Source organism: Brassica napus, chromosome C1 (assembly GCF_020379485.1).
Source record: "Brassica napus cultivar Da-Ae chromosome C1, Da-Ae, whole genome shotgun sequence".
NCBI classification, from domain to species: domain Eukaryota; kingdom Viridiplantae; phylum Streptophyta; class Magnoliopsida; order Brassicales; family Brassicaceae; genus Brassica; species Brassica napus.
The window spans coordinates 24,986,075-25,058,163 of record NC_063444.1 but is presented as its reverse complement, the minus strand read 5'-3'; the positions used below and the strand labels follow the sequence as shown (position 1 = coordinate 25,058,163).

At 33.7% G+C, this 72,089-nt stretch overlaps 3 protein-coding genes and 2 long non-coding RNA genes across 6 annotated transcripts in view; 3 read left to right on the top strand and 2 right to left on the bottom strand.

The window, feature by feature from the left end:
• Positions 1-19,623: 19,623 nt before the first annotated feature.
• Positions 19,624-20,582, top strand: LOC106408729 (ABC transporter A family member 3-like). Its single transcript, XM_048745876.1, has one exon. It carries the CDS (start codon positions 19,940-19,942, stop codon positions 20,402-20,404), a length of 465 nt encoding a protein of 154 aa, XP_048601833.1. The 5' UTR covers positions 19,624-19,939; the 3' UTR covers positions 20,405-20,582.
• A 4,603-nt stretch (positions 20,583-25,185) lies between these two features.
• Positions 25,186-27,484, bottom strand: LOC106447079. The gene is made up of 6 exons (XR_001288926.3): positions 27,072-27,484; positions 26,775-26,883; positions 26,522-26,609; positions 26,214-26,413; positions 25,992-26,111; positions 25,186-25,894 (listed from the first exon to the last, which is right to left on the bottom strand). It is a non-coding gene; the product is annotated as an uncharacterized LOC106447079 (long non-coding RNA).
• A 7,450-nt stretch (positions 27,485-34,934) lies between these two features.
• LOC111207083 (ABC transporter A family member 7-like) lies at positions 34,935-40,525 on the top strand. Its single transcript, XM_022704691.2, has 16 exons — positions 34,935-35,214; positions 35,317-35,704; positions 35,776-35,855; positions 35,945-36,089; positions 36,293-36,412; positions 36,507-36,631; positions 36,723-36,881; positions 37,734-37,896; positions 37,972-38,097; positions 38,185-38,268; positions 38,370-38,716; positions 38,798-38,998; positions 39,112-39,221; positions 39,367-39,451; positions 39,561-39,689; positions 39,956-40,525. The coding sequence occupies exons 1-16, from the start codon at positions 35,143-35,145 to the stop codon at positions 40,448-40,450; spliced, it is 2,829 nt and encodes a 942-aa protein (XP_022560412.1). The 5' UTR covers positions 34,935-35,142; the 3' UTR covers positions 40,451-40,525.
• Positions 40,526-52,869: 12,344 nt separating this feature from the next.
• LOC106413872 (putative DNA glycosylase At3g47830) lies at positions 52,870-54,428 on the top strand. 2 transcript variants are annotated; one of them, XM_022695013.2, is made up of 4 exons: positions 52,870-53,341; positions 53,548-53,748; positions 53,902-53,958; positions 54,036-54,428. In XM_022695013.2, exons 1-4 carry the CDS (start codon positions 52,937-52,939, stop codon positions 54,264-54,266), a joined length of 894 nt encoding a protein of 297 aa, XP_022550734.1. In that variant the 5' UTR covers positions 52,870-52,936; the 3' UTR covers positions 54,267-54,428. The 2 variants fall into 2 exon arrangements, with proteins under 2 accessions (XP_022550734.1, XP_013710063.2); XM_013854609.3 differs by having other exon boundaries at positions 52,875-53,311.
• Positions 54,429-70,889: 16,461 nt separating this feature from the next.
• The window catches only part of LOC125580964, a 1,319-nt gene continuing 119 nt past the window's right edge, over positions 70,890-72,089 (bottom strand). Inside the window, exons 1-3 of the long non-coding RNA XR_007318682.1 lie at positions 71,920-72,089; positions 71,125-71,844; positions 70,890-71,030 (exon numbers count right to left, since the gene is read on the bottom strand). The exon at positions 71,920-72,089 is cut by the window's right edge and continues 119 nt beyond it. This is a non-coding gene — a long non-coding RNA (uncharacterized LOC125580964). The remainder of the gene's footprint in view (positions 71,031-71,124; positions 71,845-71,919) is intronic.

The following is a 72,089-nucleotide window of genomic DNA, read 5'->3' as shown; positions in this document are numbered from 1 at the left end:
AATTTTCTTCTACTGTGTGATTTGATATAAGGAGACGAAAGTAGTTTTAGTAGTAACTGCACCCGTGGAGTTTGATAAAATTACGAATTCGCCACTCAGATAGTTAGATTCGCTTCGGAAACTATCTGCGCAATAACTTTCAGACAAAACCGTGTTCAGATATGAGTTGCAGATTATATTTATTTACAGTTAGAAGACAGAAAGCTTGATGTTTTCAGATTAAAGAAACACACATCATAATAATATTTCATTTAAATTAATACCACTACAGGAAAATTATTTTTTTATAAAGCTTTGACTATAAGTTCCTTTTAATTATTGGCTACTATTACATAAAAAAAAAAATTGGCGTTGAACAAAAAATATGTCCAATATTCTTTATAAGTTTTAAAATAGAACTAAAAACATTATAAATTGATTAAAACTATGTTTTTAGAGTTTTCTAATTAGAAATAGCCCTTATACCCTAGATAGCCCTAAACCAAGTTTTTTTTCCAAATATAACCTCCAAGACCCAATTTGACAGAACTGTTTCATTTAATAATAGCAAATTATCAAGTTACCTTCAATATTAATTTAACATAAATTATTAAATAATAAAAGGAAAACATTTTAAAAACATTTCGTAAGTTTTGTCGTTGTCTCTGTATCGCCGTCCATCGTCTACGTCTCGCCTCCGTATCGTTGTCGTCTGCGCCTCCACATCATCCTCGATCTGTCGTCGTCTACGCGTTTGCATCGTCCTCGATCTGTCATCGTCTGCGCTTCTGCATCGTCATCGATCTGTTGTCGTCTTTGTATCTCATTATCTCGTGTCTCCAATCTGATCAAGATATCATCATTTCATGTTCATTATAAATTGATGATATTTTGTTGCGATCGGATTTTCTAGTTGTTATAAACTTAAGATTGAATTGTCGTCATCTTCACTTTCTAGACTTACAAGTTTACTTAAATGTCTCTGCGATTGGATTTTCTAGTTGATTTGAAACTTAAGATTGGATGTCGTCATCTTCACCTTATAGACTCACAAGTTTACTTAAATGTCTATGTAATTGGATTTTCAAGTTGTTTTGAAACTTAAGATTGGATTGTCGTCATCTTCACCTTCTAGACTCACAAGTTTACTTAAATGTCTCTGTGGATGGTATTTTTGAGATTTGCTTGTGATTTTTTAACAGATTTTCGAACTATGGCTGAAGTTTTTTGTGTTTGAGGACAATGGAGCTCAAAAAATCTCTCCAGTGAGAGTTTAAAGTTGATAAGAATAGGAATGCATCTTTTATTTACATAGAAGAAGATCTTCAGTATGAAGATTTGATGAAGATGGCCTCTAAAGATTTTAGTTTAAAGAGGAAGAAATAAACACACTAAAAGAGGAAGAAATAAACACACTAATATTCAACTATTCTAGAAATTCATCCAGAAATTTTAAAGTTCTTTCTAACGTTTATAATATAAAATTTATGATTAAATACATTTATGTTTTAGCTTCTACCAGATGATTCTCCTCAACCTAGCGGCTAAACCCCGGCCCCTCTCTTACGAAACTGAAACATGTGCCTCATCCCACGTTCGATTCCCTTTGGAATTTGATCATTTTTTATTTTTTTAATTGAATAAAAATCAGTGGATTATATTCATTTACTTATGTCAACAAACAATTAAAACACACATGGCCAAGTAGAAACAATTTATTCCCCATTTCCCTAGAGATCTTGTGTTCGAATCCTGGTAGATGTATATTTGTTCTTTTTTTTCCTCCAAAATTTCAAATCACAATTTGAAATTTTCTAAATATGCAGATATCAATCCTTAGTTTTTGATCTCATTTCGTTTTTTTTAGGTTAATTTCTTTGCTAGAAAGAAACACACTTATATTCTACTATTCTGGATACCCATCCAGAAATTTTAAAGTTTTTTCCAACGTTTATAATATAAAATTTATGGTTAACGAAGAGAAAAAGGAAACCGAGGAGAATTACAGGTCGATTCTCCGCTTGGTCAAAGAACAAACGCAATCTGAATCTGAATGGAATGAGGCTTCGAGCAAAGTAAAATCTATTTATTCGCAAATTGATTTGCTTGATGTCATTATCAAGGCTGAAAACTTTAACTTCGTTGATGAGTTGGAAAAACTAACAGCAGAACACATTGAAGCCGAATGAAACTTGGCTAATGTCAAGGTTAAAGTAACTGACTGGCCAAAGCTTCGGAAAAGTTGGATGGATGATTAATCTGATGTTATCAACTTCCCTCTTATGTTTTAAGACTAATATTTATGTATTATGAAACACACATCATGTTTTATGGTCACTTTTTCCTTAATGGAATCAAAACATTTTTTAATTTGTGTATCAATCAGCAAGAGAATTGCTTATATTGCTTTTAAAAGCTTACTCATTTTGAGATATAACATCTTGGCTTAGTGGTTTTGTATCTTGGTAATCCTATTTTCATATTAGATTTTTGAAAACGCATCTTAAATATCACAAATGGTATCCTAGATAAGATATATTTATCTTTGTGAATAAATAAGTTCACATTTCTTTGCAAAACGAATATCCACTGTAGCCTAGCGGCTAGCCTTGTACTCTTACACAACTCGTATCGCACATTAAACCCACCTTCGATTCCCTTTAGAAACAAAACATTTTTCTGTTTTTAATTAAATATAAATATGTTGTTTATATTGATTTAATTATAGCACTTTTGGCATAGCGGCTGCACACTACGATTCCCTTTATGAGATTTCTCGGGTTCAATCCTGGTATTTTCACAATTAATTCCTTTTTGAAGTAAAGACTTATGCTTACTCATTTTATTTTCTGGAAACCCATCCTAAAAGTACCATAAGCTATCTTAGATATGATGTGTTTTTCAAATTTACAATGATAACAAATTTTAACACTGTCTTGATAGAATTACTGACAATAATTCAAGACATCCTAAAATTTCTTTAATAACAACCTACCTGAAACAAACGTCGTCATCATTCGTTACAAACTTCTTACTTGTCCAAGACAACATCAAAGTTCAAAAACTTAGTCTTAGCATGACAGGCAGTTAATCTCCCATCGCATTGCTGTCCTGCTTAACCAAGCCATATTTTTTTTCAAATTTTCTAGTATTCGATTTTCTGGAAAGCTATCCTGAAAGTTTGAAACACCTTTCCTGAAACTACGCAATTTAAAAACCTACACAATTTCACAAGCACAAGAAAGAGACTAACAATGTCATTAGCAAATTCACAAGCCTACCAAACATATCAACATGTGTTAGTCAAACAAAACACCAAACAAAAAGTTTTTCAAATTTGTTAACATCGAATTTTCTGGAAAGCTTTCTTGAAACTACCCAAATCCTTCCTAAGAGTTTAAGAAACTATACAGTTTTACAAGCACAAGAAAGAGACTAACAATGTCATAAGCAAATTCACGAGTCTACCAAACATATAAACATGCATAAGCCAAACAAGACACCAAGCAAAAAGTTTTTCACATTTGTTAACATCGAATTTTCAGGAAAATTTTCTAGAAAGCTTTCCTGAAACTATCCAAACCTTTCCTGAAATTTTAAAAAACTACACAGTTTCACAAGCACAAGCAAGAGACTAACAATGTCATCAGCAAATTCACGAACCTGGCAAACATATCAACATGCGTAAGCCAAACAAGTAAAATAAAAAACAATCTTACCAAAATTTATGTGTCATTGGGTATTCAAAATTTCTTACCAAATTTTGTAGATGGTCATGAGATTTTTGTAGGTGGTTTAAACTCTGATACTTGTTTGTAGATCCTTCTTGAAATGAAACAAGTAAAATAAAGAACAATCTTATAAGAGAAATAAATAAACATTTATCTCAAAGAGATTAGTAACTAAGGATCTTGCCTTGTTAGATAGACATTTCACCATAGGGTTGCAGCTACTATGACTAGGCTGCAATTTTCAAATGCCAAAAGTTAACATCAAATCGTATCAAATGCTTAGACGTGAGACTAAACAGGATTACCTTGCAGATAAATTGCTATCATTGGTATTAAACTAACCTATCAGAAACATATCCCACAGAAAAGCTAGCCTAAAAGTACTAGACAGGATCAAATACAATACATAAACACACACAAAGGGAAATCCTTTGAGAGACTAGGAAGAAAGCGAGTACTTTGGAGAGAAATGAATGCTTAGGCCTGGCGGAGAGACGGAAAAAAAAACTCTTCGAGGGAGATGAGAGTTGCTTAGTTACTAATCTCTTTGAGATATATATTTATCTGTTCGAAAATTCAAAGTAAACAAAGTAATATTAAACATCCATTTGTGAAACTTCCAATTTTTCAATTAAGAGCCTTGATTTTGATTTTGAATTGGAAATGTTTAATACTTACATGGCTTAGTTCGATTTTCGGCCGATAAGAGTGTCGACGGCTGTAGATTTGCCGTGATTTATCTCCGACATTGTTGAGAGAATAAGGTGATGATGGTGGAGACGTCGAATCTCTTCGTCATCCTAGTCATTCCTGACTCTTTTTCTATTTTTTTAAAGATTTTTTAGTGAAAGGGTAGTTTAAACTTTTGATCTATTAATGAAGGTTATTAATTTGATTTTTAGCTTGAAAAACTATTTTTGAGACATAAAATTAAATAGGTCTATTTAGGAGAATTGTCCTTTCTAATTTTTCTGTGATAATACCATTGATTGATCTTTTACTATTTGTTATTCTAACATACCAATAAAATCAACTATGTTTTAGTTTTCCAATTATTTATTTTTAATTTTAAAATTATATATAATCTGATAATTATGGAATTTAAAATTTAATAAGATAAATTCACCTTTTATAATTTAATTTTTTGCAAAAAACACTATCTCTGACAAGTTATAATTATGAAACTATAGTTATAATATAACAGAAAATAGTAAACCAAGTCGTCATACTTATCATCCAAGTAACCGTGCCTACATGATCACATCGATGGTGTGCACACGTAATCTCCTAGACTATATTTGCGAAGTGATTTTGCCACATGTTCTCTCTGTAATCAATTTAACAAAATTAATATGAAATGGCTAATAAAATTGATGACATTGTTTCTTGAAAAATATGAAATGGATAATTTCATTTAATGTTGATTTATATTTTTGACAAACTTATTAGAATAGAATCTAATATTAATATACAAAATGTAATTTAAACATGCATTATGGACCGTCCAAACCATTCACTACAATTATATATTTTACTCGTTTTCAAATTTGTATTTCTATGCTAATACGTAGCTACCGTCTATTTGGCCATTGAAATACAAGCATTTGCAGTTGACTCATTCGTATGCATTTAGTTGAGAATAATAATCAAGTAGTGTTTAATTCAATTGAAAAAATATCGTAGACGACATTTAGAAACCACACATTGGAATGCTTTATAGTAGGCGAATTTTGATAAGATAAATGAACCGGATTTGAAAGAACTCCATGACACTAAACATGTATGGCTAGGCGATATAGATATTTAATTTTCATTGCAAACAATCAAATATATATGGCATCTGTGGATAGGCTCTCAGGAGATTAGTCAGTTGAATCACGATTTCCCATAATTATTTAAAAAAAAAACATCTAGATACTGTAGAATCGCATGACTTGTGACGAAATTTATAGTTTAAAACTGGAGAGATCATGAATTTTGATCCAATTTTGTTTGGGAATTCATGAAAATAAGAATAGTTAGCAAAATAACAATTTAATATTTTTTTTTAATTTATCTAGAGATATTCTGGATCTATAGAAGAACCCAGACTAATTTCCAAGAAAAAATGCAGTCCATAGATAGATTATCTCTCTTCGGATATGCAAATGGACCGTAAACTAGAACAACATGACTTAGTTTCACGTAACAAGTGGATCGAACTTGAAATGTGTTTGCGTCTGAAATCTTTCCTCTTGCCATCTGACCATGAGGTCCCAGACATACCAACTTAATTTGTACCCAAAAAAAAAATTAGAAATTCATTCAACTGAATTTTTGGTTTTATGGACAATTTTATCTCATATTACTCTTCAAAGTATTGGAAAATTACAGCCCCACACGTTCTAATTTTTAAGTTCATTCTCTTGAGTCATTCTTAATATGACATAAATCTTTTTTTTTGGTATGTATCGTAAAATTACTCTGTTGGCCACATTGGTATGTATCATAAATCTCATTAAATATTGATTGACGTGATAGACCAAAAACAGAGAGTTTTTTCAATTCTGTCATTTTTTCAATTCGATATGGAATGTTTCAAATGGTTTACACGAAAGCGATGAAAATATTTCGCGAAAGTTCTAAGAATTGTCATCTATCCTCTAGATATCTCTCTAGTCACCATAATTACAAGATAACTACGGACGTTTCCAAAACGACACATGGCTTTTAGAGTGAAATTTGAATGTATCATAGTAATAAACTGTATTATCGACGACCTATATATCACCTTGACCCGCAATTAAGGCGATAGTGACTGAAATCCATTATTGTTTCTTTTAGAACTAAAATCCATTATTGTTTGAACGTAAAATACTGAAATATTGTATTTGAATGTGAACATTAATTATATACTTTAAGGGTTATTGGTTGTTGTATTTTAATGGATTTGAAAATCTGAACTAAATCTAGTGTTATTGGTTCTATGATTTTCAAATTTGTATTAAAATCATGTGTTATTAGTTTAATGATTCATAAATTCTATATCAAATCAAGTGTTATTCAATCGTACGGATTTACTAATATATTTGATTTAATAATGGATTTGAATGGATTTGTTTGGATTTTTTAGTTAAAAATACAAAGACTCAAATCCGAGGGAAAACCTCCGGATTTGCATATTTTACTTGGATTTATAAATACTATATAAATTTTTAAATCAATCAAAATATATAAACCAATAACACCTCCTTATTAAAATTATGACAAGTTTATTACAAATGGTCAGCCATACCAATGATTCTTTTCTTGCTGTTAAATTCCCATCGTAACAGGTTTGTATTGGATCAACAGAAATAAAATCATTCTCTGTGTATCAGAATAAAAGCTGTTACTTCAATGTTGGTGCTAGTTATCATTAATTATGCAAATTTTATGAAAATGTTCTTAAATTTATAGATAGTGCTAATTATCATTATTTCGGTTCTTGAGTAAATAAAAATCGCCAGTAGTAGCTGTTTACGATGCAATTTTCAAATGCCAAAAGTTAACATCAAATCGTATCAAATGCTTAGACGTGAGAATAAATAAGATTACCTTGCTGATAAACTGCTATCAATGGTATTAAACTAGCCTATCAGAGACATATCCCACAGAAAAACTAGCCAAAAAATACTAGACAAAATCAAATACAATACATAAACACACAAAAGGAAATCCTTTAAGAGAGTAGGAAGAAAGTGAGTACCTTAGAGAGAGATGCTTAGGTTTGGCGGAGAGACAAAAAAAAAACTCTTCGAAGAAGATGAGAGTTGCTTAGTTACTAATCTCTTAGAGATATGTACTTATCTGTTCGAAAATTCAAAGTAAACAAAGTAATATTAAACATTCATTTGTGAAACATCCAATTTTTCAATTAAGAGCCCTGATTTTGATTTTGAATTGGAAATGTTTAATACTTACATGGCTTAGTTCGATTTTCGACCGATAAAAGTGTCGACGGCTGTAGATTTTCCGTGATTTATCTCCGGCGTTGTCGAGAGAATAAGGCGATGATGGTGGAGACGTCGAATCTCCTCGTCATCCTAGTCATTCGTGACTCTTTTTTTATTTTAAAAAAAAAAACTTTAGTGAGAGGGTAGTTTAAACTTTTGATCTATTAATGAAGGTTATTAATTTGATTTTTAGTTTGAAAGACTATTTTTGAGACAAAAAAATTAAATAGGTCTATTTAGGAGAATTGTCCTTTCTAACTTTTCTGTGATAATACCATTGATTGATCTTTTACTATTTGTTATTCTAACATACCAATAAAATCAACTATGTTTTAATTTTCCAATTATTTATTTTTAATTTTAAAATTATATATAATCTGATAATTATGGAATTTAAAATTTAATAAGATAAATTCACCTTTTATAATTTAATTTTTTGCAAAGAACACTGTCTCTGACAAGTTATAATTATGAAACTATAGTTATAATATAACATAAAATAGTAAACCAAGTCGTCTTACTTATCATCCAAGTAACCGTGCCTATATGATCACATTGATGGTGTGCACACGTAATCCCCTAAACTATATTTGCGAAGTGATTTTACCTCATGTCCTCTCTGTAATCAATTTAACAAAATAAATATGACATGACTACTAAAATTGATGACATGGCTTCTTTAAAAATATGACATAGATAATTTCATTTAATGTTGATTTATATTTTTTGCAAACTTATTAGAATATGGTAATAATTCATATATTACATTCAATATTGATATTTCTTTTCGGTAAACTTTTTTTAAATATGGTAATAGCTCATATATCATCTATAAAATAAATATATTCACATATAACATTTCAAATTTTGAAATATTATTATTTTGTGTAATTATACAATTTGTATTATTAAAGCTTTCAAAAATTTCTACAATGTTTAAAAATTTAAATATATAATCTTAAGATCATTTGTTTCTTATATATCTACAAATTTTATAAATATTGTTTAGGTTAAATTTTTGATAATTATACAATTTTATATTATTTTTATTAGTTTTATACAAATTGATTTAATATATATCAAATCTATTTTAAATATTAGTAAAAAAATAGTAAAATATATAATATTTTATAAAAATTATTTTTAAATATAAGTTATATTTAAAAAATTTCTTACTGCACATGGTGCAGGAAAATACCTAGTAACTATATAACAAAATATAAAAAATTTATTATTTAAACGCAAAAGTTTATTAAATTCAAATCCCACAGGTTGACCAATAAGACAGTCGTGGGGAGCACTCGCTCTAATAACGTGAATTTTTTTATTGAAGTTCCATTGTTGATATTTTTCTTTCGTTAGAATATGATTATTGGGAAGTTCTTAAGGTAAGGTTTTTAGCGGAATATAAGAACTCGTCTCTTAACTTTTAACTACAAAAACTAAGAACCGTCTCTTAAAACTCTTTTTTAAGAACCGGTTCTTAGTTTTTTTAGTTAAAAGTTAAGAGATGGTTTCTTATATTTCGTTAAAAAACTCACCCTAAGAACCCTCCGATAATCATGCTCTTATACAATAACATACAGTTTATCATAATTTATATTCATTTTGATAAAAATAATCAAGTTCAACTATCAAATCCGATTAATGACCTAAGTAATTGGCGGTGGTTTAAAGAAACACAAGAAGAAGGAGAAATAAGGGAAGCTCTAGCGTAGCTTCATTAATGGCCGATTCTGGACCAGCCAACTTCTTGACGAAGGCCAATGCCATACTTAGAAAAAACTTAACCTATCAGGTTCAGCGTTCTCGTTTACCCTAGTAAAAAATAAATCCATAATTACATATACATGCATATATGAGTTTATTATTTTTTCTTGTCCTTCATTCTGAAATACCTGTTGCTTGTTGAACATTGCAATTGCGCAAAAGTAGAATCTCCTAGACTATATCTGCGAAGTGATTTTGTCACATGTCATTTCTACAATCAATTTCACGAAACAAATATGACATAGCTATTGAAATTGATGACATGTCTTATAACTTAATATGACATGTACAATTGCATTTAATGTTAATTTATATTTTTGGTAAACTTTTTAAAATAAGGTAATAACTCATATATTACATTTAATGTCAATTTATATTTTTGTAAATTTTTTTAGAATATGAGAATAACTCATAAATCATCATTAAAATAAATATATTCAAATATAGCATTATAAATTTCGAAATATAATTTAATTATATATTTTTAAATTATACAATTTTATTACTAAAATTTTCAGAAATGTATACAATTTTTTAGAAAATTATAAAAATTTAATCGTAAAATCACTATTTTCTTATATATCGACAAATTTTATAAATATTGTTTAATTTTATTTTTGGTAATTATGCAACTTTTACAAATTTATTTAATATATTTAATTAAATTAAATAGATGAAAAAATCTATCTAAGATTATAATTTCAAATATATACATGCATATTCTTACATATAATTTTTATGTTTAATTAAATCAAATTTATATTAAAATATTGATACGAAAAAGAAAATTTACAATATTAATAAAATTTTATTTTAAAATATAATTTATATTTATCTGTTAAATTATAATTTATATTTATCTGTTAAAAAATATTTTAAATTTTTTTAGACACATAGTACTCTATAAATTCGAGGGCCTAAAAGTTTTCTAAAACATTCATGGTGAGAAAAAATATGAATGAATGATCCCACTGAATTGTTTTGCAGAAACAGAACATATGGAGCAACATTCGGCTCATCATGATCCCTTTCTACCTCTGCGTGGTTTTAGTGGGTATTCAAGCTCTTTTTGATTCACAGGTCAATAAGTCACTCGATAACTAATGTGGATGTAAATGCATTCACAAAACCGGAGATGAAAAATGCCAAATGGTCTGTGGTGTGAATATTCGACTCGTGATCAAGGAGTCTTTTGTGCCATCCCAAATCCACAACCATGGCCTAGATCCTTTGGTTCTTATTCCGCTTCCTCGGTACAGTGTTGTTGATGGCAATCTCACTGATGTATCGTGCAGGCAAAGAAACAATTGCCCTGTAACTATACTTTTAACTGGGACTAATCAATCTCTTGGCGCAAGTATACATGCTTCTCTCTTCTTTTGGTATTCTTCAATCATATTCAACACTGATAGAACTCATGATGTTAATGTTTTTTCCAGCTTTGTCTAGAAATCTTCTCAGGAGGTCTTTTGTAACGAACTACTCTGATCTCTTGTTTAGTTTAGCAGAAAATGTATTGGTAAGTTCTCTCTTGTCTGTTGATATTTTTTTGTTGTTGTGTGAATAATATCTCTCTGTCTTCTCACTTCGCCTTTTTTTTTTTTTACTTTGAGTTGATGTTTTCAGGCTACAACATATAAAGGAAGTGCCACCAATTATCTTGAAGCAGGGATTGTATCAGATCGATTCATATACAACCTTCAACCTCGGTGCACTCAAAAATCCAATTTTTCATTCTCAGTTGGACAACCACCTCTCAATTTTACTAAAGGTATAAAATTTCCAGGGTGATAACATATCTCACAGCATATGCATATATTTCAAGTTTGTTAAGAAGAACATATTGTCCTTACTCATAGTTATCATCTGAAGAAATACTTTTTAAGTGGATTAATTGAGCTCGAGAGAGGTTAATGTTGGGTTCCTTCTAGATGGAGGAAACCCATTGGGTTTGGTTGCTGATAACCAAACTTGAAAGTTGGGCCATTGGTATTAGTCCATGAGATTAGTATTGGGCCTTGAAGGTTTTTAGGGTTAGTGAGACACATATATATAGTCTTTTGACTTAATTTTTTATGTAGAGACTTACAAGAATCAAAAAAGACAAAAGAGAGAAAAGAGAGAACGAGGCAGAATTTCGTCTGGGTTTGTCAAGGCAGATTTGGAGGATCAAACGGATCCTGATCGGGCTGATATTTTGTGGGAAGCTTCTTCAGTCAGTGAGTTAAAGGTTCACCCAAGGGATTTAGATTTCAACGGTTGGATCTTCTGTTGTCTTGGTTTTAGTGAAGCTGGTCGTCACAGTTCTTCAGCAGTGCTGTCTTGAGTGTTTGGTAAATCCGACGGTGAGATCTTCTCTGATTGAGCTGCAAATAGGCAGAGGTGTTGTTGACTGGTTTATCTTGGATTTGTATGGTGGGATTAGTCTCTGGTTGCCGGAATCCTTGTGATCTGAGGTCGTTTGGTTTCTGCTGGTTTTGAAGCTTTGTGTTGCGCTCTTGTTGTTGTTGTTCTTGTGTTGGAGATAGCTCTTTGTAGCTTGAGTCTCTATTCTGTTCAGGTTGTTGAACAGGGAGGACGTGGTTGTACTCACATACATTTATATAGTGGATTGTTGAGTGGACTACGGTCCCGTGGTTTTTCCTTCTCACATCGAGGAGGTTTTCCACGTAAAAAGTGCTTGTCTCATTTAGTTATTGCTTATATTATATCCTGCTATCGTCGAAGTATTTTTCTCTCAGATTCTCACAAGGTCAGGAGAAACACGATTGCTACATTCTGCTGTGCCTCGTGTCCGCTTTTCCCAACAAAGTGGTATCAGAGCTTCTGGTTTTAGAGCTTTGGGTTTGATAACTTCGGGTTATTGTTGATTGTGAGAATGATGGAAAATACGAGCAGGATGATAAGCTTGAATGGTGCTAACTATCATCTATGGAAGGACAAGATGGAGGATTTGCTCTTTGTTAAAGAATTCCATGTTCCAGTCTTCGAGGAGAAGAAACCTGAGAAGAAGACGGATGAAGAGTGGAAGCTGCTGCATCGCAAAGTGTGTGGGTTGATAAGGCAGTGGGTAGATGATAATGTGATGCATCATATTGAGACTGAGACAGATGCTCGTTCTTTGTGGAAGAAGCTGGAGCAGTTGTATGCTAGGAAGACCGGAAACAACAAGATGTACATGATCAAGAAGTTGATTGAGCTGAGGTATCAGGAGGGAACTCCGATGACGGATCACTTGAATGCGTTTCAGGGATTACTCAACAAGCTGTCTGATATGGGCATCAGGTTTGATGATGAGATTCACGGTCTGTGGCTTCTCGGTACTTTACCGGATTCTTGGGAGGTTTTCAGGATGTCTCTTTGTAACTCCGCGTCAGAAGGTGTTATTTCTATGGATTCAGTGAAGAACAGTGTTCTTAATGAGGAAGCAAGGCAGTCGAATGCTAGTAGTTCGCGTTCAGATGTCTTTGTTACTGAGTCAAGGGGGAGGAGTTCGAGTAGAGATCCCAAGAGAGACAAGAACAGGAGCAGGAGCAAATCTAATAAATTTGCTAACATGGAGTGCTATTTCTGTCACAAGAAAGGGCACGTGAAGAAGGATTGCTGGAAGTTGAAAAACAAACAGCAAGGTAATCAAGAAGAAAAGGTGGATCGAGTGACTGTCACCGAAGATCAGTTTCTCATTCTTCTTGAGGGTGATGCCATTAATGTCGCATGCCAAGACACCAGTTGGGTGATTGATAGTGGAGCCACTACTCATGCAACATCACAGCGGGATTTTTTTTCTACCTATACTACGGGTAATTATGGTTCCGTGAAGATGGGAAATGATGCAATGGCTCAAGTTGCTGGCATTGGTGATATATGCTTGGAGACTAGTCTTGGGACTAGGTTGGTGCTTAAGGATGTTAAGCATGTTCCTGATATTAGGATGAATCTGATATCGACGGGAAGACTTGATGATGAGGGTTATTTCAGTTTGCACGGTGGTGGTAAATGGAAGCTCTCTCGCGGTTCTTTGATTGTGGCTCGAGGTGAGAAGTCATCATCCTTCTATTGGATGCAGGCTAAGGTCTCCAAAGACGCTATTAATGCGGTGGAGAATGATGGTGCCATGGAGTTATGGCATAAGAGACTCGGTCACATGAGTGAGAAGGGAATGACTTTGTTGTCTAAGAATGAGGTGATTCCAGGAATCTCTGGTTTGCACCTGCAGAAGTGTTTGCATTGCTTTGCGGGAAAACAACACAAAGTGTCTTTCAAGTCTTCTGCGTCTTCTAGGAAACCCGAGGTACTGGATTTGGTACATTCAGATGTGTGTGGTCCAATGAGGACAAGAACTCTTGGCGGCGCATCATATTTTGTGACTTTCATTGATGCTCATTCAAGGAAGTTGTGGGTATTTCCTATGAGGACAAAGGATCAGGTGTTGGGATATTTCAAGCATTTTGTGGCGTTGGTTGAGAGACAAACGGGGAAGAAGCTGAAGTGTATCCGCAGTGATAATGGTGGAGAATATTCTGGACCATTTGATGCTTATTGCAAAGAGCATGGGATAAGGCATCAGTTTACGCCACCTAAGACTCCACAGTTGAATGGGTTGGCTGAAAGGATGAATAGGACGATTGTCGAGAGGATGAGATGTTTGATCTCACAGTCAGGCTTATCGAAGACTTTCTGGGGAGAAGCTTTGAACACGGTGGTTCATGTACTGAATTTGTCACCGAGTGCTCTATTGGATGGTGATATTCCAGAGAGGGTTTGGACTGGTAAGGATGTCTCTTACAGTCACTTGAGGGTCTTTGGGTGTAAGGCATTTGTTCATATTCCCAAGGATGAGAGATCGAAGCTTGAGATGAAGTCACGGCAGTGTGTGTTCATCGGTTATGGTCAGGATGAGTTCGGGTACAGATTTTATGATCCCGTTGAAAGGAAGCTCATAAGGAGCAGAGATGTTGTGTTCATGGAAGATCAAACGATTAAGGACATTGACAAGTCCAAAATTCCAGCTCAGGTTTATGAGAGTTTGATTGATTTAGAGGCTACTCCTTCTACATCGGTCCACGGTGAGGTTGAGGTTGAGGTTCAGGATAATACACCCAGTGCAGATGCTCCCGCACATGAAGATGGTAGTGGTGATCATGGTGACGATCATGGTGAGACACCAGCTGCTGAGAACCAACCTATTGTTGTAAGAAGATCCGAGAGAGCTCTTAAACCGTCGACAAGGTATGATCCTAGTGAGTATGTATTACTTACTGATGGGGGAGAGCCTGAAAGCTATGATGAAGCTTTGGAGGATGAACACAAGGATATGTGGTTTGGAGCCATGGATGAGGAGATGGATTCTTTTGAGGAGAACCATACTTTTGAGTTGGTGGAATTGCCTAAGGGCAAGAAGGCTCTGCTTAATAAGTGGGTGTACAGAATTAAGCATGAGGACGACAATTTGCCACCTCGACACAAGGCTAGATTGGTTGTGAAAGGCTACAGCCAAAAGAAGGAAATTGATTATGATGAAATCTTTTCTCCTGTTGTGAAGATGTCATCCATTCGGGTTGTGCTTGGATTGGCAGCGAGCCTTGATCTAGAGGTTGAGCAAATGGATGTGAAGACTGCTTTTCTCCATGGTGATTTGGAGGAAGAGATCTACATAGAACAACCGGAAGGCTATGTGAAAAAGGGCAAAGAAAATTTGGTTTGCCGCTTGAAGAAAAGCCTTTATGGATTGAAGCAAGCACCAAGACAGTGGTACATGAAGTTCAAGTCTGTTATGGGGGAGCATGGTTATGCAGAGACTGATTCAGACCATTGTGTATTTGTGAAGGTGTTTGGTGAGGATGATTTTATCATCTTGTTGCTGTATGTCGATGATATGTTGATTGTGGGCAGGAACATGGACAAAATTAAGGAGCTGAAAGAGCAGTTGTCCTTTGCCATGAAAGACATGGGTCCAGCGAAACAGATTCTTGGTATGAGAATTGTTCGAGATAGAGGTGAGAAGCTGATTCACTTATCTCAGGAGAAGTACATTGAAAAAGTACTTAAGCGGTTTCACATGGACAAGTCTAAAGTGTTGAGTACTCCTCTTGCTCCACACTTAAGACTGAGTAGTCAACAAAGTCCGAAGACATATGCAGAGAAGGAAGATATGAAGAAGGTTCCATATGCTTCTGCAGTGGGTAGTTTGATGTATTACATGGTCTGTACAAGACCGGATTTAGCTTACGCCATTGGAGTTGTCAGCAGGTTTATCTCCAATCCAGGAAGAGAACATTGGAATGTTGTGAAGTGGATTTTGAGATATCTCAGAGGGACTTCTGATCTGAAGATTACATTTGGGGGTAAGAAGCCTTTACTGGTCAGTTTTCACTGATTCTGACATGTCTGGAGATGTTGATTCTAGAAAGTCTACTTCAGGTTACTTGGTAACATTTGCGGGTGGAGCTGTGGCATGGCAGTCAAGGCTGCAAAAGTGTGTTGCACTATCTACCACTGAGGTAGAGTTCATTGCTGCAACTGAAGCTTGTAAAGAGTTGTTGTGGATGAAGAACTTCTGTGAAGAGATCGGTTTCAAGCAAGAAAAGTATGTGTTGCTTTGTGATAGTCAAAGCGCCATCTGTCTCGGGAAGAACTCTACGTTTCATTCGAAATCAAAACACATTCAGAGGAGGTATCATTGGATACGAGATGTGGTTGCTTCTAAGGAAGTGGAACTTGAGAAAGTTCATACGGATGATAATGGAGCTGATATGATGACAAAATCTTTTCCGAGGGGGAAGATTGAAGTATGCCGAGGGATAGCCAGAATGGTTGTTTCCTCCACCTAGTCGGAGGGGGAGTTTGTTGGGTTCCTTCTAGATGGAGGAAACCCATTGGGTTTGGTTGGTGATAACCAAACTTGGAAGTTGGGCCATTGGTATTAGTCCATGAGATTAGTATTGGGCCTTGGAGGTTCTTAGGGTTAGTGAGACACATATATATAGTCTTTTGACCTAATTTTTTATGTAGAGACTTACAAGAATCAAAAAAGACAAAAGAGAGAAAAGAGGGAATGAGGCAGAATTTCGTCTGGGTTTGTCAAGGCAGATTTGGAGGGTCAAAGGGATCCTGATCGGGCTGATATTTTGTGGGAAGCTTCTTCAGTCAGTGAGTTAAAGGTTCACTGAAGGGATTTAGATTTCAACGGTTGGATCTTCTGTTGTCTGGGTTTTAGTGAAGCTGGTCATCACAGTTCTTCAGCAGTGCTGTCTTGAGTGTTTGGTAAATCCGACGGTGAGATCTTCTCTGATTGAGCTGAAATTTGGCGGAGGTGTTTTTGACTGGTTTATCTTGGATTTGTACGGTGGGATTAGTCTCTGGTTGCCGTAATCCTTGTGAGCTGAGGTCGTTTGGTTTCTGCTGGTTTTGAAGCTTTGTGTTGCTCTCTTGTTGTTGTTGTTCTTGTGTTGGAGATAGCTCTTTGTAGCTTGAGTCTCTGTTCTGTTCAGGTTGTTGAACAGGGAGGACGTGGTTGTACTCACATACATTTATATAGTGGATTGTTGAGTGAACTACGGTCCCGTGGTTTTTCCTTCTCACATCGAGGAGGTTTTCCACGTAAAAAGTGCTTGTCTCATTTAGTTATTGCTTATATTATATCCTGCTATCGTCGAAGTATTTTTCTCTCAGATTCTCACAAGGTCAGGGGAAACACGATTGCTACATTCCGCTGCGCCTCGTGTCCGCTTTCCCCAACAGTTAATAGTGAAATTTTCAGAGGTTATCAGAAAGGAAATCCTGAAGGGAAGATAAATGAGATTGTTGCAGGTTCTTATACTTGTCATTTATTTGTAATGATCGATTAGCTTGCACATAAAATTTTCTGAATGATTTACTTTTTATGTTTTGGTTGCCTTAGCATATGATCTGTTGGACACAAATAAAACTAACTTCAATGTGAATATCTGGTATAACGCAACTTACCTGGAAGATTCAGGAAATAGGCCTCCTAAGTTGCTCCGAGTTCCCCGCTTAGTTAGTTTGGTAAGAAACTAAGTGATACACTCAACAACATCATTGTATTCACCATTTTTTTATTGAACAGATTCTCAGACTCTACAAAACTGCAGGTGTCAAATGCTTATCTTGAGTATTTGAAAGGCCCAAGGACAAGGATATTGTTTGAGTTTGTCAAAGAAATGCCTAAACCAGAAACTAAACTTCGTTTAAACATCGCTTCTCTGATTGGTGCTGTTTTCTTCACATGGGTTATTCTTCTTCTGTTCCCTGTAAGCTCATTTTAAGTGGACTGCTTCAGGCTCTTACAATATGATCATCTTGTAAATCTTAGAAACAATTTGCCAATTTTCTTTCGCAAAAGGGTATGAACCTCACCGACGAGCAAATGACGACTAACACTCTTAGATTACCTAATAGGGATCTAAAGGGTCATGGATTCAATCTAGTCTCCTAAAAAACGTTAATTTAAAATGGTTTGTGTCTCCCCTTGGGGGATGTACGGACTTTCGGGACTAGAATCTGTAGACTTTAAAAAAAAGTTATCAAGCTTAAGACATGAGGTTAATCACAATAAGGGTTTTATATGCAGGTGATCTTGACCACACTGGTGTATGAGAAGCAGCAGCGTCTAAGAATTATAATGAAAATGCACGGGCTAGGAGATGGTCCATATTGGATGATTTCCTACGCCTATTGTCTCGCCATATCGACAGTATACGTTATATGCCTCATGATATTTGGGTCAGCAATAGGTACTGAATCATTCCACATCTATTATTGATCAATTGTTTTTCTATGTGATTGTTATAGCAGCTATAGTTCCTTGCAGGGCTTAAGTTCTTTTTGCTAAATGACTACAGCCTCCATTTTGTCTTCTATTTTCTCTACATAAATCTGCAAATCTCTGTTGCCTTTCTAGCTTCCTCAGCATTTTCAAAGGTTGAGACAGCATCAGGTACTAAAGTTAGACCTTTTAGAAATTTTCTAATGAACATGTAGGTGCTAAAAAGGAACACATTCTGTTGTAGTTGTTGGATACATATACGTGTTTGGATCTGGGTTATTGGGCTGCTTTCTCTTCCAGTTTCTTATTGAAGATTTATCGTTTCCCAGTAAGCTATCAAGATCACTTATTATCTCTTCCAGTTTCTCTTGTTCGTGTTTATTCTCACTATTAACCACAATGCTAACAAAGTCTTCACTTTCTGTTTCCAGGACACTGGATTTTTGTCATGGAGCTGTATCCTGGCTTTTCTTTATTCCGCGGGTTGTATGAGTTCTCTCATTATGCTTTTCAGGGAAACTTGACTGGGAGGAATGGAATGAAGTGGAAAGATTTAAGTGAAAGCTCAATGGATAAAGTTTTCTACATCATTATAGTTGAATGGTTTTTCTTACTTATTACAGCATACTATATCGATAAGATGTCTTCATCAGGAAAAGGCCTTTTGTTCTTCTTGAAAAAACCTTTTGAGAAATTTCTTTCCCCACAAAGGCCTTGTTTGCAAAACCAGGTCTCTACAGTTGCCGTAGAAATGGAGAAGCTAGATGTCATTCAGGAGGTATAAGTCACAACACATTCCATGTTCTTTAGTTCTCTACTTGTTTCTGATTATAACATTGTTGCAATCAGAGTGAAAAAGTTGAGAAACTGATGCTTGAGCAGAGCATAAGCCATACAATTGTATGCAACAAAATGAATAAGGAGTATCCAGGTAGGGATGGAAACCCGCCAAAAATGGAGGTTCGAGGGTTGTCTTTCGCTGTTCCTTCGGGAGAGTGCTTTGGTATGTTAGGGCCCAATGGTGCCGGGAAGACCTCATTCATCAACATGGTCAGTACCCAAATGGACAGAAAATCTTTTGAGCTTAGCCTCTGCCTAGAATAAGAAAGTTTAGTATTGTTGTACTTTTGTGGCCAGATGACTGGGCTTGTGAAACCGACATCAGGGTCAGCGTTTGTACAAGGTTTGGACATATGCATGGATATGGACAGAGTATACACCAGCATGGGTGTATGTCCACAACACGAGTAATTGTTTAAAAAATTTTTTTTTTGTTATGTTCACTATATAGAAAAAATCATCTTGTTGTTTTATGATTCCCTTATGCCTACTGTAAACCAGCTTACTCTGGGAAACACTGTCAGGAAGGGAGCATCTGCTCTTCTATGGGAGACTTAAGAATCTCAAAGGCTCTGATCTAGACCAAGTATGTTATCAGTCTGTTTTAGTCCAAAAATATCAAAGCCTAAATGATTGATATTCACCATATTAGGCTGTAGAAGAGTCTCTTAAGAGTGTAAACCTATTGCGCGGAGGAGTTTCTGACAACCCTGCTGGAAAATACAGCGGAGGTATGAAAAGACGGCTGTGTAGCCATTTCATTTATAGGGAGTCCTAAGGTATGCATTTGGTTTACTCATGTTCGTGTCTTAAGTTTACAAGCTGTAACTATTTATTTTTTTACGTAAAAGGTGGTTTATATGGATGAGCCGAGCACAGGACTTGATCCAGCTTCAAGAATGAACCTATGGACAGTCATCAAACGCGCAAAAACAAACTCTGCGATAATCCTCACGACTCATTCTATCGAAGAGGCAGAGTTTCTATGTGACCGTTTGGGGAAATTTGTAGATGGAAGGTTACAATGCATAGGAAACCCAAAAGAGCTAAAGGGAAGGTATGGTGGATCTTATGTGTTAACTATGACAACAGCACCAGAACATGCGAAAGATGTAGAGATGTTGGTTCAAGATGTTTCTCCAAACGCCAGGAAGCTATATCACATCGCTGGGACACAGAAATTTGAGATCCCAAAAGAAGAAATTCGGATCTCACAAGTGTTTCAGGCGGTGGAGAAGGCCAAGCGCAGTTTCAAGGTGTTTGCACTTGCGGACACAACTCTTGAAGATGTCTTCATTAAGGTTGCTAGAAGGTCAGACCTTTAATGTCTTCTCTTGAAATATTCTTAAGATCATTATCATCACGGAAATAACACTAAAAAAGTTTATGTCACAAATATAGACTCTAAGGATCAAAATGACCAAAATATTTCATTAAATAGATAAATATACACTTATACCTTTAGGGTTAACTAATCCAAACCTTACGGTTTAGAGTTAAGGGGTGGAGATTTGAGATTGTGATTTAAAATTTTATAAAATAAAAAATAAATATTAAAAGTTTGAAAATAAAATTTTTTAAAATAGTTTGAAAAAGTATTTTCAAATTACAAAAAATAATTTGAAAAAAAAAATTATAAAAAAGTTCGAATTTGAAAACATATAATCTAAAACTATAAAAAAAATTATTTTTTTAATTTTTTTTTATTTTTATTTTTATTTTTTATATATCTAAGGTATTAAGATCTTTTTTATCTATTAAATAAAACATTTTGATCATTTTCTTTGATGTGATCTATTTTTTGTGATCAAACCTCGAAAAAAGTTTATTTAGCAGAATTGCCTTTATTTTATTGTCTGTTTAACATCAATATCTGTTCTCGTTTGCGGAATTGGTCATGACATGTAGAGAGGTTTGGAAATATTCATGTATACTATTGGAAATTTGGCTGCATGTTTGTGAAAGAATAACTGGCAACTAATTAGCTAAATATCGAGAAAATGTCAAAATGCTATTGAATAATGAAGACTGTTTCGCAACAGAGACATTATTTTCTAGTCCTTTTAATCAGATCGTGCATTGCTTCTTGACCAAGTTACTTCCAACAGGAAAATTGGTTTGCATTCTATCAAAGATATATATACTTCTTAAATGGTGGTAATTGCACAGTCAACCAAACAACCCTGACATTTACGTGAAACATTAAAATCCACTAGCACGTGATTACGTCTGAGGTGAAGTCAATAACAGTATTATATTCCTTTATATTCAGTAATAAAATACAAATAATAATTGAAACTCTTTCTCTTGCACTAATTATAGGATTATGGAAACTATTATTCTTACTAGATCCTTTCTCCGCGCTACGCGCGGATAATATATTTATATTTGTTAGATTTATCATTTTTATTTGTATGTGAAATTTTCTATATTAAATTATATATAACTAATTTATAAATTTAATTTTTTATATTTTTAGTTTAAAGTAAATATTTCTATCATATATAACACAATTAACTAATAAAATATGAAGAATCAAGTCCAAGATTTTTGAGTTATGTAAAAAAAATATAATTATGTATAGAACACAAATTATCTTACTTTAAAAGATCGGAATCTCATCTCGAATAAATTCACGAAAAGAAAAAGTACTCCAATAACCTACTTAAAATATAAAACCTCCTTAAAAAAGCGTACTTGATAATATTTTTTTGCGTGTAATAGTTGAAAACAGACAATTGAATATCGATCTATAATATTATTTTAATATATCTAATGGTAAAATATTAATTTTAATAAACAAATTTTGAATTTTGTAATATTACATGAATTAGAAGTCTTTAAAATCTAAAATCTATTTTATTAACATACTATATTTTTTATTCATTTATTATTTTGACGTTACAAAATATTGCTTTAGTTTTATTTGGTATATTATTTTTTTTAATAATTTAGTTTCTTTTTAAGTAATTTTAAAATTATCAAGAATATAATATATTTAAAATTATTTATTTAAATATATCCAAATATGATGTCTCATTTTTATGTGTGTTTGCGTTGAGCATATTTAATTTCTAGTTTGTATATTTTATAACACCTTGTTGCGTGTCGTTCTATGGTTTTAATAAATGTGTTGTCAATTCATTTTTATTACTACTAACATGATTTTTTAGTAATCAGTGATAATATACTTTTAAAGTTATGTATTATATTTTATAGTATATTTTTTAACTCTTCATGCTCGCACTTTTTTTAGAATCATTTTAATTAGATAATAGGTTTAAAGATGTAAATAAAACTGTGTATGTTGTAAATTTAGACTTTTTAGTGTAACTGATCACTATCAATTATGGAAATTATATTATGATTTTCTTTTACTAAATCTTTCTTTCTGTGTATATTTTTTTGTTTTATTTTGTATTTTTACACTTTTATTGCATTGTTCTTTAATTGCAGAGAATTGATATTTCCATTTTTGTTTCATATACCTTAAAAGTCTTCGGTTGATTTTTGTTTGTTTTCTTTCTCCAATTATAATGTACAGTTCGACCGTTTTTTTTTGGGATCAAACTACAAATACAATCAGATAGAAAAGTTTAAACTCCAAGAATAGAGTGAGTATTTCTGCTAGAAAAAACTGATTTAGCCACTAATATAGTGAGATATTATAATATTAGAAGGTATGAAAACTCTTCTATGTTGTTCTACGCTCGACATAATTAAGTTGTTGTCAACTGATTCTATATTTGTGATAACTCGAAATACCTTTTTTGTCTTCCTTACAACATCATTAATTGGTTTATGGTTCGACCATTTCTAATATACCGAGAGTAACATAAAATTAGATGTTTATTATCTCCTCCCAATTAGGAATTTACAGAATGAGAGAAATTCAAGGTGAGACCACTTTACAATTTTGTCATTATATCTATATAGAGTTAGTCAGTGTTTTGAAACCCGACCCGGATCCGCGGTAGACCCGGTAAACGCGGTGATCCAGAAAAAATCCGGTTTGAGTTTTATAAAAAACCCAATATTTAAAAATCCGCAAAAACCCGTAAAAGTCCGCAAAAACCCATTAAACCCCAGGATCCGATATCGGTTGAACCGCCGGTTGAACCAATAAATAACTTTTACTCCTTTTTTAGTTTTTAGATTATGTTTTATATTCCAAGTTTTCAATTAAAAAGTTAGGTGCCGACAAAAAAAAGGTTAGGTTTTCCCTTTTAAATTTTATATTGGTAATTTTTAGATTTTGATGAAGATTTTTCACTATGCCACCTAAAAAAATGAAGTGAACAATGATAGAGAAAACCAAAATTAGTTGATGTGATTTGGTGTTAGTTTATTTCTGTTATTGACAATTTATTACAATGATCTTTTACTCTTAGTTTATATTGAATTTGAAGTTAATTTATTATTCAAATTAGATATTTAAATATTTGTGAGTTTTATATCTTAATTTTTTTAGATGTCATAACTCTTATTTTGTTACAAAAAATTTTAAATAGTCTAAACTGTTTTTTTATATTTTGCATGTCAAATGAAAATAAAAAAATAAAAACTAAAGTTAATTATTTGTTAAATACTTTTTAAACATAAAGTATATACATATCCAAACTATTATTTTATGTTTTAAAAAACATTTAGAAAATATTAAACTTTAGTTTTTTATATTATTTTTTTATAGCTAATAAATTATTATAAAATAAAACTAATTCATTTATTAACCTGCGGTTTACCCGTAGTCGACCCAGTGACCCAGCGACCCGGTAAGTCGTCCGGTTCAATGTCTGGTTCGGGTTTAAAAACATTGGAGTGAATTTATAGATTACTTTATCTGTTTCAAAATGTAATCAATTTTAATTAAAATCTCTAATATTAAAAGTTATTACTTTAGAAAACTGTTATTTAATATATAAATTTAATCAATTACACAATAATTTACATAATTTAATTGGCCACACAATATCCAATAAATATAAAGTTACATTGAAATATAAAAACAATTTATATAGTGAAACAAAAAATACTTTTAAACCATTATATTATAAAACAAAGAGAATATTCAAATTATATTGAAACATTATAATAGTAAAAATCAGAAAAGCTGAAATCTCAATGTCGATCATTTACGTTGCCCATGGCTTAGACCATCTCCAATGTATTCCTCTATTTTTTTCTCTAAAAAAGAGAAATTTCATTATAGAGATGGATTTGTCTCTGATGTATTTTTCTATTTTCTCTCCTAAAAAATAATATTTTTGATATATTCTTTTTTAAGTTTACAAATAATATTTTTTATTTGTGAAAGTTGAAAACCAGCAAAATTTATTTTAGTATTTTATAAAATTATAATTTTATTTACACTAAATATTTTTTTACAAACTATTATGTAAATAAAAAATATAATTATATTTATATAAATAATATATTTTACTAAAAAAATATTTTTGGTTATAATTGTTTGAGTAAAAAGTTAAAGGATCATTTTGTAAAAATAAATAGAGGAGGTGACATTGCAAAAATATAGTTTCTCATTGGCCGATTATTTTCGCCTACACGGACACTCTATCTAAGGCTTATATTTTCTTTTTATTACTTGTTTGTTAATTTATTTTAGTATTTTATAAATTATGATATTATTTACACAAAATATTTCTATACAACCTATTATGTAAATAAAAAAATATATTTATATTTATATAAATAATATATTTCACTAAAAAAATATTTTCGATTATTCATTTTGCAAAAACAAAAAGAGGAGGTGACATGTCAAAAATATAGCTTCTCATTGGCCGATTATTTTCGCATACGTAGACACTCTATCTAAAGCTTATATTCTTCTTTTATTACTTGTTTGATAAAGTTTATTTAAATGAACACATTATTTAATTATGCTATTCCAACTTTTCTTTGTATATATATTGTAAAATAGATGTTTGATTTTCCATCATGAAACACATGTTGAAAAGGTAAGAGTTTTGGTAGAGTAGTTGAATAATTCACGGAGGCTATTGACTTTGAAGATAACGTGAATGATCAAGAACAAAAAGATTAATTTTAGCTACAGTCTTTTTTTTATCATTTTACCAAAAAGAAAAAAAGAACAGGAAGATGACTAATAAAAAAAGATACAAACAGAGTATTGTAAAAAGATGTTGATCACAATAGCAAACATTATAGTCTTTTATGTATTAAAAACTAAAATCCAACTTATAAACTACGAAAACACACCACATGTTAGGAAGGAGAGTACCTCAACTTCACAAATCATTATTTAAAAAATGTATGCAAAAACAGAGTTCAAAAATAGTTTGTATAAAGTTATGCTATACTCCCGTGTCATTATCGTCCTCGATGTTGCAGCTATTGTGCTGCTCCAGTCACACTTCAACGTAGATCTAGGCGACCCAAAGCACTTGCCAAGCTTCTCATTGGAGTAATTCCTATAATACCACAGTCAATAAAAAATAATGTGATCCCGCCAAAGAACTTAATTTTGTTACAGCTCCCACTTGCACCAAATTAACTCAAAAAGAGTCTTGATGATCTACCAAAGTCCTTCACATATTCAATGGCACTTTCTCCTGTAAGCAAAGAACTTTAGTGACTGCAACAACATAACTGAGTAACGATCCATTCAAGGGGGTTTGTAAAAGTATTCTCTCAGTCAAATTAATGATAAGAAAGATTTTTCCATTCATTGTACTGACACCTACTCGCAGAAACAGACCTTTGTAACGCTGTTCTTTTCCTCAAAAGTTTCTGTGCCATCAGTTTTGGTGAAAGATGTTTGAAGTTCTCCCCACCTGAATTATAATATTTGAACGTTAGTGTATTTAACAAAATTCTTGTTAAAAGTAAGTTGTCGACATCACTCCATATTCATCCTTAATTCGACCTTACCTTATAGGTTCCTCCTTAAATCACAGTATGCTTCGAAGTTTTCAAACAAATGCAACCTCTCTTTACGCTTTCAATGCTGATGCAGAACTTCCATGACACCATCAAAGACTCCTCTTCTACCTAAATAATGAAACAGATACATATTGAAAATTGTGTAAACTAATCTGGTAGCCATTAAAAAAGGAATACGAAGATGCGAATAACAGATCTGGTGGCTCCTACCAAGAACCAAGCTGAGTCTGATTCTTCTCAAGTACTATTTTCTTTCCTCATTAATCAGTATCTCAATGTCATCGCCACGCTCAGATGGTTTCCATACAGAACTAAATTTAAAGAACTCTGGTATTGATTTCTCTGTCATTGATTTCAGCTGCAATAAAAAGAGAGCAACCCCTCGGAAATAATACTCCAGTGGGCCGAATCTGCATAGCATGTTTTTTGGCCTTGATTTAAGTTTCCCACCTTCCGAAAGAGAAGAATTTGATAAATACTAAACGAACATAACCACAAATAACAAATCTCTTCAAAACCTGTATCTATTTGTCTCTCGGACAACCTTAGCGCTTTGATCTCTGCGTGTGCTTCTGACTTCCGTAACTCTCGAATATCGATTCTTATCTGCATCCCAATAGAGACAAACACTAACTTATTAAGAAAATACTAACAACCAAAAAAAGTAAAATAATTTAAATCAAATCGCCACATAATCGTCTACTTGATATTCCGTGAATTATTATACTATTTGCATAATTAATTGTGTTCAGCAACAAACCTAACCCTTACCATAGATATATCTATTAGAACACAACTCGCTTGAACTTTTGGATGAATGGAACCTGAAAGTCTCGAGAACTCAATCACTAAACTATGTTCTTGAAGCTCGGAAAGGACCCTGAAAGTGTTATATTATTTTGAGATAAGAGGTTAAAAAGGTTAAGATCCCCGATTCAGAAAACGTTTATTCCGGCTTACATGGTTCTGAACTTCACCTTGTATCACAGATTCATGTTCAGGTGTAGAATAGGTTTAATGATAGAAGAAAAATTTATGAAATTCAGGATTTAGAATATCAGGCCATACCTTTTCGCCGAAAATGACAGATCCAGCACTATGAGGATCCCGCTTTGTGCATGATTTGGGGCTGTAGATGGAGCCACGCGCTAATGTGATCCGTCATAGCGACCCCTTTTTTTCTTATCCATTGAACCGGTGGTTGATCTAGTCGGAGCTTTGGTGCTAGATTTTGCCGAAGCTCTAGCAGAGGAGATTTGGGATTCGGGGGAGTTTATATAGGTGGAGTTTGGGGAGACGAAGAGTGTGGATGATATAATGGGGTTGAAGCTGTTAAATAGCTTCGATGGTGGTGGACGACTTTACACAATCGTGGTGGTGATGTGGAGAGATGAAGATATGTGATTGGCTGGAATTAATAATCCTACGTGGACAGCATGAGAGGAGCTCATATATCCCTTTTAATATAGTATAGATTAGAGTCTTTGAAGACTATATATACACATACAAGAGAGGAGACTAGGTTTAAGTATTTACAAAGTAGTCCTAATAGTTATACTAATCTACGTATCTTCTATACGCCCCTTCAAGATGAAGGGGATGGAGCCACACCAATCTTGGTACACGCAAATTGAAACTGGCTTCTTGGAAGTAGTTTTGTTAGCGTGTCTGCCAGTTGATCTTTAGCTGAAACATGAGATACCCGTAGCTAGCCTGTCTGAATCATATTCCTAGTAAAGTGATAGTCCAAGGCTATATGTTTCATCCTAGAATGAAATACTGGGTTGGCGCAGAGATAAGTCGCTCCCACATTATCACAGTATATGATAGGAGGGTGATGAAGATCTATTCGGAGCTCAGACAGTAAGGAGCATAGCCATGTAACTTCTGCTGCCGTATTTGCCACGAAACGGTACTCAACCTCCGTTGACGATCGCGCAATGCCCTTTTACTTCTTTGAGGACCATGAGATTGGATTCTTCCCCAAATAGATAATGTACCCATTTGTAGAGACATAGTCATCAGTATCATTGGCCCAGTCAGCGTCGGAGAAAGCATGTAGCATGAGTGGCGTTTTCTTTGAAAAGAAGAATCCATGTGTTGTTGTACCAGCTAGATACCGCAGTACACACTTTGCAGCTTGCCAATGTTCTTCCGTTGGTTGATGCATGAACTGTGAGAGTCGTGTTACAGCATACGAAATATATGGACGAGTGAATGCTAGGTAATGGAGACTACCAACAACTGAACGATACTGAGATCCATCAGGCAAAGGTCTTCCTCCTCAGAGTGTGAGCTTCGGATAAGCAGTGAGAGGAGTGGAGACAGGTTTGGCATCTGTCATATTCGTCTTGTGTAAGAGATCTCTGATGTATTTGTGCTGCATCAAATGCATTCCCTGTGGCGTGCGTGTTGCTTCGATTCCAAGGAAATAATGAAGATCAGAGGGATCCTTGATGGAGAAGCGTTCCGCAAACGAAGTAAGAACTTGGTGTACAAAGCGATGGTCATTCCCACTTACCAGTATATCATCGACATACACTAGTACATATGTGAGGATATGAAGCGTGCAATGAACAAAGAGAGAGGCATCAGCGTGTGAGTTGATGAAACCGGTCTGAAGTAGATGTTGCTTGAGTGACAAGTACCATGAGCGAGGTGCTTATTTGAGACCGTAAATGGGCTTGCGCAGACGACATACATGATCTAGTTTTTCTTTGTCCACGAAGCCAGGCGGTTGCATCATAGAGACCAGGTCAGTAAGATCTCCTTGCAGAAAAGCATTGTTGATGTCTAGTTGTTTGATCGGCCACGCCTTCGTCACTGCAATCTCAAGAACCAGACGGATTGTAGTTGATTTAATGACAGGGCAAAGTGTCTCCGAGTAATCAACACCGTACTGCTGGGTGTAGCCTTTCGCAACTAGACGACCTTTGGGACGTTCTTCACTACCATTAGTCGTGAAGATCCATCTGCAGCCGATTACATTTTGTCCTTCTTGCGGTGGTTCTAGGTCCCACGTGTGGTTAACAATGTGAGCATCAAATTCAGCCATTGCTGCGCCTCTCCATTTATCATCTTGGAGTGTTTGTTTTATTGTTGTCGGTTCTTTGGGAAGACTTTTGGTACCTGCAACTGTAAATGTTAGTTTCTGGATGGGTTTTGATATTTTATTTTTGGCACGAGTTTGCATTTTATGGACATTTTGTTGTGGTTCTGTGTTTGGAATTTCTGGTTCAGTAGGATTATTAGACACGGTAGGAAGGGTTGTGTTTTGTGTTTCTGTAGTTTGTGGCTGAGTCTGGGGTGAAGACTCATTTTGTTGTGGAGCAGTAGGCTCATTGGACTGTGGGTGAGGCTGAGTCATTGGTGTTGACTCATTTTGAGAATGAGCAGTGGGCTCAGAGGTTGAAGAAGAGAATGAGTTAAGAGGTTCAGAAGGTAATACCTGAGGTGTGGAGTGAAGGTTCATGCCCGGGGATCCCATTCTTGAGAGAGGTATGAAGGAGATTGGAGGTTCCATTGACGTTGAGGCAGTAGGTTTAGTAGGTGTTTGTGTCTGAGCCTCTGTTTTGAAAGGATACTCTATCTCATTGAACTGAACATGGCGCGGCGTATAAATGCGACTACTTTCAGTATCAAGGCAATAGTAAGCACTTTGCGTTGGAGAATAGCCTAGGAATGCACATCTCTTCGAGCGATCTTGCAGCTTGTTCGTGTTGTATGGCCTTAACCATGGAAAACACAAGCAGCCAAACACCTTTAGCTTCTCATAATTTGGTTTGTCTCCAAAGAGCTTATAGTATGTGATGAACCCTAAGGAACGAACACTCAACCGGATTGATAAGGAATGGATATGAACTCCAAAGGAGAATTGGATGGGATGAATGGTGACACAAAGGGTTGCGGATGGCCCAATGATACTACCAGACTTCGATCGTTGACGGATGTGACGCACCGGTCCAACAAAAGAAAGATCGAAACTTGGAGATAACCTCACCAAGAAACTAAGAAATGTTCTAAACAAAGAGTAAAACTCAAAAGAAGAAGGAAATATCGATTATTATTTCCAATGGAAGGGGTTACATACTTATAGAGTTTTGTAGTCAAAGACATTAATGAGAAATGTAGAAAAACAAGACATAGAAAATATAAACTTGACTAGATCTGGTCAAGACACGAAAAATGAAGAAGACTAGAAAATAATAAAGGAGTCAAAGACTCTGATTTTGAGGCAGACTGGTCAAATTAACCATTCGCCTACTATCCAGGTTCATCCGAGCTAGCTCGGTTTGGTCGAGCTGGTAAACAAGAACGCCACCTTGGGCCGTGTCCATGAACCAAACAGGTCGATGCTCGGACCGCGGCACATCATACTCTCCCTCTTCAAAAGAATTTGTCCTCAAGTCCATTTTACCTGAATCAAAAGAAAATGAATCAGACAAAAAGAATTTTAATAACAAGTAAAATTTAATGAAGAATAAATTTGGAGAGAAACTTCCTTGGAGTTTTGAACTTGGTTTCCTCGAGTACATGCATCTCCAAATCTCAAACTGATAAGCACGATCTCTGCTTCTGTATCTGACACCTTTTGGAGACTGATCCTGTTTATCCTGGATACTCAAAACAAACATTAAAATACCATGATCATATGTGCAAGACAAGTACTTGTTCAGATCAAAAACCAAAGTTTATTTCCCTAGAACATGTAGCACACGTTTCAGATCATCATGAAGCCTATCAAAGTAAGTGTTGTACACCAGAATGGTGTCATGGCACGTGATAGCGTGCCGTAGCACAGTTCCTAAAGAATAAATTCAAAACATGCGCAAGTTTCTCAGATTTAGAACACAAAAGATTAAGTTCAAACTGAGAATTTCTTATCCAAAGCTCAACATGTTTATCAAAGAAGGTGTTGTAAATCAAAATGTTTTCAAGGCATGAACTACCATAGAACATTTTCAAAACGTGCCTAACTTGATCAGATTCAGAACACAAAAGTTTTAGTTCAAGATCAGATTTCAAAACAGAATCACAACAAAAATCGGTTTTAGCTCTAAGTGATTTCTGTTCCAGCAAAATCTTAACCATGAATTCATCCAAGGCACAAGTGGATGCAAACAAGTTACCAGTGATCAGTGCATATCTATAAGAACTCAGACTAAAGCTATTTTCTTTGAAGACAAATGAATCAAACAATTTTCTAGAGCAGAAAATTAGTTGTTGCAAATCAAGCTCAAACGACTTTTCAAGATGATCAAGACCAGAACGTTTTATGTCATTGGAACTGACTTTATCAAACAGATCAGGCACAGAACTGATGATACAAAGTTCCTTACAGTGCTCTTTGGACAAAGGCGTAGGAGTTGTGCCGGGATCAAAGCAAAGTCAGTTCTCCATGATGATGGATGTGATGCTTGGTTCTTCCTTATCAAAGATTGGACCAAGTTCGTCTTCCTCATCAAAGATGTGATCTGGATCATCATCCAAAGATATTCTAGTGTCAAGACGTGGTCCTTGTTGTGGGTAGTCCAATGACTCTTCCTCAAAAACCTGTGAAACTAGAACAAGACTACTCGGATGCTCCGGTTCAAAACAGGTTAGTCCATTAGTCTCTTTATTATCAATATCAAACATAAGATCAGGTTTTGGGGAAGGAAGATCACATTCATCCTCACAAGTGATCAAACTTTCCATCAGCTCTTCATCATACTCATCAAAAATTGGTAAAGAATCCGAAAAATCTTTTAGATCTTCAAGGCTGTTTTCAGATTTACCTTTGGGTTTTTCACTGATGAATAATGATGGCTCAGCTACAGGTGCACGTGTGGATGTGCTCTTCTTATGAATCTTGCTGCATCCTTGAGGATTTTCATCATTTCCTTCTCAAAGTTGTCACAGATCTCTTGGACATCAAACTGAAGAAAACGCCTCCTTTGATCAGCCTCATCTCTAGATGATCTAGACTGCTCTCTACATCTTTGGTTTGGCCTCTCATGTGATTTTCTTAGCCTTTCCTGCACAGTAACAAACTCATCAAAAGTATTCAACAAGTTTTTAGATGAAGAATGAAAAATAGCTTCTTGTTGGGAATTTTCGTTGCTACTCTTCTTGAGAAGTCCAAACATCTTAACCTGAAAATCTCAACACAAAAGTTAGGAGATAAAACCTCACACTCTCAAGTGTTTAATCTCACTCACTCAAGTATTTCTCTCAGATTTAGGTGATCACACACAAGTTTCTACTCAATGTTCTAAGAGAACAAATCAAAGAATTCCAATGGGCGAATCCAAGCAAACAAGGGAATTTTCTCAAGATAGAAAGATAAGAGATTTTCAATTTTTGAAATCCGTTTTAACCACCTCAAAGGCTGGATTTCTTCTCAGCCAGCATGCTTTCTCTTCCACCACCAATCCCTAAATGAAATTTTCTATTTCTTTTTTTTTATAGATTTTTTTTTTTTTGATATGGTGGATGGTAATGAGGGGCCCGGATTTAAGAAAGGTATAAGAATAAGTGTTTATAAGAAAATGGAAGATGAGAAAGATGAATGAAATAGACAATACCGGAAGAGTGGCTCTGATACCACTTGATGAACCCTAAGGAACGAACACTCAACCGGATTGATAAGGAATGTATATGAACTCCAAAGGAGAACTGGATGGGATGAATGGTGACACAAAGGGTCGCGGATGGTCCAATGATATACTACCAGACTTCGATCGTTGTTGGATGTGACGCACCGGTCCAACAAAAGAAGGATCGAAACTTGGATATAACCTCACCAAGAAACTAAGAAATGTTCTAAACAAAGAACAAAGAGTAAAACTCAAAAGAAGAAGGAGAAATCGATTATTATTTCCAATGGAAGGGGTTACATACTTATAGAGTTTTGTAGTCAAAGACTTTAATGAGAAATGTAGAAAAACAAGACATAGAAAATATAAACTTGACTAGATCTGGTCAAGACACGGAAAATGAAGAAGACTAGAAAATAATAAAGGAGTCAAAGACTCTGATTTTGAGGCAAACTCGTCAAAGTAACCATTCGCCTACTGTCCAGGTTCATCCGAGCTAGCTCGGTTTGGTCGAGCTGGTAAACAAGAACGCCACCTTGGACCATGTCCATGAACCAAACAGGTCGATGCTCGGACCACGGCACATCAGTATGGAGATTGCATCGAGATTGTTGGTGATGGCAGTCAGTTGATTGAATAGACCGCAGCTGTGAATGAAAATGTCCAATAGGTCTTAGGCATAGACACAGTAGACAACAAGGTCAGACCAGTCTCCACAATATGGCGATGCTTTCGCTCAGACACATCATTGTGCTGAGGCGTATGAGGTGGAGATGTGAGATGTGCAATGCCATGTTGAGAGAGAAAACCCCTTAGTGCAACATACTCTCCTCCATTATCTGAGAAGAGAGTTCCAATAGACAAGTTGAACTTCTTTTCAACGAGAGACTTGTAAGCAATGAACACTTCTTTAACTTGGGATTTTTTTGCGTAAGGGATATATCCTAGTGTATCTTGTGTAGTGATCAACAAGAACAAGATAACATTTGAAGTTTTCAATAGAGATTATGGGTGAAGACCACACATCTGAAAAAAATGTATTCAAGTGGGCCAGAAGAAGAGATAGAAGAATTTGTGGATGGTAAACGGTGGCTTTTATTAATCATGCATTCAGAACAAGATAACTATTTATTTGAAGAAGTAATAGGAAGAGAAAACTGAGAAACAAGAGTGTTTAAAATAGATAAAGAAGGGTGGCCAAGTCTAGAATGCCAAGAGAATAGAGATGTTTTTGGATTGGATGAAGTGATCATGGCCGCTGCTCTAGGGAGTGAAACAGGCCATTCATAGAGCTGATTTCTAGTCTTGTCTTCGAGTAATGGGAGCCCCGTGCTGAGATCCTTCACCTGAAATGATGCAGGAAAGAATTCAACTGAGACTCCATTAGTATTACACAATCTATATACCGAGATAAGATTCTTATCTATATTTGGTACACATAATATAATGCTAGATTGCGAGTAGGAGTTGAGAGTGTTGTTGATGTTGGTATCACCGTGGAAGTGATATCTTTAGACGCAAGCAACTTGGCCTCGTGATTGAGTAGTCTCTCATGAACTTCAGTGATGCTTGGTGGAGTGTATTTTCCTTCGATCTGATCCACCACAGTTTTGTATCCTTCAGGAAGACCAGTGAGAATGATCTCAACTTGATCCTCATGATCATAAGGCTTTCCAAGGATCGCAAGTTGATCCAGCTTGGTCATCACGCCTTGAATGTATTCATCAATGGATTTGTTGCCTTTGGTATTGATCTTAAGTTGGTCTTTGAGTTGTTTGATATGGCCACGGCTGGGTTTAGCATACGTATCAGCTAGCTTCTCCCAGATCTGAGATGCAGTAGTGGTACGAGAGACCATCGGTTGAATGGAAGTTGTTATAGCACCATGTAATGCGCTATAAATCAACTTGTCTTGTCTTGTCCAGCGAACAAACTCTGGATTTGGGTTGATAGTATCACCATCGGTGATTGTTGCAGCAGGTATGTCAGGAACAGCATCAAGGTCACTGGCGAGAGCATAACCATCTAGCAAAGCATGGACTTGCAAGCTCCACATCAGGTAGTTGGTGTTGGTGAGCTTGGATACATTCGACATGTTGATGTGTAGAACAGAGTTGGTGTTGTTGAGGGAGATCACCTCATTTGCGGTTGTGTTGGATGAGGAACTCATGACGGCTAGGAAGTTTGAGAGCGTAAAAACAAAAATTAGGTTTTAGGAGAAGAGCTCTGATAGCATATAGGATTATGGAAAGTATTGTTCTTATTAAGTCTTTGAAGACTATATATACACATACAAGAGAGGAGACTAGGTTTAAGTATTTACAACGTAGTCCTTATAGTTATACTAATCTACATATCTTCTATACTAATGGTCGTGGGATCACTACTTGGCAGCTTCCTACATTGAAGTTTTCACGATGGTCACTTTCTTGATTTCGTTGACCAAAAGAAAAAGAATTAACAAAAGTAATCACAATCCTATTTTATTAAATGAGGAACAAGAGTAAGATATAAGAAACAGGCAAGGAGAAGACGATTTGGTAAGTCTTCTTCCTTCACCAATGGCGGATCCTGGTACTGCCAGTTTCTTGACGAGAGCCAATGCCTTGCTTAGGAAAAACTTAACCTATCAGGTATACGTTGTCCTTTTCTTTTTCTGAATCCCAATTATACTCTCCCTTTATAGCAGTTTCCTATAGTTCTAAGTCAACTCTGTGTCATATGTATTGATGTAGAAACGGAACATATGGAGCAACGTTCGGCTTATTATGATACCTTTATACCTCTGCGTACTTTTAGTGATCATTCAAGTCCTGGTTGATACACAATTTAATAACGCTGATGAAAATCGTTGTGGTTGTCAATGTACTGTCACCAATCAAAATGGAAAGTGCGTAAACAAGACTTGCGGTTTAGAATTTTCGACTTCGGATCAAGCATTATTTTGTCCCATCTCTAGTCCTCCAAGATGGCCTCCATTGCTACAAGTCCCGCGTCCTGATAGTCGCGCTGTTCGTGCTAGTTTCCTCCCAGACTTAGGCCTACCTGATGAATCTTGCAGAAGAACAAGAACTTGTCCTGTTACCTTACTTTTTACTGGGAATAACCATTCTCTTGGAGCAAGTATGTATGCCTAATGCCTCTGTCGTCTATATAGTTTTCAATGAATCATACTCTTCATGTGTTCTCTCTAGGCTTACTTGGGAATCTGCTACCTAGTTCTGTAGCAGTGAACTCCACTGATCCCTTGCAGGGTTTAGCCTATAATGTCTTGGTAAGTTCTATGTTCGAATCCTGTTTGCTTCCACTATGAAGTGTATAAACCTATGTCTTAGCTTTTCTTTTTGGAGATCATTTTATCAGGGTACAGAGATAGAGGCAGGAGACACCAATTATCTTGATCCAGGGATTTCCTTAAATCTTACCATATACAATATCCAATCTCGTTGCATTTCAAACGCTGCGTTTTCGTTCTCATTTGGAGAAGAACCTCTCAAGTTTAAAAAAGGTATTAAGTTTCCGATACTGTTGATGGTACTGATATGTTAACTATGTTCATTTTACTTTGGCTGTAGATGTTACCGAAATACCTCTTAATCATATACCCTCGGTTCCCCTGTATACATATCCCACCTTTGTTAAACATACTACTTTCCTTCGAAGGAGACATTTTTTTGGGACGACTAACTTAATGGTTTGTGTTAAAACCAGAGTTGAAATGTGCTCAAGGATTGAATCTCTGGCGAAATAACTCCAGAGAGGTCAATGATATGATATTCAAAGGTTATCGGAAAGGAAATTCCCAGGGGAAAACAAATGAGATTGCTGCAGGTTGTTGTTCAGCTTCTCTGTTATTTATGAATAACCATGTCTAATAAACACATGAGATTTCTGATTCTTCCCGTCTGTTTTCTTGTTTCCTTAGCATACGACCTTTTGAACACGGATAGGAACAACTTCAATGTGCACATCTATTATAATTCAACATACAAGGAAAACTCAAGAAATACGCCTACAACGTTGCTTCGACTTCCCCGCTCAGTCAATATGGTAAGAAATAATAACAATGTTCTCAAGAGATCTTCATCATTGCATCTTCACTATGATATTTTCCATGTGCTTACACTTTGCCAATCTGCAGGTGTCAAATGCTTTCCTTCAATTACTGCAAGGCCCTGGAACAAAGATGTTGTTCGAATATGTCAAAGAAGTGCCTAAAGTAGAAACTAGACTTCGTCTAGACATCGCATCTCTAATTGGCCCTCTTTTCTTCACATGGGTTATTCTTCTTCTGTTCCCTGTAAGTTTTCTTTTAATAGAGAACTTACTGTAGGCTTTCTTCCAAGAATAATCACCCTGATGTATATTATGCTTTAAGAAGGTTGAAAAGGGCAAAAATTTCTATTCCTGGCAGTCTTAAAATTTAGGAGCCAAATGATCCAAACACATTTAAACATTTAAATTTTGGGGGACATATTCATTCTACTGTCCCCAACACCTGCCATGAGTCTATCTAAGGCTGGACAAAATATACGAATCGAACGCAAAAACATTGTACCGAGCAGAAACTAAAAAATTATCTGAACAAGTTTAAAATTTTGGTATACGAAGAACCCGAACCAAAATATTTTGCGTACTCAAACATATCTGAATTACATTTATATGTTTAAATATATAAATTATCTTTAGATCTATAATATCAAGAAAAATATTCGAAATATTCTAAAATATTTAAAATAGTTCAAAATACTTAAAAATAGCAAAAATATCAAAAATTAAATATTTGAAAATAGTTAGAACTATTTAAAACATGGAAAATATGCTAAATACCTAGTTATTCTCCACCCAAATATCCAAACCTGACCAATTTTCATGTCAATTTATGTATCTAGTCATACATTATTCAAATTTATATGTCGTGTAATTTCATAATTTTTGGATTTTATGGTTTTAAGGTATATTTGAATTTTTGAATTCATTTGCATAATTTAAACGGATATCCAACTCAAAAAGCAGAATCAAATCTGAATCAAAATTTATAAATACTTGAAAAAGACTTAAATCTCTAATCTCCGAAACCTGAATATACCCCCAACACCCACCCTCCATCATAAGATATGCACTTGAAGACTTAGAGCCATTATGTATGCAGGTGATCTTGTCGTCATTGGTGTATGAGAAACAGGAGCGTCTTAGAATCATAATGAAAATGCATGGGCTAGGAGATGGTCCTTATTGGATGATTTCGTACGCCTATTTTCTCGCCATGTCCACGTTATACGTTATATGCCTAATGATATACGGGTCAGCAATAGGTAATGGTTTATGAGTTTGCTTTCTACAGAAAATTTCCCACTCTATAGGCTATGATAGTTTCTGGTTCCTTGCAGGGCTCAAGTTCTTTCGGCTTAATGACTACAGTATCCAGTTCACTTTCTATTTCCTTTATGTAAACCTGCAAATTGCCCTTTGCTTTCTAGTTTCATCAATATTTTCAAAGGTCAAGACATTAACAGGTACAAAAACCGTAGTTCTTGAATTTGTTCACGAACATGTCAGGGGCTAAAGGAATTAATGTGCATACTCTTATGTCTAACGTGTAGTTGCTTCTTACATATACGTGTTTTTATCTGGACTTGTGGGGGAGTTTCTACTCGAGTTTCTGATTGAAGACCCATCGTTTTCGAGTAAGTTATTAAGATTAACGTACAAGCACGTTATTTGCAACACTCGTTTATGCGCTTATCTCACAGTTGAAAACGATTGCTTCTCATCCTTACTTTTCCAGGAGGCTGGATTATTGTCCTGGAGTTGTTTCCTGCCTTCTCTTTATATCGTGGACTGTATGAATTTGGAGAATTTTCTTTCCAAGGAAACCTGAGAGGGGCAGATGGGATGAAGTGGAAAGATTTCAGTGATAGTGCAATGGATCATGTTTTTCTCATCATTATCGTTGAGTGGTTTCTCGCACTCACTGCAGCATACTATATCGATAAGATGTCTTCATCCGGAAAAGGCCCTTTGTTCTTCTTGAAAAGTCCTATCAATAAATCTCCTTCTCTGCGAAGGCCTAGTTTGCAGAGGCAAGGCTCCAAGGTCGTAGTTGAGATGGAAAAAACAGATGTTACTCAGGAGGTATGTTAAATGGATTCACCATATATTGCATGTTTCTTGATTATTCAGGCTCTGACATAGAGAAACAATTGTTTAAATCAGATAGAAAAGGTCGAGCAGTTGATGCTTGAGCCGAGCACAAGCCATGCGATTGTTTGTGACAACCTGAAGAAGGTGTATCCAGGTAGGGATGGGAACCCGCCGAAGTTGACTGTCAGTGGGTTATCCCTCGCTGTTCCTTCAGGAGAATGCTTTGGCATGTTGGGACCTAATGGTGCTGGCAAAACATCTTTCATCAATATGGTTAGTACCAAAATGGGCAAAATCTTTTGTGATTTAGCTTATAATATCATAAAGTGTGTGATAGATTATATATCGTGTAACTATAGTAATATGTACTGTCTTTTCCTAACCAGATGACTGGGCTCCTGAAACCAACATCCGGAACAGGGCTTGTTCGAGGTTTGGATATATGCAATGATATGGACAGAGTATACACCAGCATGGGCGTCTGCCCGCAGCACGAGTAATTGAACTCTTTACTTCCATTTCATCTTTTACCAAAAAAAAAAAAAGCCTTCCATTCAATTTGTTCTTCCCAAAAAAATGGCAAAAGAGCACATAGAGAGTATAGTTGTTGTCTTGTTCCCTTATTGTCTGCTGTGTATCAGTTTACTCTGGGAAACGCTGACAGGAAGAGAGCATCTGCTGTTTTATGGAAGACTTAAGAATCTCAAAGGCTCTGACCTCATCCAAGTATGTTATCAATCTTACTTGTCTAGACTCTGCGTTACTACAAAAGTTATTAAAATCTCAAATTCTGGGATCATCAATCGATCTCTGATCCTTATTTTCCTTTCATTAGGCTGTGGAAGAGTCTCTTAAGAGTGTCAACCTTTTCCACGGAGGAGTTGCTGATAAACCTGCTGGGAAATACAGCGGAGGTATGAAAAGGCGGCTGAGTGTTGCCATTTCACTTATCGGAAACCCTAAGGTACACTATTGTCTGATTATTTTCTGACTGAAGCGTTAGAAGAAGTATACCTAGAGCTAGAGCTGTCAAATAATCCGTCCAACGGCCAATTGAACTTTTCCAGACAAACCATTTTTTTATGTTGGGCTATAATTGGTCGGTCTATAATGGACAATGATAAAAAAGTTATCCATGCCCAATAAAGAACATGTCTGTGGACTGCACACTTCATAATAGGCCAGAGAGTTGAGGTCTATGAATCTTAACAAACTCCTTTTTTTTTTCAGGTTGTTTACATGGATGAGCCAAGCACAGGACTTGATCCAGCCTCAAGAAAGAACCTATGGACAGTCATCAAGCGTGCAAAGCAAAACACTGCCATCATCCTTACAACTCACTCAATGGAAGAAGCAGAATTTCTTTGTGACCGTCTAGGGATATTCGTAGACGGAAGCCTGCAATGCATTGGCAACCCAAAAGAGCTGAAAGGAAGGTATGGTGGATCTTATGTGTTTACAATGACAACCTCTTCAGAACACGAGGGAAACGTGGAAAGGCTGATTCAAGATGTCTCCCCAAATGCCAAGAAGATATATCACATCGCAGGGACCCAGAAGTTTGAGCTCCCAAAGGAAGAGGTTCGGATCTCAGAGGTGTTTCAGGCGGTTGAGAAGGCTAAGAGCAATTTTACCGTCTTTGCTTGGGGACTCGCAGACACAACTCTTGAAGATGTCTTCATTAAGGTTGCTAGAACGGGTCAAGCTTTTAATGTCTTCTCTTGATGAGATTCATAAGACGTCAATATTTGTTTGTGCATTTAAAATTGCTACTATATGATACAAAGTTAGCGATTGTAAGATTTTATATATATATATATATATATATATATATATATATATATTGTTACTGGAAATATGTCACATTTTTGTGGATTACACTGAGATTTCAAAACAATTGGTTTTACTCTGTTGATTCATAAATCCACGATCAACTTTGGGATTAGTTTTGCCTCTTAAGGTAATGAACCCCAATAATTTTCTTATCATTTCCATGTTTGTATAGTTTTTGGCAGTGCCGTGCACAACTATCGCAGGTGATAATGGAGTTTCTAAGTTTATGGGGCCCACATAAATAGCAAAAACCGATCACAAAAGGCGTCAGATAAGTATCGAGTTAAGTGGGTCTGACACGTTGCGATCCGCGATTGGTGATTTTTTAATTTTTTTTTTTTAATCAAACAAAAAAAAATTAAGAAACCCTCTAAAATTTTTACGGATAATCATGCTCTAAGGCAAATTTTAATCTAACTATATTTATATATATATTATATATTTTTATAAGGAAAATACCGTAGGATAGCATTAAAAAAAATTATGTCACAAATATAGCACCTAATAATCAAAATGACCAAAATGTTTCATTAAAGAGGTAAATATACACTTATACCCTAGGGTTAACTAATTCAAACCTTAGGGTTTAGAATTGAGGGGTGGAGATTTGAGATTGAGATTTAAAATTTTATAAAATAAAAAATAAATATTAAAATTTTGAAAATAAAAAATTTAAAAATAGTTTCAAAAGTATTTTCGAATTACAAAAAGAAAATTTGAAAAAAAAATAAAAAAATTTCGAAAAAAAAAATTTATAAAAAAAAATTATAAAAAAATTTCGAAAAAAAAAATTTATAAAAAAAATTATAAAAAAAGTTCGAATTTGAAAACTTATAATCTAAAACTATAAAAAAACTTATATTTTTTATTTTTTATTTTTATTTTTTTATTTTATTTTTATTATTTTTATTTTTTTATTTATATATATATATATATATAGGGTATTAGGGTCCTTTTACCTATTAAATGAAACATTTTGGTCATTTTCCTCTTTGTGGTCTATTTTTTTGATCAAAACTTGAAAATGGTCTATTTAGGAGAATTACCTTTTTTATAATAGTAGATATAATTTTAAATGATATAAGATAATAAAATGTCTAAAATAAAAATGATAGTGTTTAAAGAATTTTGATTTGTGAGTTTTTGTGCAGAATATTATATATATATATATATATATATATATATATATATATGAAATTATTTTCCAACTCCTTTAACAAATTCAGAAAACCATACTCATTTAGTAGAAATACTAAAAATATATATTTTCATATATCTTATAAAAATGAAACTACATCATGTTAACCATTAATATTCACACCACAAAATATGAAAAAAAATAATTATAAAATGTGAGTGTAAGAAGATTGTGCTGAAACAAATTTGATAAAAAGGGATAGTTGTGGTCTTTAAACTTGAATAGACAAAATTAAATATATAAAATGAAGGAAATAAAAGCATATTTTCTCGTTGATATTTGGTTTTGAAATCAGATAAAAAACATAAATAAATTTATTTTTGAACTATAAAACCAAGCGAAATTTTGGAGTTTTGGGGCCCAAATTTTGATAAATTATGTGAGGCCTGGGGCCGGTGCCTTTTTACTAACACTGTAAGCACGGCTCTGGATTTTGGTAAAGAGTATATTTCTTGGATGAGTGATGCAAGCAAAGACTATTACTTGACTCACACGGAACATAACTTTCAAAAATAAAATATAGTCATTGTCGAATACATGCCACTTCAGTTAAGTGTAGAGTTAATATATATGCCTTCTCTTGTTTCTTGATAATAATTATCATAAGTGACTATAATATGTAGGAAAAACTTAAAATATATATAAAAAGTAAATAGTATTTATGTAAAATATAAGAAAACTATTTTAAAAAAATATTTATACTATAGTAAGCTATACAATTTGAAATACTATGTTATAATTTAAACTATTTAATTTTTAACAAAATTAAATAATTTGATTAAGTAAAAAGTAAAATAAAATCCTGCAGCCTAAAGCACGCAATCACCTGGTTTTAATAAAACTAGACATTAATCATCGCCAAGCGCGAATATTTTTTAATTTTATGTATAACTTACTTTTGTATTTTAATTATCAAAAAATAAAATTTTCTCATTTTAACAAATTATATACATTAAAAAAACATTTAGTATTTTATTAATGTATATGATAAGTAGATTACACACTACTTTATTTTGCTAAACATTTTGATTTATATATTAAATTTAAATTTATTATTATTTAACACATCATCTAATTATATATGCCTCACCATGGTTATTTTTCTATTTACAAATGCAACTTTATATTTGGGAAGTTCTAAACTTTACAATTTTGCAAAAGGTATATATATTTAGGGGAAATTACAAAAAATGACTCGAAACTTGATTTTGAATACAAAAGTGTACCCCAAATTCAAGGAACAAATGCTAGTAAGGACCACTTGGGTTCCAAAAAATCTGAATTAGACCCATCCCTTTTTTTTTTTTACATTTAAATTTAAATAGAAATCTGACTAAAATAACTAAAAAACCTAAGGACTTAAATATATTTACTAACCTATGTTATTACTATCATACCCAGAATCCTACCCGGTTTCAGATCTGAAATTCAACCCAACTTTCACCTAAATTTTCTTTTTCTTCCCCTTTTCTTCTCCATTATTAGTTCTTTCACCATAAAACAAAATCAAAAATTTTCTTCAACCATTCACTAATTTTCTCTTTCTTATCTCAAATCGATCAACTCATAGAAAGATTTAGTCAATTATATATTATCCATAATCAAATTTCATCTTTTACATACGAGATTCAAGATAATGAAAAACACATAGTATTACTAGTACAACTAGTACAACTCCAACTAGTGCAACTAGTACAACTCGAATTAGTACAACTAGTACAACTAAAACGAGTATAACTAGTATAAATATATTAAGCATAATCTAGACATTATTTGAGAAGTGATTTTTTTATGCGTCATCACCATATTCATTCTCACCAAAAAAAGATGACATGACTTTGAGAAATTATAAAATGGCATTATAATTTCTTTTATTTATTATTTTCAGTATATGAAAATGCTAGAAAAGAAGATGATGTAGAACCAATAAGACATATTGGTCTAATCATCTCCGCCTGCATGTGCAAATATATGAATAGTATATTTTTAATAATATTTGATTTGGATGTTGATACGTTTACAAGTTGTACTAGTTTACTAGCTGTACTAGTTATACTAGTTGTACTATTTTTCGGGAAAAATCATCTTCATCTTTTTCTCTCGAGACCAAAAAACTAGATGCAGAGCCAGAAAATTCTTCAAATATGGCTCTATAACGCGAGTCACCGGAAAGAAGAAGGTGAGAGCGCCGACTACGAATAAGAGCGACTCACCGGCGACGAACAAAAAAGAAGAAGAAGGGTGTGTCCTTGTCAAATCCAACCAAGCGACCTTGGAACTACGAAAGAGAAAGAACATCTCAACCGAACACTCAAGGTGGTCTTTCCCTGAAACCGTCAACGGATGCGCCATCTCAGCCCACTAGTGAGCCTATAAATCACCAAATTAATCCGAAGATCCTCTTTCTTATGAATTTTTTTAGTTTAAATTTACATTTATTTTAGTCAATACTCGACATTAGTGTAAAACCACAATGTTTAAAACATAATACATTTAAAACGTGATACACATTTAAAACAATACTATATAAAATAACAAGTAGTTGTACTTGTTTTCTACTTATATCAGCTATAACATAGTTGTACTAGTTTTTAAGTTGTATTAGTTTATGCATAGTTGTACATTAGCTGTGAAATCGAAAAATATTAGTTGTACCACATAATAAATAAAGTTACTTCAGTTGTACCACTTATTTATGTTTACTTGTTTTCGCCCGGTTACAATGAAATAAACAATTTTGTAAGAATTTAATTCATTTATGTTTTCCAAAACTTATGTGGACAAACAAGTTAACAAACCTTAAAAGTATAAGGTAGATCATGTAAATTTATGAAATTATGAAATAATTTTCAAAAAAAATAATTCCAAAACTACAAATAAATTAAGAGAATATTTTTTAGTACATACTAATTGGGATATTTGATTGTTTTCTCATATGGAATACCAAAATTGTTTTATTAATTTCTGAAATGTCAAAGTTGTACTAGTTTTACCAGTAATACTCGTCTAATATATAATAAAATATATATCAATTGTTTATATGTCTAGTTTTAGGGGTTTACCAATATTTTAACATCATAACTTTGTAAAAATATGTTTGATGTTTGTTTATCATAATAATATAGCTAATGTAGTTAATAAACCTTAAAAGTAAAAAGTATATAATGTAAAATTAAGAGTGTAATGTAATAATTTAACCAAAAAATGAAAAATCTCAAATAAAATAGATGAAATTTTGTCTTCATATACCAATTATGATATTTTCTTGTTTATTTCATATGTAAAATATGATTTATTAGTCGTCTTAATTATAGTAACTACATATAATACATAAATTATAACATTTATATACTAGTTATACTAGTTATTCAATTTTTAACATGTTTAGTTGTAAGAATTATACTAGTTGTACCCAGTCGAATGTGAATAAAATAAAGAAGATTGTGTGGCTGTGAGTTGATCACGTGGTTTAGATAAGGAAAGAGAATGAGAGTGAAGGAGAGATGAGTGAAATCGATGGCCAAAATTAAAACATGATGAGAAGATCCGACGGTTCATGATTAAGTTTCATTAATGGAAATCTTGTAATATTTCATCCATTCTTTCCTCTCATGATCTAGTGGCTCTCATTAAAACAAAAATGATTTGATCGAAGAGTTTATATTGACTCATCATTAATGGCAAAACATCATTTACCCATACTTGGTTCACGTAGAATAATTTAGGTGGTGGGAGATTAATTTTTGGCCATTTGATCCATATGGTATTTTTGTCTCAAATTCAATCAAATGCAAAATTAACCCAAAAGGCTAGTGAAATTACAACAACCTCCTTATGACTAAAAATAAAACATGTATTAAGTTTTACCATTATAACCCTTCGCGTGAGAAAACTTATAAATAAGTCTTTTCAGAGAAGACTTCTTTGTAAGTCTTCTCGTTCAGTAGATCTTAAAAATAATTTTACCTAACATGTGTTTAGTTTTGTGTATTAAATGTTATATAAGTTGATTTTAAGTTTAATGAATTATTTTTTGTTATTTTGTTGATTATTTTATTAGGTTATGGTTTGGAAAACTTATTGAAGAATTTCAGAAGACTTCCTAAGAAGTCTTCTAACATATTTCTGCCTAAATTTTAGTAGAATTTTAGTTTCCCGCCTAAATCGAAGTCTTCTCATGTATTTGATTTTAAAGTCTAGAAGACTTATCAAGAAGCTTCTGTATCGAAAATATTTAACATAATTGAAATTTTGTCTCCATATATAAAGAAAATTTACGCATTTTCTTTCTTTCTCTCAAATGGCTGCAACAAAAATGTAATGTTTTTCACTCTAAAACTCTCCAACATCTCTCTAATCTCTTTGAACATCAAAACACCAAACCTTAAATTCATTTCTCATTTTTTTCCTAATGTCTTTTCACTAATTTATCTTCTTTTTGCAGATTTTTCATTACATGGTTCTCATCTTTCACTCCTTCAAAGGTAGATCTATAAATTTTGGATATGTATTATTGGAGGTTTTATATATTAGATTCTAAAATGATATAGATTCAACTTAATGTGACTGTTTTGTTTATTATTTACTCATAAAATTATATTTTTGAAGTTTTTCTCTGTTTTGAAGCCATTTGAATGTTTTGAATTTGCAGATTTTTCAGATCTGAGACAGACTTTGAAAAACTTCTCAGAAGACTCTCGGAAGACTTTAGGCAAGTCTTCTAATGCATTTTTTGTTAGAATATTTCCCACTTCAAGAAGTTTTCAAGAAGTCTTCAGGAAGTCTTCTGAAGTCTTTTGTCCAAAATGGTACAAATTTTGTATATGTATTTTGTGTGTGTTTATATATTAGATTCTAAAAAGTCATAGATTCAACCTAATTTGATTGTTTTGTTTATTATTTAAGCATAAAAGTTTTATTTTTGAAGTTTTCTATGTTTTGAAGTCATTTGAATGTTTTTGAATATGCAAAATTTTCATATCTGAATCACACTTTGGAGTACTTCTCAGAAGACTCTCGGAAGACTTTTTGAGAAATCTTCTAATGCATTTTATGCTAGAAGACTTCCCACGAAGTCTTCAGGAAGTCTTCTATCAGTCTTTTGCCCAAACTGATACAAATTTTGGATATGTATTTTGTGTGTGTTTATATATTAGTTTCTAAAAAGTTATAGATTCAACCTAATGTAATTGTTTTGTTTATTATTTAAGCATAAAGAATTTATTTTCGAAGTTTTTTCTGTTTTAAAACCATTTGAATGCTTTTGAATATGCATATTTTTTTCAGATCTGAGTGAGACTTTGTAAGACTTCTCAGAAGACTCTTGGAAGACTCTCGAAAGACTCTTGGAAGACTATCGAAAGACTCTTGGAAGACTCTTGAAAGACTTCTTGTGAATCTTCTAATGTATTTTAGGCTAGAAGACTTTCCACGAAATCTTCGGGAAGTCTTGCGAAATCTTCTACCCAAAGTGGTACAAAGGAATGATGTCAAGTGGAGAGTCCAAGTTTATCTATGTTGAGGAATGATATCTAGCTCTATGTGTAATAGTTCTGTTGGTTTGTTTTATGATTTGTATGTGTACTATTTTAGTTTTGAATTCTTTTGTTAGCTTGAAGAGATGTTAATCAAAAGAATTTGGTATATATGTTCATGCTTTTCCCAAAGTACTTGACATTTCTGAAATTATTGATACAACATACCAAGAAATTTTTTTAACCATTCTACCCACTCATAACAAAACACAACAACACAAAAACTTAGTCAAATTTACTAAAACTAAGAGAGAAGACTTCACAAGAAAACTTAGTCAAATTCAAGAAAAATCAAACTTGAATTTTAAGTGAAATTTAAAATTTTAAATCTCATGTAAGTTAAAAATTATACATTATAATCTAAAAAGATACATTAAACCACATGACTTGATATTTTTGAAGTTACTTAACACTTTTGAAAGTTAAAAACTTACCTTGAAGTTACATAACACTCTTGACAATATAACGTAGAAGACTTCTCCAAAAGTCTTCTAGAGAAGACTTTTTAAGAAGTCTTCTTGGATTAGCTAGAAACATTAGTAAACATAAATATTTGAAATCTCATAATTATCACCAAATAAGTTATGAATTTTATCCAGGAACTCTAATATTGACTAATACACATGAATTAGTAAGAAAATATCAAGAAGTCACTTTAATTGTAGAGAAAATGAAAGTTTATTAAATATTAACGTAGAAGACTTCCTAAGAAGTCTTCTCATATAAGACTTCCATTTAGGTCATTTTTTCAATTGCAAATTTACGAATGAAGACTTCTTAAGAAGTCTACTCTAAAGAAGACATATTGAGAAGTCTTCCTTTGTAAATATTGGCCTAATTTTGAATTTGAAAAATTCTTGAAAACGCCGGAGAAGACTTCTCGAATAAACAGGTTAGTTTTCCAATTGACTGAAGCTTGTGAGAAACTTGACTTCTTATATAAGACTTCTATAGAAGTCTTTTGAAAATCTTCTAAATGTCGCAAGAAGTCTATCTGAAATATTTTTACAATTGACTATATTTGACTTTTCCAAAGATAGAAGTCTTCTCTTGTAACCAAATGTTTGACCAAAACCCGGAATAAAATTTGAGAAGACTTCTAAAGACTTCTCAAGAAGTCTTCGCATTAATATTATATGTGTCACTATTATTTTTCAATTGCAAAAATAACCAACGCAGACTTCTTTCGACAGTGAGAAGACTTCGGAAAAAATTTCATAAGACTTGTGTAGAAGTTTTTCCCAAGAAGACTTCGGGAAAATTTTCATAAGACTTCTCATTAATATTAAATGTTTCACTATTATTCTTGTTATTTCTTTTGTTTGTAACAAAAAAATACTCACCATTAATTAATAGCTGCGATTAGTGTTAAGAAAATTGGATCTCGCATGAGAATTAAGTATGATTTTTAAGAAATCAATGTTTGAGACATAAATATTAGCATCTTATTAGGGGAATTTTCATCTTTACTATTTTCTTGGTACCATTATATATGTTTACCACTACTAAAGAGATATTTTCAAAAAAAAAAAAATTTTCATTAAGTGACAAAATACTCTTATATCCTTGTTCTATAAATATATGTAATAAATAATTTTTTTAATAAAACAAAATAAAAAATAAATTTTTTTTTTATGTTTTCGAATTATACTTTTTTAAATTTGAACTTTCTTATAAATGTTTTTTTTTTCTAAAACTCTTTTTTCAAAATTTTTGTTTGTAAATCGAAAATTATGTTTGAAACTATTTTTAAAAAAGTTTTTAATATTTTTTAAGTATTTATTTTGATATTTATTAGAATTCTAAGTTTCACATTCCAAAAACTATACCACACATCTCAACTCTAAACTCTAAGTCTAGATTAGTTAACTATAGGGGTATAAATGTGTTTTACCCTTTATTAAAAGTGAGAGTAAAAAATAGTTAGTGTAAACAAAAGAATTGGTACTATAAATGTGACATTTGTGGCAATTTTTCATCTTATTAAAAATGAGAAAATGTTTGCTTATTTTAAACATCTAATACGTGATTCCAGTTTTTTCTTATTAATTATGTTCGTAACATATATTCACCACTGATATTAGTTGCGGTTTAAAGAAAATTTTATTGAATACTTAAAGAAAATTTAATTGTCATTCAAAAAATTTTGTTAAAAGCATCAGATTTTATTGAATACTTAAAGAAAACTAAATTGCCATTCAAGATTTGATTTTCATGGTGCATATTATCAAATATTAGTACTTTAACAAACTTCAGCAAATATAGGATAGTCAAATAAATATATAAAAAAAAATTAATTGTTAAGACTAAATTATGTGGATATTTATTGGGAAATTGCAAAAAATACCACATTCATATTACCACTTTTCATGTTTACATTAACCATTTTTACCCTCATTTTTAATGAAAGATAAAACACATTTATAACCCTAGGATTAACTAATCTAAATTTCGAGGGATTCTAATAAATATATAAATAAATAGTTAAAAAATAATTAAAAATAGTTTCAAAAATAATTTTTCGATTTTCAGAAAGAAATTTTGAAAAAAAATATTCAAAGAAAAATAAATTATAAAAAAGTTTGAATTTGAAAAAGTATAATTCAAAAACATAATAATTTTTTTTTCATTTTTTTAATTTGTATTTATTTTAAATTTTTCATTTATTTAAATAATTTTTTATTATATATATATTTTTAAAATGTTTTATTATTTATATATATAAAACTTTTTAATATTTTTATTATATTTTAATAAGTATTTATTATATATTATATATATAATTTTTATTATTATATATATATATATATATAGAACAAAGGTATAAGAGTGAATAACAAGATGGAAATAAGTCCAAAATTTAAATGACAACTCTTTTAAGTAGATAAAAATGGAACTCTATATTAGTAGATGGACAATTCTCTCAAATAACCATTTTTAAATTTTTGTTACAAAAATAGCCTTTACTAAAGAAAATGACCAAAATAGCTCCTTTTTATTTTGAAAAATTTTAATTTTAATTTTAATTTTTTTTTTTTTTTTAAATTTGAAACTCTATCCTCAAAACACCAACCGTAACTTTATACCCTAAATCTAGATTAGTTAACCCTAGAGTATAAATATATTTTTATTTTTTAATAAAAAATTTTGGTCATTTTTCTTATTAACTGTTAATTTTTATGACAAAAATTTAAAAAAAAGTTATCATAGGGAACAATTCTTGATATTGATTAGATTAGATTATATAAAACTTAACCTGTAAAGCTGATCCAATTCCCATTTCCATTTCCATTTCCATTTCGTGCAAAAAAAAAAAGAAAGGGAAAATTGTCAAAACAGAACAAATAAACAACATAGTTGTCCCTACGATAAAAAACTATATTTGTCCATTTATTTTTTCTTTTACCCTTTCCATTTCTGAAATTTAATGAAATAAATAGTTTTATGAATCCAAAAAATATTAAAAATATAAACAATTAATAAAACACCTATATACACAAACACATATTTTTTTTGGTTTAAAAAACTTGATAAATAAAATTTTAAAATTACTTTCCACTAAAAGTAAAATTCGTCTTCTACGGAAAAAAGAGTTAGTAGAAAACGAATTCCAGAATAAACAAGTCCATCTATTTTTTTAGCAGAAACCATCCAAAAATGACTAAAATTCTAAATATGGGGAATGCAAATTCTACTAATTGTAAAGATCGCTACTTTTCTTTTGAATAAAGTTTCTATTTTTATGAAGTATTCTAAAATTCCGGGTATGCGAAATCTAAACTTAACACGAACGTCTAAAAAAATAGAAATTGTATTCATAATTTTTGTCATGGTTCTACACAATGTAGAAGGTGACTTTTACGGATAAAAAAACAGTTTTTCCGAAAATTAAAGAAGTTTCAGTTAAGAAAATATTCTAAAAATATTCTAATTTCTTAAAACATGTCCTAGTCGATTTTCTTTGTCAAAATATAAAAATAAACGATTTTGGTTTTTCTTCTTCATCAATCTATGATTTATCCATTTTTTATCTTGTGATTTTCACAAACTCTTGTTCTATGATGCATATCTATACAATATGTGGTGTTTGGGAACTTAGTGCAAGCACGAGATTGGTTTTTTTCGGCTGATGATAAATGGGGTATGTTATTATTATTGGAATCAAGTTCTACCTTAGAGGATTTTAAAAGAATAGTTTTGGAGGATTTTAGAAACCAAATACAATTAGGTTACGTGATATTTTTGATTTGTGTCGTGTGTTTTTTTTTTCTGTCTAAAACATTATGGGATTACCTTATTTTTTTATAATTTTCCATTAAACTTTTTAAAAATGTTTTTAATTTATGTTTAATTTGATTAAGGAAATGTTAGGTTTGGGATTATGAAAAATATTATACTATAGAAACAATTTAGTGATGGTTTTATACCATAGGAACAACTATATTGTTTTTTTTGTTCGGTTCGGGCAATTTTCCCAAAAAAAAAGCCGATCTAGTTTCCATTATATTTCCCTAGAGATGTCAAACAAGTTTTCCCATTCCGTTCCGTCCCGTACCGCAGCGGGTTAGTCGTCGACCGGATTACAGCGGGCCTGTCCCGCGCGGGCTGCGTTCTTCAAAATGCCGGCCCAAACCCGTACCGCAGAATATATAAGCATTCGCGGGGCGTCCCGCGGGACGCCTCCTTATCAAACCTTATCAAACCGCCTACTACAGTTTCTTTCATGAATGTTCAAGTAGAACAGTTGTGTAAGAGAGTTGAAGAGAGCTCATTAAGCTTCACTAAAGCATTATCAAAATCAATGTCACAAAGCTCCGTTTGTGCTTGCGTTCTTAAGTTAAAAGCCTTCTTTTTGTTATCAGCATAAGCTTTTGTTGAGTTTGAATCTGATTGAATTGTTGTCTTTGTAATAATTTATCTCAAGTGTTGTATGTCTTCGTCAAACCATCTCTCTTTCTAATTTTTTGGATTGCAAAAAAAATCGTGAATCACTTTGCCAAATTATACAAGTGACGTGATATACAACTTACTTTTCTCCTAAACAACACTATTGCAACCAAATTTAATTTAAGAAAACCACCACTTCACAGTACTAAAAACAAAATCAATCAACTTAAACAAGAAATATCATATTGTAATAAAGCAATTCATAGTTGTGTGTAATAAAAAGAGAAAACCAAATCAAAACACCACCAAAGCTCGAATCGTCATCGCTGGAGCTGGAGTCGTCATCGCCGGAGCTCAAATCATCATCATCGGAGCTCGAATCATGCATCATCGCCGGAACTCCTTATGTTTTCTAGGGGAAAAGTCACAAGAATCGCTTTTTTCTCACTTTTTTCTCATTTTTTCAGGTAAAATAAGAAATGAAGAAAAAAAATGCGGATCTATGTAATCCTGCATGACCCGTTTCGGCCCATCCCGCAAAAGATTCAATCCCGCAAAGACCCGTCCCGTGAGGCCCGTAAATTTGCGGACCTAAAAAACCTCGTCCCAATACCGTACCGCGACGGTCCTTTACGGGCCGGGCCCGCGGTCGGTCCAGATCCATGATTGCCTTCTCTATATTTCCCGGTACAGAAACCAGTCGATTCAAAACGAGTAAACCGATCCGAATGTTGCACTGGTCCGTGATTTTCCAACAAGATGAGCAAATCCCGGAAAAGGAAACGCTTACTCCAAGACGACGGCGGCGACTCAAAATCTCCGGCTTGTAATGGATCCACCATCTCCGGCGGCGATCCTTATCCGGAACTCCTTAGACCTACTGTTGACGAATGTAGAGACGTAAGGGATGCTTTGTTGTCGCTCCACGGGTTCCCTCCCGAGTTCGCCAGTTACCGCCGTCAGAGACTCCGATCACTTGATGGTCACGATACACAGTGTTCGGTGGACTCGGATGAGGAGGAGGAGAGTGTGCTTGATGGGCTTGTTAAAATTCTTCTTTCACAGAATACCACTGAGGCCAATTCTCAAAGGGCTTTTGCATCTCTTAAGGCTGCGTTTCCGAAATGGGAAGATGTAAGCTCTCCATTTTTGGGCTTTGATATGGTAATGGGCATAAGTGAGGTTGTCTTGATGCTGTCTAGTTGAAAAGCTTTGTGTTAGTCATTGGATTGTATATAATGTCAAGGTTGAATCACTTAGATACTTTCCCCCCCTTGATTTTTGTAGTTAGCGTGCTCACAATCACATAAAGTGTTCCTTTTTTGCATTGTTTGTTGGTTAGAAAAGTTATTTTGTTGCATCCCTTGTAGGTTTTGGTTGCTGAGCCAAACTCCGTTGAGAATGCTATAAGATGTGGAGGATTGGCCCCGAAAAAGACCGTCTGTATCAAAAACATTTTTAGCCGTTTGCAGAAAGAAAGAGGCAGTTTGTGTTTGGAATATCTGCGCGGTTTGACGGTAGAAGAAGTAAAAACTGAGCTCTCTCATTTTAAAGGAATTGGACCCAAAACTGTAAGAGTCCTCTCTCAGTCTGGCTTTTCTTTTGTCACTCGAAAGAAACAATTTTAAGAACCTTCTTATGCTGAGAACTCTTGGTATCAATGTTACAATAAGATAAAGATAGTTTTTGGAAATTGACATTGGAGGTGTATTGATGAATGACAGGTTTCTTGTGTTCTGATGTTCAACCTCCAGCACAATGATTTCCCAGTCGACACACATGTGAGTAGTTTCAGTAGTTCTAATGTTTGGTATTTGTTTTCTTTCAAAGATGAGAGTTATAAAACCAACTTAAACAGGTGTTTGAGATCTCCAAGGCGTTAGGTTGGGTCCCGAAAACGGCAGACAGGAACAGAACCTATGTTCACCTGAACCACAGGATCCCAGATGAGCTCAAGTTTGATCTGAACTGTCTGTTATATACACATGGTAAGCTCTGCAGCAACTGCAAGAAGAATGCTGCTAAACCAAGAGCTAAAGTAGCGTCCCCTGATGATTGCCCGCTTCTGGGGTTTTCTGGTTTAGTCTAGATAACCAGGATTATAACTTGTTTATTTTGGTTTGTTTGGTATGGTATTTTTTGTGGTTCTGGTATCCTTTCTCGACTTGTTGCTTAAAAAACGACTAGATTTTGACCCGCGCTTCGGTTTTTGAGATTATATTATAATATAAAGTCATATTATATTGAAGAAGAGAATTTTTGAAAACTCAAAACTAAATTGACACTTCACAAATAACTAAGTGGTTCCTATATATCTAAAATCGAAAAATCAAAATCGAACCTTTAGAAAATATATTATTTTTTGATAAATATAGATTTCAAATATGATGGTTCCTATGAGTGAAGAGATATAATTTTTTAAAAAATGTGATTTGTTTTTCAAAATATAGTGGTTTCCATATCTCCGTTGAAAAGTTTAATATTAATCTAATATGTAAAGTATTCGAAATTTAATAACAATGTAATTTTAGATAATAATTTCTCGATCATTAAGATATTTAACAAAGCTGTGAAATTGTTTTTAGAACTCATTTCTGAAACACTTAAAAGAAAGAAACCATAGTACTTTTCTATTCAAAGAGACACTTAATCATATATAACATGAATATGTTTGCATGTCACGTAATTACAATAGGAGGTGGACCTGAGAGGTTATAATATTTCATGTCTAACTATTACATAATTAAGAATATTATAATATTTAATAGTTTTCATGTGAATATTATATATTTTAAATACCTCACCATTTTGTAGTGCAATTGTATTTAGGTATTATTTTTTTTGTTTTATAAATTTATATTTGTTTTCCGTTTTAAGTGTACTATATTTTTTTTAATAAATTTACAGATGTATCATATATTTGTCAAAATCTATTTATTAGTTATTCTTTTATTATTTTCATATTTAAAAGTGAGATTTATTACGTGTATTTGAGTTATAGTAACTGAATATATTTGATGAAATACTGATTACAAATCGATTTTTTTTATATATTGGTAAAAGGCTATAATTTTTTTTTTAAATACTATTCATGTTTTCAAACAATACAGACATATAGTTATATTTTTGTTTTCAAACAAATTTAAAATGTAATTCAGTTTTAATAATATATATCGTCTACCATCAGTTTGACATATTTGGTTGTATCAGTTTGAGCCTATTCAATTGTAGTTTCCTGTCACTATTATCTGTTCGTGTATATGAATGTGACAATAACTGTGGGGTCAAAATTGAATAATGCTAGTTTACAAAAAAAAGTTGAATAATGCTTTAAGGTTTGGAGCAAAAAGCGAAACACTCAAAATTACAATATTATTAGTTTACTTTACACCGCGTGCCAAGCGTCAACATCAATATAAATCCCGCATACAGAAATTCGATAAATTAATGTTCTATAAATTAATAAACACAGTAAATTAATAAATTTTCCCGATCTTAAGTTGAACATGTATAAAATATGACACAATTTCATAAAATTATATTATTTAAAAAATTCCTATCTATATATATGGTCTTGTTGAAATCACAAATTAATAAATACGATATATATAAATTATATATATACCTAGCATTTTATTGTTTACTAGGTGGTATCCGCGCCCTGCGCAAAGTGAATGGACTAAATATAGATTAGAACTTTTAATCTATAAATATTAGAAAGGTAAAAATTATAGTCACGAATATTTCATGTTATATAATGAAAGATTGAAGGACATTGTGCATGTTTACAGAAGATAAGATTTGATTTTTTTTTTAAACTTTTGTAATTAGTTAGTTGTAATTGAAGTAAATGTTTTAAATTTGTGTAATTGCTTAGATTTATTAAATTTTTTAAAAACTTGTTTAATAATGTTTATCAAGTAAATTCCTAAAACTTAGTGCGTAATTTTTAATCCGCCATGACAATTTAAATAAATTTATATTAATTTTCCTATATTAACCGAAATCAAAATGCGTTATCAGGATTGCATATATCAGTTTCTTATTTTTTTGGCTATTGCATGAATTAAGGTCAATTTTAAATTAGCAAAATGAATCAATTAAATATAAAAATCAAGATCTATTGGATTTGATATTCAAAAACGCCATCAAATCTGCAATTTATTGAAATTCTTGGGTTGATTCCCTATAAAAGAAATCCTATTGGGTTTATTTAAAAAGAAGTCAAAATAAATCTCTAATTGGTCAACATCCATATTTATTCAAAAAATTGGATCAAATATGGCATCAGATATTTGACCATAAAGATTTAACATCTTAGGTTACGTTCATATAATTAAACGATCAATTAGGCCGAATATTTTTTTTATAAAATTGGAAAGAAAACATGCTACTTCCCATAATAAAAATAACACAAATTAACTTCGTTGTTTGCAAGGGACACTTATTTATTTTAGTAAATACCTAAATAACTCGAAATGCAATCATCCCAAAAATATATGATTGACACAACTTACATGAACAACTTTAATGAATATTTTGAATCGAAGCATTCAATATTTGACTTTGAGTTATCCCATATTAAAGAAATATAGCTTAATCAATGAGTGTCCGAAAATATTTGCATAGTATATTATATAATATAAATTAAAAAAATTATACTATATGTTTGTGCGATTATACTATAGTATATGTTTGTGAGATTATACAACAAATCATATACGAGTTGTGCGATTATACAACAAATCATATATGTTTGTGCGACTATAGTATATGTTTGGTCGATTATAAAACATATCATAAATTTATACAAAACATTTATTCAGCATAGTATATGTTAGTGCGTTTATACTATATTATATAATATAAATTACGAAAAATTATACCAAAAAAAAAAAAAAAGATTTATGATATGTTATATAATCACATGTTTCATTTACATAATAGTGTCGATATACATTCCTTTAAAAGTACAGCAAACAAATTTTCGGTTAAGATCTACGGTTAGAATATTAGACATGATGTTTAGAATAAATATGGATAAAATGAAACATATACTATATGTTTGTGCCAATGACAGGACATGTAATTAGTCTAGGCCAAAGATGGATTGTGGTGTTGACACATTAGTATTTGCAAACTTGTGAATCACACATGAGATCAAGGTTTATTTATAAAAGTTCTCCTCAAATAATAAGAAGGGGATTATGTTATAATTGTTTCTTGGTTTTTAGATTTTGGCTTTTAGATTTTAGTTTTTGGTTTTTCATTTTGTGGTAGATTTCAGTTTTTTGAGATACATGATGATTATTTAAGATTTTGGTTATTATATTTTCAAATTAATAATATGAAAAATTATTAATAGTATAATATTTATTATCCAAAACTAAAATATAAAAGAATGTTATACAAAACACACATAAATATTAAATACTATTATAGAAAATCAATACTTAGTAAAGTTTATAAAAATGGGAAATATTTCTAATCTTATTTAATACTTATTAAAATTAGTAGGAAATACATTTTATAAGTATGAAATAGTAAAAGAAAATACTAGTTCTAGTCCTAGTTAATATTAAGTAAAACCAAAGGAATTACAAAATATAACTTATAGGTATCAAACAACAAAGGAAAAAAATATAATTTCTCTAAAAAGAATAAAAACTAATTGAAAAAATATATATAGTTTTGTAATGACTAACTTCAAATAAATTAATAAATATTAATATTATTGATGATTTTCAAATTTTACCTGAATTACTTTGTATTTACGTCAGTTTATTGTTAGATGTATGTTCCAAAAAAGCTATAAAATGCCTTAAGTATATGTGCTCAGGGTTGGATTATAAACATTATCTATATGTACATTTATTTTAAATACCCTACTGTAGGTTTTGTTGGATTAATTATTTTTTTTTTGTAATAAGAGTAAAATTAAAACACGTCTTAAGAAAAAATATTAGAAAAGGTTGTTTTTTTTTACCAAATAAAAACACGTTATAGTAGAAACTATTTCTTTTTTTTTTAAGATAAAAAATGAAAACCATAGTAAGTGTGGAGAAACTATGAAAACCTGACTTTTGTTTTTTGTGTTAAAAAATCAGTTATTTTCAAAAACTAGTTTCGTACATTCTAAAGAATCTATTTTTTGAAAATTTTGGAAAGAAAATGGTTTTGGGAAGAACAAAAACCAAAAATCAATCCAAAAAACTACAAACATTCATCTTCTTAATCTCAAAATGAATTGTATCTCTAATTTTTATTTTTCAATTTCAGTATTTTGGTGTTACTTTATCAAATTACATATAACAAGTCATTTGTATAATTCCATATGTATTCAACATAAATAAAGTGTATCAAATAATCTTATAAAAATAGATGCAATTCAAATCTATAATCTCATAAGAATATTTTAAAATATAAGTCTAAAAGTGAAAATTTCCTATAAATTAATAATTCTAAAAATAAATAAATTATCTTAGTCCCAACATTATTAATTATTAAAAAATTTACTGTAACAGAAAAAACAATTTAATCATGAACATCTTTGCATTGGAAAGTTCTCTGAAAACAAAACCAAGTCGATATAAAAGACAAAAAGAGCTTGACTGCGCTAAATAATGTCCATATCTTTGTCCACCAGTTTTCTATGAATACTTGACAGTTAGAGCTTGTTGCTAAATAAAAATAAGATGTCTCCTAGAGGTTCGAGCAAGAGCCGAAACACAAAGGTCAACTATTCATGAGTTAAATCATTTTCAGAAATGAATTTCTAAAAGAATACTATGTTGAATATTAACTATTAAGTTATGTTGGGGTCAAAATCGTTCATGGCAAAATCAACGTCTAAAAACTTCCGAGAAATAGTTTTCGGAAAATACTTACGAAAATAACTTCCGAGAAATAGTTTTCGGAAAATAGTTTCGAAAGTCTACGAAGCAATCAACAGAGAGAATGAGAACGGAGGAAAAAAAGCTATCTAGCCCGCTAGCCAATTCGCCATACGGCGAGTTGGACCGTTATCTGTCTAGCCAACTCGCCGTACGGCGATCCAACTCGGAAAGTCCCCGAGAAACCTTTCTAAAAAGAAAATAAGAATACGGAAACCTAAAACCTCATATTTTTTAAAGTCTATTGCACGACATGCTCCTCGCAAGGGATCATTCAACCCATCGAATGGACAATTCCCGAGCATCGGAACAACCAAACCAGCATCGTTCGATCCGCCATCGGGGAAGTTGGATAAACCAATTCCAACTCGCCCGATGGCGATTTGGATCGACCAATCCAACTCGCCGTTGGGAGAATTGGATGAACCACTTCCAACTCGCCCAACGGCAAGTTGGATGAACCACTTTCAACTCGCCCAACGGCGAGTTGGATTGACCAAATCTAACTCACCGTTGGGCGAGTTGGATGATCCATTTCTAACTCGCCCAATACTCCTCGCAAGGATCATTCAACCCATCAAACGGACAATTCCCGAGCATCGGAACAACCAAACCAGCATCACTCGACCCGCCATCGGGGAAGTTGGATAAGCCAAGTTCAACTCGCCCAACAGCGGGTTGAATTGGTCGATCCAACTCGCCATTGGGCGAGTTGGACGAACCACTTCTAACTCGCCCAACGGTGAGTTGGATCGAACAAATCCAACTCGCCATTGGGAGATTCGGATGAGCCATTTCCAACTCACCCAATGGCGAGTTGGATCAGTCTTTTCCAATTCGCCATTAGGCGAGTTGGGTCAGTCCAATGCTATGTATTGTCGTCTCCGGAACTCCCTCCTTCGGGTCTCGGTCAAACTGTCTCTTGTTTCGTCTCGATCTAAGTAACCGTTGGAACTTTACGATAAAAACAACAAAGACGTATTTTCTCGTATAAGTTCAGATCAATCGTGTAAAACGATAACGTTTTACTAAACACCAAGGTTATCTCAACTATACGATTGATCTCCACTGTTTCGTAAAACTGGTGTCGTACTGAAGGCTATTCTTCCAAAATAAATTGTAAAAAAAAATTCGTCGAAAGACGGTCCAAAGGGTATATAATGCGGCAAAAGCCAGCTTACGATATTTAACGAAAAATCGGCCCAAAGTGACTATTGACGGTTTAATCATGAAGATCGAGAAAAATGAAATATTTCCGTGAGGACATAAACTCGAATCAAGGGCAGAAATTGAAAGACGGCCGACCTTGGAGGCGTATATAAGGGGAGCCAAGGAAAGAAGCGCCGGGACGATTCTTTTATACTCTTAGAACTCTCTGCACTTAGAAACTTTAGACATTATTCTCAACATGTTCTGTTTCTATGGCTAGCACTTAATTACTAGACAAACTCGCCCAAGCAGTTCGATCTCTTGGTTCACTCTTTCAATTGAACTACGTCTGGCTTGATCTTCGAAAGGGGTACGTAGGTAGCCTTTCATAAGATTCAGTCCGAAATAAATCAAAACCTTTTTTTTATCTCGAGCTGCGACACAACTAGGTTTAAGGTTTTGGGTTACTAGAACTAGGTAATTCACTCACAGCTCTTGCGGCCGAAGCTTTTATAATCTTTTGTAATAATCGCAACGCTCTTACACATATTCGAAATAAAGATCTACTTTCTCTGTAAATTTGTTTTGTTATTTTTTTCATATTTTCCTCTTTTATTTGGTCACTTGTCGTTGGCTCTCGCAGAGAATCCGGGACATCAAGGAAAGTTAGGGTTTCTTGGCTTTCCTCTGATTACGAAAATTGACAGTGTAAATTTCGGTTCCCGCAAATGATGATATAAATAAATATATAGTTAGATAATATTTATTTTATGTATATATTTTCTTTGTGTGTATGATAAAAACACAAACGTAAGAGAGATAAGATTAAAATGGGAGAGAGAAACCAACTATTTGCTATTTTATATGTTTTCTTTCATTACAAGAATTTCTTATTTATATGAAAAACATTGTTGGCAAAGATTAATATTGTAGGTGGTAAGATAATAATTAATTATTAAAATACAAAATGATAAGCATTATCTTACTATAATATTATCTTTTATAACACTCTTTTGATTATATATTTTTTATTGTGTACATCTTCGTTAAAAACTGAGCTAAGGAAAAATCTGATGGGATAAGAACCATGACAAAGGAAAAATAGTACAGTGACATAACCTTCCCACGAGAATGATGAACATAATTTTTCTTTCATAGGTCATGCAGATGGCGCATTTCGAGACCATATATGTGTTTTCAGAATTTTGTAGTGAGAAGCACTTTTATGAACAAATCAGCTTGATTGCCGAAAGAACATATATACTTGAGGTCCACTTCATTATTTTTCTCGAGCTCGCGTGTGTATAAAAAAAAAGGAATTGATTTTGCTCTATTGCTCTTGGTATAGCCTTCTTTGAGTTGAGTGATACAGGCCAAATTATCTTCAAACACTTTTGATGGCTCTTTCTTTGTAATTATTTTTCTTGATTCTCGTATATGATGACTCATAGACCTGAATCATACACATTCTCGACACGTTTCGTAAAAATTTATAGTGAGTACTTATAATATGTACTTGGTCTTAGCCAAACTAGTGCAGAAGCATGCAATATTGCATGACCCCATACTGAAATTAGGAGCTTTGTTTTAAATATAAATTGTCTTCCAATCAACTGCAACCATTTAGTCAATGATTCGATCATGCTATTTTTGTATGAATATAGGGAACTAGATGCTTTACATGAATCCCCATTGACATACAATATTCATTAAAAGCTTGCGATGTAAACCACATGGTAAACCTTATTATTTGGCAATGAACTTTTTGAAAGATGTATTTCATGTAGTCAAAAGACACACATTTGTCCATCTATTAGATTTGTCAATCAATATCATGAAATACTTAAATGGTCCGCATGGCGGGTGGATTGGCCCATATATATCACCATGAGTTCTTTCCAAAAAATATTGGTGATTCATTTCGAATTTTAGCTGATAGTGGTCAAGTTATAAGTTTTCCTTGAGAATATACATTACATGTAAACTCGCCAATTTTCAAAGTTCTTTCATATTTCAAGGATGTCCATTCGAGTTTTGCACTATTTTTCTCAACATGAATGAATGAGGAAGTTCTAGTCTGCCAAAATTTACATGTACTAGTAAACTTTATGTTTACTGTGGCATATGATTCCGTCATGTTTATTTTTATACATTATAATCCATAGGATAACATTCTAAACTCTTCCAATATATATATTTCCTTTAGGATGTAATGCAAAAATATTTAATGTCATTTTTACTTATAGTTTCAATGTGATATCCATTTCTTTAGATATCCTTAAAACTTATATATTTGTATGAGACTCGGGAGAATATAACAAATAAACTATTTCAAAGTTTGTTTCGCTTTGGCATTGAAAAACTGACTCATCCATAACCTATAATAATCAATACACTTTCAGATATTTTACTTACGCTTCCAGCATAATCTTTTATTTTGAGAATGGAGAAATATTTATTATCGATTCAAGGGCACGTGGGCCTCAAGTATAATTTGCTGATATTTTATAAATTCATGAAATTATTGTTTATTTATATCAAGCATTATTGCTCAAAAGAACCAGTCAATACAAATTTGATGCGGATACTTGTTTGGAGTTGCAGAAGTACTTGTTTGGTGATCCAGTATAAAAATAAAACATAGTTGTTATCTCTATTGGCAACGAAATAAGTTCCAGTTGTTGTACAGGATTCCAGGTTTATTTCGGGTTTGATAATCTAGTTAGCATAGATCCTTTTGGTGCGAGCGGAGGACTAATTCTTTATTATAATAATGAGTACCAGGATATCTTTACATCCAAATTCGACAGCTCTAGGGAGCACCTATCCATATTCTTTTTATGAGAGTCCTAAGTTGGAATTGTCGAAGAATGGGAAGTAAGTGGACTATAAGTTATCTGAGAGAGATACGGAACAAACATAAACCAGATTTTCTATTCTTATCTGAAACAAAGCAAGATTTAGAGTTTGTTCAAGGGTGGCAATCACATTTTGGATATGATAACCTGGTCGCAGTAGATCCAGTTGGGAAGAGTGGTGGATTATCTCTTTTTTACAATAATGAGTATCAGATTAAGATTTTGTACTCCAGTAACCGAAAGATAGATGTGGAAGCGTGGCTCTTGGGAAAACGGTTTATCTAACTTTTTTGTATGGTGATCCAGTCCAAAAACTGAGGGAACAAGTGTGGGAGCGTTTAACTAGATACGGTCATTCACGATCCGAACCTTGGTTTATCATTGGCGATTTAAATGAGATAACCGAAAATCATGAAAAGGAAGGGAGATCTTTGAGAAGTGCGGATTCATTTATGCCCTTTAATAATATGATAAGAAATAGTGGACTTTTGGAGTGTCCGGCTCGGGGAAATAAAATGTCATGGCAAGGGAGAAGAGGGAAAGGAAAAGGGGCAGTGATGATCAGATATTGTCTAGATCGCGCTTTAGCAAACAAGGAGTGGCACACTTTATTTCCACTTTCTTATACAGAATATTTAGGGATGGTGGCATCTGACCATATCGCCTAGTAGTGGCCTACTTGGAGGATAAAGTTGTCAGGAGGAAAGGACAATTTCGTTTTGATAAGAGATGGATTGGACAAGAGGGTCTTATGGAATCAATTACAATGGGCTGGTCAGATTATAGTGGAGGAAGGGAAGATGGTATAGTGGAAAAAAATAGGAATTATCGTCACGAAATTGCTAAATGGCGGAAAAATAATCCACCTTATGGAAAGGAAAAAATAAATGAGTTAGAGAAATCTCTCGAAGGGGTACAGACAGGTATCTAGGAAGCTACAAGATGCATATAAGGATGAAGAGGATTACTGGCATCAGAAAAGTAGGAATATGTGGTATTCATCTGGGGATCTTAACACAAAATTCTATCATGCTTTAACCAAGCAAAGACGGGTTCGTAATAGGATAGTCGGGTTACATGATGCTGCAGGAAATTGGATTACAGAGGATAATGGGGTGAAAAAAGTGGCAGTAGACTATTTTGAAGACTTGTTTAGTACCACTTCACCATCAGAATTTGATAGTTTCCTCACAGAGGTAACACCGGGTATCACTCCTCAGATGAATCAACGATTGTTAAGGATAGAAATTAAGAATGAGGTTAGAGAGGCTTTATTTATTATGCACCCAGAAAAGGCGCCAGGACCGGACGGCATGACAGCTCTATTTTTTCAACATTCTTGGCATATTATTAAGGAGGATTTGGTAGAAATGGTGAATAATTTTTTGGATTCCGGAGAAATAGATTCAAGGTTAAATATTACCAATATATGTATGATTCCAAAGACGGAGAGGCCTACACGGATGACGGAGCTGAGGCCAATCAGTTTATGTAACGTAGGGTATAAAATTATTTCGAAGGTTTTGTGTCAGCGATTGAAATTATGTCTTCCCTCTCTCATATCATAAACTCAATTGGCATTTGTGCCAGGAAGGTTGATTTTTGATAATATTCTTATAGGCTAGGAAATGTTTCATGGTTTACGGACAAATAAAGCATGTCAAGGTAAGTATATGGCAATTAAAACGAACATGAGCAAAGCGTATGATAGGGTGGAATGGGATTTTATCAAGGCTTTACTACAAAAGATGGGTTTTGATCTTCATTGGATTAGACTAATGATGGAATGTATATCATCGGTTCAATATCGGGTTTTACTAAATGGTCAACCACGTGGTCTCATTATTCCACATAGGGGTTACGTCAAGGGGATCCTTTGTCTACTTATTTATTTATTCTCTGTATTGAGGCTTTAATTGCAAATATTAAGAAGGCGGAGAGAGAGAAATAATTAACGGGAATGAAGGTAGCCAGAGTCTGTCCATCGATATCCCATTTGCTATTTGAAGATGATAGCCTTTTCTTTTGTAAAGCTCAAAGAGAAAAGTGTCATACCGTTCTCAGGATCTTAAAGGAGTATGAGGTAGTTTCGAGTCAACTCATAAATTTTGATAAGTCTTCGATTCAATTTGAGTACAAGATTGAGGAATCGGGCAGACAGGAGTTACGAGATATTTTGGGTATCCAGAATATTGGAGGAATGGGATCTTACCTAGGTTTACCAGAAAATCTTGGGGGCTCCAAGATACAAGTTCTTAGTTTTGTCCAGGACCGGCTAAATAATAGAGTCAACGGTTGGACTTTTAGTTTTTTCACAAAAGGAGGAAAGGAAGTGATTATTAAATCAGTGGTTACAGCATTACCAAATCATGTGATGTCTTGCTATTGTTTACCCAAGGCACCTGCAAAAAAAACTGACGGCTGCGGTAGCACAATTCTAGTGAAGTCCAGGGGGAAGCACAAGAGGCATGCACTGGAAATCATGGGACAAAGTATGTGTAAATAAGGATGAAGGAGGTTTGGTGTTCAAAGACATCACTGATTTCAATACAGCGATGCTTGGTAAACAATTATGGCTTCTGATAGAGAAGCCAAACACATTATTTGCTCGAGTTTTCAAAGGTCGGTATTACAGGAATGCCTCACCCCTGGAACCGATTCGTTTGTATTCTCCGTCATATGGCTGGCGGAGTATCATATCTGCTAGATCTCTGGTAAGAAAATGACTAATCAAACGGGTGGGATCAAGATCATCTATATCTGTATGGAACGATCCATGGCTCCCAACCACTCGCCCGAGACCAGCTAATATAAATTAACACAACTATTACCCAGACCTCAGAGTGGATTCTCTCATTGATTCTATTTTGCAAACTTTGAATTCGCAGGCACTTCGGCCTATGGTGGACCCACAGGATGTGAAAATTATAGAAAGTATACCACTGAGCAGAACTCGGATGGTAGATAGGGATGGATGGCATTTCACAAACAATGGAAAATATACGGTCAAATCAGGATATCAGGTAGAACGGGTTTACCCAGACAGAGACAAACCACCATTAATGTTTGGACCCACGGTGGATGTACTGAAGGCGTTTTGTTGGAAGATACGATGCCCACCAAAGATCAAACATTTTCTATGGCAATTGGTCACGGGGTGTATAACAGTCAAGAAGAATATGCAAGCGCGGGGGATACATGGGGATATACGTTGTGCACGGTGTGGAGCTGATGAGGAATCGATAAACCAAGTGTTTTTTTTAATGTCCTCCAGCACTTCAGGTTTGGGCTCTCTCAAAGATACCATCAAATCCAGCTATTTTTCCAACAAGCTCTCTCTTCACTAACATGGATCATCTCTTATGGAGTTTTTTCCAGCAGATGGATGATCATCAGTTTGCATGGATACTATGGTATATTTGGAAAGGAATGAATAATAAAGTTTTTAGTAATCTGGATTTTGATCCTAGAGACACGCTAAATTTGGCAGAAACAGAGTCAACACTTTGGGCTGAGGCATAGATATTGAACGAACAGAGGAATGTACGACACATAGAGGTTACAACTTTACCGTCAACTCTAGGAAGATGGTGTTTCACAGATGGTTCCTGGAAAGAGAATGATATTTTCTCCGGACAGGGTTGGTTTAGTACTCTAGAAGGATTTGATGGGCTGTTAGGGGCGAGTCCGGGCTAGTCTTTCTCCTCTCCATGCGGAGATGGAAGCACTACTCTGGGCAATAGAATGCATGAGAAACTTACGTCAATTTCAGGTTACATTTGCAACAGATTGCTCTCAATTGGTGAAGATGGTTTCCGAACCAGAAGAATGGCCAGCTTTTGCAAACTATTTAGAAGACTTAAAGGCCCTGAAAGAAAGTTTCCTCCTTTCAGAGATTATCTATGTACCAAGGACGCAAAATACAAAGGCGGATGGCCTAGCATGCATTGTCAGGAAGCAATCGTCTTTCGTCGTTCACATGGATCAAGATCTCCCGGTTTGGTTCACAGAGTCAGTATGAGTCTGTATCAGTCGATGACAAAAAAAAAAATTATCGTGTGTGCTGACACACTATCTGCCAAACATATATCTCGATCTTGAGTCTTAAAATATGAAAATTTAAAATTTAATTTTTTTCTGTCAGCAACAAAAACAGACTCATGTAGACTCTGCGAACCACCCCGGTAGCTCTGCATCCATATGAACGACAAACGACGGTTGTTTCCTTGCACTGCGTGCGAGACTGTCTGCCTTTGAGTTCTGTGTCTGTGGTATATGAATGATCTCTGAGCTGTTGAAACTTCTCTTCAAGAAATTTATGTCTTCCAAATAGCTTGCAAAGGCTGGCCACTCTTCTGGTTATGAAACCATCTTCACCAATTGAGCACAATCCGTTGCAAAAGTAACCCGGGACTGTCTAAGATTCCTTATGCATTCCATTGCCCATATGAGAGCCTCTATCTCTGAGTGTAGTGGCGACTGACTTGCTCTCGTATTCCTTACTCCCATTAGTCCATCGTAACCTTCCAGAGTACTATACCATCCTTGCCCTGAATATCTATCCTCATTTTTCCAAGATCTGTCCGTAAAACATCATCTACCTGGTATACTCGGGATTGTCAATGGTACATGAACTTGGGTGCGATCCATACTCTGAGTCTGAGAATTTTGTGCTTCCGCCCAAAGTAACGATTCCGTTTCTGCCAATTTGAGAGTATCTCTAGGGTCCATATCCAAATTGCTAAAAAATTTGTTGTTTCTACCTTTCCATATATACCAGAGAATCCAGGCAAAGTAATGATCCTACATTTGGGGGAAACTCTCCAAAATAAATGATCCATATTGGTAAACAATGATTGAGTGAGAAATATATCTGGATTTGTTGGTATCCGTGAAGGTGCCCAGACCTGAACCACCGGTGGACATTCAAAAAATACATGATTAGTGGACTCCTCGGGGGCTCCACATCGGTCACATATTGTATCTCCTTGCATTCCTCTTGACCTCAAAATTTTTCTTAACCGCTATACATCCAGTCAATAGTTGCCATAAAAAATGTTTCATCTTAGGGGGGCAGCGTACTTTCCAACAAAACGCCTTCAGTGGTGTTATCGAAGGACCATACTGGTGTGGCATACTTTCTCTGTCCGTATATACTCGTTCCACTTCATATCCAGATTAACCATGTATTTTCCATTGTTTGTAAAATGCCATCTATTCTGGTCTTCTAGGTGAAATCTGTTTAAAGGAATACTTTCAATAATTTTTACATCTTGCGGATCCACCAGAGTCCGAATAACCTGTAAATTCCATGATCGTGATGTTCCATCGATGAGAGAATCCACTGTTAGTTCCAGGTAAAGATTATGTTGATTTTTATTTGCTGGTCTCGTGCGAGTGGATGGAAGCCAAGGGTCATTCCATACTGAGACAGATGATCATGTTCCCACCCTTTTGATTAGTCCTTTGCTAACCAGAGATCTAGCAGAGACAATACTAGCCAGCCATAAGATGACGAGTACGATCTAATGGGTTCAAGGGGTGAAGCATTCCTGAAATATCTCCCTTTGAAAACACGAGAAAATAATGTATTAGGTTTATTTTATTAATCTCCAAAATTGTTTCCCAAGCATAGCTGTATTAAAATCTTTAAGATTTTTGAATCCCAAACCTCCATCATCCTTAGAGCTACACAGTTTGTCCCATGATTTCCAATGCATGCCTCTCTTATTAACCCCTGGACTACACCAGAATTGTGCCACAGCACTAACTAACTTCTTCATTACCGTTTTCAGAATTCGAAAGCATGACATCACATTGTTTGGCAATGCTGTAACCACAGATTTTATAATCACTTCCTTACCCCCTCTGGTGAAAAACTTAAGAGTCCATCCATTTACTCTACTATTTAGACGATCTTGAACGAATCCAAAAACTTGCACCTTTGATCTCCCCAGATTTTCCGGGATGCCAAAGTATGACTCCATTCCTCCTAAGTGATGTATACCTAAAATATCTCATAGTTCCAGTCTTGTAGCTTCTTCAATCTTGTGCCCAAATTGAATCGATGATTTTTCAAAGTTTATTTGTTGTCCCGAAACCCCTTCATATTCCTTAAGGATCCTAAAAATTGTCTGACATTCTTCCTTCTGAGCTTTGCAAAAGAAAAGACTATCATCTCCAAAGAGTAAATTTGAAATTGGGGGGCAAGCCCTAGCAACCTTTAGACCCGTTAGTTGCTTATTTCTTTCTGCCTTTTAAAATATTTATAAAATATGAATTAAATAAGCATTAAACATAACATATATTTTACAACAAAAGATTTATAATATAATACAAGAAGTGTTATCTTCGTTATGAAGATAACTGTTATATCACATCAATATTATACCAGAGAGTATAAAATGTTAAGATAAATATCATCATTCGAACCATGAAAAGATGCGTGTGTTTATCACAAATGAAGTTTGTCTTACTTCCTTTCTCTTTGCTTTTTGGGATTTTCCATACAAATCGACTAAATGTTTCGATGTACAACAAACACTACCTAATGCCCTTTCAAACCGCATCTGTAGCAATTTTTTTAGTTTGTTTTTTTTTTTGTCATCCCGACCACTTTCATTTCCATGGAGTTTATTATTAGTTTTTTCATCGTAGAAACAAAATATTCTTCATTGTCCTCTTCCAAGACCACAATAGCGGTTTCTACCGCGCCCACATCCTCGTCCTTCCCAATCACTATAACTAAATAATGCAACATTCACTTCAGGGAATGGAGTAGATCCACTAGGACGAGCATAATGTTTTAATATAAGTTGGTTATTCTGCTCCACAACAAGGAGAAATTGCATTAACTCCGAGCAGCGGGTATAATCATTCTCCTGGTATTGTTTTTGCATGACTACATTCCCAAGATGGAACGTGGAGAGGATTTTCCGTATCATATCATAATCACTTATTTTTCCTCAACATAACATTATTCTTGATGTAATTACGAACATCGCCTAACACTACAAGAAAACACCGGTATTCCAACGACAAATATCATCGGTATGTCCTCGGAATAACGGTATTCCGAGGACATACCGACGAGAATGGTCGTCGGAAAGTAAAATTTCCTCGGACTTTCCTCGGAAAATTCTGAGGGAATACCGAAAATTAAAGATTCCGAGGACATTCCGAAGAAACATTTCCTAGGACTGTTCGTCGGTATCTCCTCGGATATTTCCGATGGAACGGTCCTCGGAAACATTCCGAGAGAAAAAAGGTATCGGAATATTCCGACGAACTTTCGCCGTCGGAATATTTCGAGAAACCTTTGCCGTCGGAATATTCCTAGGAAGTGTATCCGTTGGGATATTCCGAGGAGATATGCCCTCGGAATATTCTGAGGAACTACGGCCGTCGGAATATTCCGAGAAACCTTTGCCGTCGGAATATTCCGAGGAAGTGTATCCCTCGGGATATTCTGAGGAGATATACCCTCGGAATATTCCGAGGAAGTTGTCGTCGGAATATCCCGAGGGATACACTTCCTCGGAATATTCCCAAAAATAATTTTTTTTTTAAATTAAAAATTTATTTTTTTTAATTGAAATTCGAAAATATAAAATTAAAATTGAAATAGAAAACATATTAGGTAATATTCAAAGCTGTACGTACCAATATAAAACATTTAGAGTTTTTGGAAAAAAAAGAAAGAAACTACGGGAACTGCTCGTTCGGGTACATCCTCTTCATCATCTCCATCATTTGCTCGTTCTGCTACCTCGTTGCCTCCCATCCCGCCTCTTGATCCGCCATCTTTTGCTCCAACGCAGCTATGCGGTCATCTCTGTCCTTCAACTGGTCCATAAGCACTTCTGGATCAACATAGGGCTGTGGTGCAGAAGGAGGAACCGACCGGGCTCGACGACCTAAACCGACCAAACGTCCCTTCTTCTTTGGAACCGACTGAAATAGAAAATAAACAAATTTAAATAATAGAAAAGATGATAAAATGAAAATAAAGAAATAAATGAATTGAACTTTTTTATAAAGAACATACCGATTCAACGATTTCGTTGATTCGAATCCGGGACAAGTTGGTCGAAGTCGTCGAAGTGGCGTCCATGTCGGTTTGAAGCTGAGATAGGCGGGTCTCTTCGTCTTCCTTCTGAGTTTCGATCAGGCTGAGCACATCCCTCACAACACCATCATCAATCTCCCCGGTGTGCTTGTTGGTATGCGCTGTCTTCTTTAGGACGAAATCATCAACCGGCTCGCCATCATTTTCATCCGCCTTGAAAAAACAAAAGTTAAACAAACATTAGAAATTAGAAGAAATGCATAAAAAATAAAATAAAAATACTTAAATAATTAAAAAAAAAAAGATTGAACTTACCAAGCGATCCCCCAGTGTGGCAATAGTTTGGGCACCCAAATTGTGCTTGTACATGCCCTTCTCGCCACAATCGCTCTTGCGGTTGGCGGAGTTGGTCACGGAGGTAGCTTTCGTCTCGTCCTTATCCCAATGCACACACAACTCCTCCCAGACCGTGCTGTTGATCGACTTCGGGACCTTTTAATAAAAAAAAATATAAAATAGTTTAATAAATCCAAAAATAGTTTAATAAATTCAAAAAATTGTTTAATAAATTAAAAAAACCTGATTGATGAGCCACTTCTGCTTCCACTCGTAGATCTGCTTCCCATAGTTGTCCATAACTTTATGGACGAAGGCGTCACGGATAAAGTTCGTGTGATCGGGATTCCAGGTGAACTCTTGCTAAAAAAAAAACACAATTTGTAGAAATTTTATATTAAAGATTAAAAATATAAGTTAAAAAATTAGAATACTTACCGCAAACTGACGAAACCACATCTCCTGGTCCTCGGCAGGGAAGTGAGAGAAAGTCGGATATCCCTTGCTGAGGTTCGAGTACATCATATTGTTGATCCATGCGATGATCCCGTTCCCGGATCGGTTGAACCTAATATAAGAAACAAATTATTAATAATGAATCAAATTTT

What these genes read in the sequence shown, in the direction of transcription:
- LOC106408729 (XM_048745876.1), top strand. Translation starts at nt 19,940, where the DNA reads ATGGATGAGCCGAGCACAGGACTTGATCCAGCTTCAAGAATGAACCTA.
- LOC111207083 (XM_022704691.2), top strand. Translation starts at nt 35,143, where the DNA reads ATGGCGGATCCTGGTACTGCCAGTTTCTTGACGAGAGCCAATGCCTTG. An exon ending in TAACCATTCTCTTGGAGCAA is followed by an intron (nt 35,705 to 35,775) that starts GTATGTATGCCT and finishes TGTTCTCTCTAG; the next exon opens with GCTTACTTGGGAATCTGCTA. An exon ending in AAAGGTCAAGACATTAACAG is followed by an intron (nt 38,098 to 38,184) that starts GTACAAAAACCG and finishes TCTAACGTGTAG; the next exon opens with TTGCTTCTTACATATACGTG.
- LOC106413872 (XM_022695013.2), top strand. Translation starts at nt 52,937, where the DNA reads ATGAGCAAATCCCGGAAAAGGAAACGCTTACTCCAAGACGACGGCGGC. An exon ending in CATTTTTGGGCTTTGATATG is followed by an intron (nt 53,342 to 53,547) that starts GTAATGGGCATA and finishes CATCCCTTGTAG; the next exon opens with GTTTTGGTTGCTGAGCCAAA. An exon ending in ATTTCCCAGTCGACACACAT is followed by an intron (nt 53,959 to 54,035) that starts GTGAGTAGTTTC and finishes CAACTTAAACAG; the next exon opens with GTGTTTGAGATCTCCAAGGC.